General features: G+C 40.0%; 1 protein-coding gene across 1 annotated transcript; it reads left to right on the top strand.

Annotated features, from left to right (window-relative positions):
- Nucleotides 1-22,113: 22,113 nt before the first annotated feature.
- On the top strand, nucleotides 22,114-56,531 carry GYPC (glycophorin C (Gerbich blood group)). Its single transcript, XM_056349177.1, has 3 exons — nucleotides 22,114-22,322; nucleotides 49,473-49,523; nucleotides 51,954-56,531. The coding sequence occupies exons 1-3, from the start codon at nucleotides 22,289-22,291 to the stop codon at nucleotides 52,148-52,150; spliced, it is 282 nt and encodes a 93-aa protein (XP_056205152.1). The 5' UTR covers nucleotides 22,114-22,288; the 3' UTR covers nucleotides 52,151-56,531.
- The last annotated feature ends 15,558 nt before the right edge of the window (nucleotides 56,532-72,089 follow it).

Below are 72,089 nucleotides of genomic sequence, written 5' to 3'. Positions count from 1 at the left end.
CCTTGATCAGTTCTGACAGAAAATGCTCTCAAGCAAAGGAAAAAGTAAAAAAGAGGATGCCAGGATCAGGCCTTTGCCGGAACGTTGTTTCCTTCCTGTAACACAATTCCTTGAGACAAGGGTTTGTGGGTGTGCAATGTGTGGCATCCTCTTCCTCCACGTGTTTATTCAGGGCTCACTCAGCCCCATGGACATCAAAACTAAATCCCTCCTTACAAGCCTTTGTGGTGAGTCACCCACCTACCTCGTGCTTAGATGCGCATCCAGGCTACCTGAATGTCTCATGTAACACAGAGGCAGGTTTATCTTTCTGTTTCTGGCCTTTCGGCTGTTGAAGGATCTTACACTACACTACAGTGTCAGAGGGACATACTTTTCCCAGTGCAGTTCTGATTCATGAGAGGACAACGTTTGCCACAGAAGCTGAGGGCTTAAGCAATCTCTTTCCCCTGCTTCTGACCAGAGCTCTCATTCTTAATGCTGCTAACAGATATTCATCTCTTGCACAAAATTGCCTTATCTTGCTCCCATAAAGGAGACTGTCTGAGATGCATCTGGGAGCACTGGAGGTGAATGCATGTTTATCTGCCTCTTTCAGGATGTCTTAGCTCAGAGATAGGGGAAGGATACTAGACCTTTTGTTTTCTCCTGTGAAGAAAAATATAGGCTTTGGGATGGGCTGAGAGAGACTTTAAACAAGAAATCAGGTGGTTTGAGGGAATGTGAAGAATTAATTTTTCTTTTGAGAATAAGAAAATAGGAACAGAAATAAGTAGAACTGGGTGAAAAGTAAAAGAATAAACAAGTATGATGAACAATGGAGAGAGGTAATGAAACAAGGCCAGAGCTAGGAATGGAGAAAAGGGAAAAAAGATAGTTTTCCAGAGAGAAAGCACAGGTCTAAATTCTGCAAGCCATTATTTCTTTCTGAAGGAAAATATCTGAACGGCAAAAAAACCCCCAAAGACACTGTGATATCCCTCTCAGGATGTCTTCCAGCAGAAGACATGGGGTATGCATGCCCAGCAGCAGTATGGGGCTGCATCAGCAATGGGCTGCTGTCCTGTGCGGGCAGGGATACAGTTGTGTAGGAAGCCCAGTGCATCCCTAGGAAGATGAGATGACTGCCCATCTGCTCACCCTGGTGTTTTGGCTCTGATATTGGCTGGGATCCCAGAGCTGCACAGGGAAAAAATTGGGATGGCAAAATGGTAAGGACATTTTTTCCTGTCTAGCTGGTTACTCAGACACTGCTGTCTCCTTCCTCTTGCTCTTCCTGGAAATCAGGAGCCAAACTCCCCTTCCTACATCAGTGATTGCCAAGTTCCTCTCAGCAGAGTATGACAGGAGAGGAAGAAGCCAGTGCAAGTGTTAGGGATCCCAGGACATCACCCTGACCCCTTCCTTTCCTTTCCCATGAAGGGGATTCCAGCTGCAGTTCTTACTCTGTTTTAGCTTCAGGCTCATTTTATTTGGGCCTCACCATGAAAAAAGTTAGGGCTCCCAGATCAAGAAAAGAGAAGGAGCAAATAGTAATACTACTGATAATAGCAGTAATAACATTAATGATGATGATAATTTGGAATATGTTATATGGTACAGAATGAGTCAGAGATGGGAGAGCAGGAAATGAAAAAGAAGATGAAAAAGAAGCAGGAAAATATTCTGACAGGCTTTTCCCAGGGATTTTTGCTATTTTTCTGCTTTTGTTACATTGTGTTTCCTTCTCAATGCAAATACAAACCCAGAGCTCCTGCTGACATGGAGAGATTCTTCAAAAATGCTAATATGATCTACATCACTCCCAGAGACAGGCTCTCATTTTGAACACAGTTTGTGATAGTTCCCAGTTTCACCCTCCAAACCCCAGAACAAACTGATGCAAGTTACAGTCTGGAAAGAGAAATGCCCACTTCTAAATTAAGGCTTTAAAATATTCCCCGCAAGTACTTAAAAAAACCCACAAGTTCTGTGTTATTGTCATTATTATTACTTAAAATATATCTAGGGAATCTAATCTAATATGCCACCCTGCCTTGCAATGTTGAAGTCCATCAAACCAAGTTAATTAACCAAGTGGAATTAATTAATTCCTTTGATACCACCCAGTTTGAGAACTGAGTGTTTGGGGCTTTTTAAACCTTCAAACTGTCAGCTGAAAGAAATTATTTCTTTTAAACAAACACAAAAATGAAAAGATGTTCGTGCTGAACAATATTTTTTCTGTATTGATCTAAGATTATTTAGGCTTCGTCCTCATACTGTAATTTTTCTCATTATTTTTTTATCAATCTAACATTCTAGATGTTGGGGTAGAATATAAACATTATTTTGGCCCCAAATTAAGCCAAGGCAATAAAATGTTTAGAACAGAACCTAGGTATGGAATTCATAGTGGCCTAAGGAACCCTTTTTTTCTCCATTAACAATGGCTGCTGTAACATGGGCTCTCACCTCATACAGTATTGTCATCATCAAGTGACTGCATAGCACTTTAGACTGGAACTGCATTTTGGTCCAGTTACTTCTTGCCTTGGCTCTGTGACCATGGAAAACAGCAGCTTTGTAAGTATTTGTGTATTTGTGGCCATTTCTCCACTCGGGCATCTTTTCTTTAGGCCAAGGGCCTAAACCAACTGTTTTTTTTCTCCCGACATTTTATCACAGGTCATGCTTACTAGAGCAATAATCATTCACTCTGTCTCCCCTGAATTCTCTTCAATTGCTTCATATCTTTGCTGCAGCGTAGTGTAGAAAGCTATACATGGGAGCTATCTAAAGCCTTGTCAATGCTCAGATAACTTTCTATATTTATACAGATGATACTCCTCCTTATGTGTTTGCTTTTCCCATGACATCATGAACATGACATGACTTCTTCAAGTGTTACAACTCTTCAGCTGTCTGAAGAACTGCTACCTATTCACCATCTTCTGTTTGTGCAGTTGATTTTTCCTTTCCTGCTCTGCTGTCTTATACTTCCTACTTTTATATTACGCCACCCCAGATTTTTTCCAATCATGCCACCAACATACCAGAATTCATTTGAATTCCTATCTTCTCCAGTGTCTTTGTAATTCTGTCCCAGCTTACACTCTACAGTTTTAATAAACATCAACATGATTGGTATTGCATCAGGCAGGTTATTAATGGAAAAATTAAAAGATCTGGGCTATAGGCCTGCAGAATTAAATTCAAAATATTATTCTGTTTGAAGATGGAATCACCGAGTCCCTACGTTTTCTCTAAGTTGATACCCACTGGATATCAGTTTCATGATATCAGCCCCCCACCCTCAATTTTCTTTTGCTGTCTCACAGAGTCCCTCTGTATCCTTTCCCCACTAACACTTTTTTTCACAACTGAGGACAGAAAACAGGAACAGGAAAATGCCCCGTGAGGTTTGACTGTTCAGTGCTCCTCAATGCCTGCCTGCAAGTCTGCCAGAACCAATTTTGCCTGCTGCTTCACTTTGCTTCTAGGCTGATAAAAAGTGTACAAAGCATCACCTCATTTTTCCTGGGGCCTGGGAAAATACATCTTCCTATTAAAGAACATAAATAGCTTCCTAGTATTGTCCCACCAATGATGAACCCAGTCATTTCCTTCTTCCTGGATGTACAAAACTGTTTGTCCAGACATGCCAGATTCCCCCTGTCTTGTTATTCACAGATCATGGGGACGTGCTACTGGGGAGGTGGGAGGTGGAGTGTTGAAACAAAAATCAAGTCCAGATATATTAATAAAAGTGAGCAGAATAATGAACCAAAGTCTAGACATTCAAAGACACCTAAAACAGTAAAATCCTTTTTTTTATTGTATATATATGCCAGTCACTGTGGTTTTATTGTGCCTAATATGTTTGCATACATATACTTGCAAATCCTAACCAACATTTCCAGACCATGTTCAGACTAATTACTGCAGCATCTAATGTAGACTTAGTCTATATTATTATATCTATTGTCAAAAAGCAATGAGCAATATAGACACAGACAGTGAGTGTCACATCACAGGTGAGGCGCACACCACCTAACTTGTAAAGCCTTCAGAGTTAGCATCCATATCTAAAGTAGGTATGGAGAGTGCACAGAAACAGGTATTCCTCAGCTGCAATTTGTCACAGCCTAAATTACATGTTTAAAAAGGATTACATTAATCATGTCCTGGAAACACCTATTGCTTTCCCTTAGTCATAAAAGAAAACAACATGATTGGCATATCTGTCAATATCACACATATTCAAACTTGGAAAAAAAAGAATCTCAGTGGAAAGCTTGGAGGTGACTTATCCTAGACAATCCACAGACAGAAACAAAAGTTGTGTCCAGGTCATTGTCATGTCTTGTCCTACTTTTCTTTGCTGATCTGATGGGAATAAACACAGCCCCTGTTAGTGTCACCACTCCCCAGGACCTGGAGACTGTATTAAGGGCTTGAGCCCCTTCCCTTTGTGCTAAATGTCAGCAGAGAGGTGATACCCAGCTGGATAATGCAACTATTCCAGCTTTTGAAGCTGGGTCACAGAGGACAAAATATAAATTATAAGTTCATATGACTAACTTTTCTCCAAGAAGCAGTCTTCTGAGTTGCTAACTTAAGTTGAAGTGATGTGTTACCAGAAAAGTGAAGGCATTTATCAGGCAAGGATCTCAGAGTACATCACTTGAAAATAACATAATGCATGGCTTTGAAGGCATAATACAGCAACTTTGGAAGTGCAGGGGAGTGGATGTGACTTACACAGATTTCAGCAGGTTAATACGTCACTATGCATAGGCAGGTAGCAAGCGAGATCAGTGAAGGCAGGGAAAGGGACCGGGGGCTTAGTATGCAGAAGTCCAAAGTTGTAGCATTTAAGCATTGCAAGTACACACAACATGAGGATCTAGAAAAAGCAAGGGGCCTGTCATTATTTGTCTGTGCTTTTCTTAAGCTTAACTCTGGATTGGAAAAATTATTTGAAGCTCTTTGGGAAAAAATGCTATTTAGTCATGATATACAGCATCAGACTTTTGATTTGGAGAAGCCAAACCTTAAGTGTACTTGTTGAAGCAACTGTAATATCAGATAATTGCAAATGGTACTCACTAGCTGGGGAACAACAAGCTGGTGAAGAGACGGATTTCCAAGGTTTCAGAAAGCATATGGCAATGCATCAGAAGAAAGCAGATAAACAAGCACTCAGTTAAGCAAAACCCCTCCATTTCTTCTACAGGAACTGGTGAGCATCTGAACAAGCAATATGATAACTACATCCAACTCAATAGTTTTGTGATACATATATAGAGTTATTAACAGTATCCAGCACAGAGCCAGGCTTAGACAATGATAGATGAATGGATAGAGGAAGAACAGGCTTATGGTCTGAAACTGAGAAAGGCTCCGAAAAGCTCTGGAAAATAGACATGTTGAACTTAGGAAGGGATCTGCTGGGTGTCTTCACCACCATTTCAGATACCTTAAGGCAAAGCAAAGGTCTTTAGAGTGACGCAGCTGGTCTGGGAATTGACTGAAATATTAGTCTTTTCTTTCATGGTCATCTCAAAAAAAAAAAAAAATGTACAGGAAGCAAAGATCTGCTGTTTTTAAAGTTTGTCTGCTTCAACAGGAAAAAACAATGAGATTGTCTCTCATTTCCAAGGACATCCTAAAAGCAGGCAGCAAGCACTCGGCTGACTTCACCAAATGGACAACACAGTAGAGAATCCACAAGAAACATAAACAAACAAACAAAAAAAAGCTTCAGCACTCCTTTTGTTTTGGGACATTTCCTTTACATAGCTGTCTGACCAGATATCTAACATTGTTCCTTATCAAGTGGCTGCATATTTTACTGCAATAAAGCACTCCAAGCAGAGCCTTCAACCTTTGTAAATTTTAAAAAGCCATTAGCCTGGTGTTAAGCTACCACAATGCAAATGTACAACTACTCACATGTCTGATTTGCAGCCAATCAGGTGAGATATGAGTGGGAAAATTACATGTCAGTCTTCAGCACTTAGAGATGCTGAACTTCATAATACATGGTAAGAGATGCTGTGTCACACCTCTCTCCAAACTATCAAGCTGCAACAAGGTCTTTTACCATCTCATACCAGCATACTCTTCATACAGTCCCTCTGCTGCCTTCTCCTCATCTTGCCTCATCCACGGCATGTTCTCTTCTCTCTTGCTTCTTCCTCAGCTGCTCTCTCTTCATTGGCTCTCAACCACTTAACTTAACCAGCCACAGCTGCACCTTATCTACATCGGCCAACCTGCTGCCGCTGAAGCCAACCTACAGCTGTATGGTATCAATGCTAATTAACCCAGCTTCATTTTTCTACAATGTTGACTGCTCTTCTGGCCTTTAGATTATGTTACCATGAGAAAGAACTAGTGTCCCAGAATTGGAACTTGGTCCCACTGTGAATGTGATGTGTTGGACCTACAGATATAGAAAAGTAGGAGGAATAGCTGGGTGTCTGATGTGCATATACAGCAACTCTTTTGCATGCCTGAAGTGTGTAATTGCATTCACTTCATGTGTACATTATATCCTAATTGACTGTTGAATCAGCAAACCTCACAGATAAGAAGATGATTTTTTTTTCCATATTTACAGACTTAATCTTACTCTCAAATTTTTCAGTGATTTGGGGTCTTGGCTTTTATTTCTTTTGTCTTCAGATATTTCTGCACAGACAGGAGTTACAGGAATTTCTAACTCTTTGGTATAGAATTACCAAGACCCAAGAGTTTTAAAAACATGAAAAAATACTTCTAGGAAAAGAAGAAATCAAAGACATTTCAAAAGGCAAATTATGATTCAAGCTTTTGCCAACACATTTTTTATTGGTACACTTAGATAAGCAACAGCATAACTATATATGAAAACCTGTAACAGGTATAAAGGAATAGTAAAAAGCAATAAAGGAATAGGAAATGAACAGGTAAATATCTGCCCTGACCTCACCAAAGCAACCTTTTTCTAGTGAAGGCATCCACCAGCAACAACAGAAGTAGTAAATATCAAGATTCATCATTGATATTGCTGGTTTCAAAGACTCCTTTCTGTCAAAATGCTCTCAGTGACAGGTCATCTGCTCTGGCCTCCATCCTTTTCTCCATTATCTCCCGAGGACATATTCCCCTTCCAGTGAAAGGCATATGTAGACACAGACCTTTGAAGCCTACTGGCAAATCACCACCTGCACTATAGTACAAAAAGTTTTCCAAGAGGGTGAAATTTGGTACCAATCTGCAGCCCTGTTCTGGGATGCATGGCACCACTTTGATACAAGCTCCTTCCAGAAACTTCAGTAAAATTGCATATCATACAATTCAAACTGGATGAATTTAGAAACAGGTGCCCTCAGCTTTGAAAACAGATGCCTCATAAATAGCATCCAGACATTAGAAAACCCAAGGACTCCTGAGGACTTCACAAAGCATAAAAGGAAGCAACGTTAATACATGGTTTGGAGGAATCTGGTGCCAAAAAAAGAGCAGATATTAAAAGCAAACATCAAAAAGAAATAACAGTTGTTTTGAATAGTTGTTACAGTGTTAGGCATTGGGGAGCTGTAAAACTTCCTCAGCCATTCTTGTTGCTATCATTTTCCTACATTGTCACTAATACCCAAGCTACTGTAGTAATTTAATTTTACTTTATTGCACTGCTTTTCCAGCCCTTCTAATGAGATAAACACTTCTGACGGTGTTGAAACTTGAGGTGACAACAATTTGCAAGACAGACCAGACACAGAGTATGAACTGTACAAGTTATGAACAAAAAGGAGAAGGGGGGGGTGGGGGGGGGTGGGGGGGGGGAAGTAAAGTATACTTGGTGTTCTTTGGAGTTAGACCAGAGAAGAAGGACCCCAGTTCTCACTGATGAGAGGTATTTGAGATAGTGGGGAGCTGGTTCAGCACACGACTATCCGTAAAGTTTGTCTTCAAGACAAAACTGGCTTTCTGATTACATTAAACAAGTGGATGGCTGCCTTTGTGGTTCACATGCTTGAACTATGCTCAGGATGCTGACCAGTTTGAAGCTCATGGGTGACCTTTTAACAGGGGATGTAGAAAATGTCTGCTTTGTACAAGGAGGGTGTGCCATGAAAAGCTAGTTTATTTAGTAGTGTTATGTCCAGAAGCAATACAGAATGTACAGAGCTTTGCCAGGGATGCTTGCCTTTCTAGAAAAGCTCCACACAGTATTGGCACACTCACCCTGCTTCCTGACACCCGGAACTGAGACAGACAGACCTTCTCATTCAGAGGTAGCTTGGTTTACTTTATTGCACCCTTACTCTGGACAGAATAGTCTGTCTCTCTCTGCCCCTCCTTTTCCTCTTTCTAAAAGAAAGAATTTCTTTCCCACTCCTTTTTCTGGAGCTCTTCCCCACTTCATCTTTGTTCTGCAATATTACTTAATTTCCTATTGTTTACTACAATGCTACATACTACAATACTTCAACTACTATTATTTTTTCTCATTACCTTTTACTAAATCATGATTACCTCCTACTTCTCACTTTCATGCACCAAACCATCCTTGACCTCTTTGTTTGCCATACATTTCATCAGCACAACTTTTGTTGGTAACACTATACCCTTTTGAGCATTTTGGGGAAGTAACAACAAGCAGGTTATTTTTGGTAAAGCACACTTTGTCACACCAGGGAAGAAGAGGTTACATCACAGGGACAAATGTTTCATGATTTCCAGGGGACACCAATCTGTTTAGAAACCGTAACTGCAGGTACAACAGAGCTCATGGCATCTCACTAACATCCACAGCAGGATAGCAGAGAAAGCCTGTAGTGAATGCCTCTGCAGTGAGAAACTTTGATGACTTGGGCTCATGCTGAGAAAAGTAGTTGTGCTGAAGTCATGGAATAAAGTAGAAAACAATATAGCCTCCTACTCAATTGTTCTTTCTGGTTAGTTTTTAGGTATTCTGAACCCCAGGTCAGAATCTCTTTTATTTCCAACTGAGGTCTATCATTTTACATCAGTGGAGAATTTGGGCTTTTCTCTTTTGTGCAGGGAAGAGTTATATTAAATTCAACACCTAATATCACTCTCATTTACATAGTGCTACATCTGAAGTTCATCTACTCTTGAATCCAAAGTACTGAGTGCAAATCCAATAGGTCTATCCCACTTTTACAGTGAGGTAACAGAAAGTAAGCTGTGTGCTTCAGTACAATAAGAGCAGAAGTAACATACTGTAAAAGGACTAAACTTGGAAATAAATTACTGGGATTGTACAAATACAAGAAATAAAAATCTCCTGGGCAAGGAGAGAAGAGTTAAGACACTCTGTCTGGAATTGCAGTCTATTTTCTTCTCCAGTAGAAGCTGTCCTGGACTTGATACACCAGCTGCCGTCTGATATATATCTCCTGCCTCCCCATATGCTTTATGTATATACTTGCATATCACTCTGCAGTCAGCCAGCAGCTTTAAAATGTCACACTGATAGCTCGCTTGGTGACACACCCCACCTTCTGTGCTCATGGCTTGATTTGTAGGTCTCAAGTCTACTTATGTACACATAAAGGCAGAACAAAGAGGTGGTTTACAGTGAATTTCTTGAGCAGTGCTACAACAGCAAACTCTGGAGTGAGCTAATACATGTGGTTTCATCGGCATGTGGCCTGTAGGGACAGAATAGACATCACAATCATATCATCGGGTACTCTGCCCTTTACAGGCCATAGATTTTCATTGGCTAGTTCACAGATTAATATCTTCAAGGCCACTCAGGCCACAGAATGATATTGAACTAATAACTTCTGTTTGGCTCATAAATCTTCCAGCAAGATGTCTGTAAGATTTCAAGAAACAGAAAAAAATCATATTTTTTTCTCAGTACTTTTTCCAAATCTTGATTGTTAAAAAAATGTTTCTTTTCTTCTCATTTGCATTGTTACAGAGTAAATGCACAATTATTAAGTCTCATTAAACTTTAACTCACTAGATTCAAAACCCTTTTTAATACCTGCTTTTTCCTTCCCATGGAGATACTTGTTAGTAATAGTCATATTACCTCTTGATCTTCTTTCTGATAAACTAAACGGATGTATGTCTGCAGCAAGGCCTTGGCCTTGAGTGAAACATAAACCAAATATTCTTAAACATATCTATCTTCCATGCTTTCAAAATGGAAAAGAAAAAGCTCCTCCATGCTGCTGCTTTTTGTTTTCCAAAATTCTGACAAGAACACAGAAGTTAGCTCAGACCTCCACAGTTTGCATAAGAGGTGAGGCCAGCCTTTGGTCGTTTGTCTCAGACTTCTTACAAAGATGCAGCTGATGAGATTTTTTTAGAAGGGCACATTTAGTTTCAAGTAATCAAATGGCCTTCCCAGGGAATTCAGACAGTCTACGCAGGGGAGCAAAAGTCCCTGTACAGTCAATAGAGGGAAAGAAAATGACACCAAATGCAAGTTAGCACACCTAAAAGAAGTACTCTTCCTTCTCTGCTTCAACAGGTAGCCTCCATTTCTCTGTGGTGTGGTCCGATCCTCTCACACACAGTGGGCTCCCAAATGGACCTTACATCATAGAAATGGTGGGGCACAGAAGTCCAAATATGAACCAAATAAGCCCTGTATAGCAGACATTCTGCCTTCACAATGACAAATGCACTATTCAAAACAGACACTCAATAGTGAAAAAGCAAGAAAGAACCTAAATCAATCAGTGGCCAGAGTGCCCACCAAGAAACCCAGAGTGCTCCTAAGGGCTTTTCACACTAGGAGCATGAAATCAGTGATCTCACTTGTCTGCAATGACCTCTAACCACAGTGCTATGCCATGACCCCAGTGGAAGGTAACTTCTTGGCAGAGCAGAGAGGTAAAAGAAGTCAAGAGTTATCAATATCTGTCTGTGGCAAAGACATCAGTTAAGAGCAAAGTGGAGATGCAGTGACTTCTCATTGTGTTTGTATACATTTTACAAGGAGAGACTATGTTGATATAATTTGTAGTCTGACAGACTTTCCACATTTTTACTTTCAGAATGTAAATTATGTAAGATTTTTACTTGATTTATGTTAAACTAACGTAACTTCTAAATGGAGAAAACCCCTTCATATCTCAATATTATAGCTGTGTTTCTAGATAATATTTGCAGTGCAAGATACTTCAAAATATATTTTTTTCCCCAGTCATCAAAACCCTCAACATTTCCAACCTTTTCTGTCACTACTATGTAGGTGATCTTCTGTTCCTAGGAGGAATCCACATAATTTTTAGCTCTCTGGCACTAAACTGTGATTTTGCAATATGAGTTCACTGGCAGAGTAGGAAATTGTTAGAAACATTCAGTCTGCCTTCTGCCAGTAGGATAACTCATGAGTACAATTACTGAATGTCCCACATAGCTTCCAAAACTTATAAGACATTGACCTGATGCTATTAAAAAGCTGACATAAATACCTTTTTTTTGGTGTCTGTGGAATTAATGTCTAGGTATTGCCCATGGTCATTCAATTACATTGACAGCATCAACGCTGACTTTAGTGGACAACATAAAAATATTAACTGATATGATAACAAGAGAGTTAGATTGCTCATATACATGCACAGATCATTTGTTATGAGGTATGGGTAGCTGGATACAGCTGTTAGCACACTCCATGTCTGGGCTGGGCTGACAGCTGGGCAGTTGTGCTGGATCACCAGTGATTTAGGAGAAGTTAGGTGGAAAGATTAACAAGTCAGGGCTAGTAGCAAAAGAGTTATATGGTAACACGAGACAAAAACAACATTATTTCATGGAAGCGTTTCTGACTTTTTTTCAGGTAAATTGCACATTTTTAATACCTTAGGAGGACAAAACATCATCATAACCACTATGAACGACAATGGCTTTATACATAGACAGTATCTGGGTACTCTATTCGGTAACATCAGATACCAGCAAGACACTACCATTCTATTTTTCATTTTATATTTTAGCTGAGAGACTCTAAGCTAGATCATTTATATGCAAATTGGGTCCAAATCCCCTAGATATATTTAAGCTCCTCTTTCTCTCCTTTATTTCTCCACCTACAAAAAGTACACAGCAATATTTGTACAGATATCAAATGTGTGATCTTACAGCCCAAAGATTAATTATTTTAGGCTATTACGTATAGCAAAATTCCAAAACTTTGAAGGTATTGCAGAAAAAATTATTATTCCACGGTAGCTAGTGAAATTCAGTTTTCTGGGGGTTATTTCCAGTTCTAAACTTGAAAGAAGATGGTCTTAGAGCCGATATGTGATAAACAGAGGGATAAGTTAATAAGTATTTGCAATTACTTCTTTAGTAGAAGTTAACCATTTCATTTCAAAAAAATCTATTCTTATATTAGAACTGGTATATCTCCATCTCACTATCAAAAATTATATCTAACATTGTGTTCTACATTGTATTAACACAGTACTCATACAGTGTTGCTGAGTAAATTTCTGCATGCATTACAGCTGAGAGGAACCATTCTCACTGAGGTGAACATTAGCAAGGACTACAGTGACTACAAACCAGTAGAGGTTTTCAGAGAAACGTCAGGATTTGAATTAATGTTAAAAAAACCCAACCCAACAGGAGTAAAAGAAATAAAGTTAGTCAAAAATTATTTGGCTGTAAGTATTGTACTTTTCAAGCAATTAAAGCTTTTATGATATTATGTATAATATGCAATAACACCACTTTATTTAAATATATTTAAACTATATTTGGTGTATTGGGTTTACATGGCAAGGTTTTGGTAGCAGGGGGGTTACAAGGGGCAACTTCTATGAGAAGTTGCCAGAAACTTCCCCCATATCCAATGGAGCCCGTGCCAGCCGGCTCCAAGATGGACCTGCTGCTGGCCAAGGCCGAGCCTGTCAACCATGGTGGTAGTGTCTCTGGGATAGCGTAGTTAAGGAAGGGGGAAAAAAAAACTGTGACACAATCTGCAGTTGGAGAGAGAAGTGAGAATTTGTGAAGGAAACCATTCTGCAAACACCAAGGTTGGTGGAGAAGGAGAGAAAGAAGGTGCTTCAGGCACCTGAGGAGAGATTCCCCGGCAGCCCGCAGTGAAGTGTGAAGCGAAGCCCCCGGCGAGGCGGGCTGTCCCCTCAGCCCATGGAGGGCACCGGGGGAGCAGATCCCCCGCCCCCGGCAGCCCAGGAAGAAGGGAGAGGTGGGGGAAGGTGATTTTAAGATTTGGTTTTATTTATTATCCTCCACTGATCTGACTGGTAGTAAGTTAAGCTAGTTTCCCCAAGCCGAGCCTGCTTTGCCCGTGACGGTCACTGGTGAGCGACCCCCTGCCCTAATCCCGGCCCAGGAACCTTTCGCTGCATTTTCCCTCCCCGGCCCAGCTGAGGGGACAGGCAGAGCGGCTGCGGTGGCACCCGGCACCCAACCAGGGTCAACGCAGCACAGCTGGACATTTCAGAGAAAATTTGACATTTATTGTTTTAAGTTAAAAAAAAAAAAGAAAAAACCCAGATTATGATGGCAGGTGAAATTTCAAATGATGGAATATTGATACAGTGTTAATTAACACAGAGTGTTTATTCATGCTACATGATGCATATAATCAGTTACACTTACTAAATGACGATTTGATTGCCCACTATTCCAAAGCATACCAGCACTTTTATATGCTAAAGGCAGGGACTCTGACCATTTGTATTTGCTAAGTACAAGAGGGACAGCCTCTGTGAGGATCATGAAAGGTAGCAGGGTAGAAATAGCAAATTTAAATATTCCTAAACATACTGTATCATCCTTTATGTCTGGATTTTAGCAAAGAAGGGTGTTGTTTTGGTTGCTTTTTTTTCTTTAGGGGGGAGACAAAAGTATTGGATGTGATGTATTTCATCTCACTAATTTTAGCCACAGAATAAATCACCTTCTGGAAACCTCTATCTCCTCCTTTGATTCAGGAGGAAATGCAGAAGACTAGAAAAGCTTATGTGACTAATACCTCAATCACTGAAATTACATAAAATGACACTAACCCTTTACCTTTAAAAAGTTTCTTCAACAGACTGCCTCATCTTAGAATCTAATTAGGAAATTTGATTTGGGTGATGTGGTAGAGAAAGTGTCCATATATGAATATTTATAGGAAGCTTGCAGTAATGAGGAAGATCTTCAAGCATGCTTTCTACTCAGAAATAGACCTAAGCATGCACTTAATTTTAAGAGCATTCTTTGTGTTTTCTTAAATCAAGGTAGCCATACGGGCATTCTTCAGTGCTTTCCTAATACAGATTTGAGCTTCTAGAGACAAATCAGTAGTATAGTGCTGGTGCTACACAGAATTGCTCCAGCTCTTTTTTCAGTATTTAAAACACTATCAAGATCCAGTGATCCTAGAGATTTCTGAACTAGGATCTTTCCCAAAACTTCCTGATCTAAACCAATTCCATTCCTGAACTCTTCCTGTCAGATCCTTTGAGCCTGACTTCACAAGCCAAAATTCATATTAAGCTACCTGATAGAGAAAAGATATGTTTATATTGTTCAGATGTTTTTCTTGTAGTTATGTTTATTGTCCTGACTTATAACTTCCCAGGCAGCTCTTTGATTTAATAAGGAAGAAAACTATTTCCAAATAACATATTGTAGGTTTCATAGTGAAGTATACGTATGTCAGTAGAGTTTGCATGCAGCTCGCTACAAGAAAGGAGTAATATCTACGTATTACGTTTCGCCATCTTGCCTTTTCCTTTCAGTTTGATGCCTACCATATTCAACAGGAACACAGGGATGATAAAAAGTAGATCTGTGGGAACGCTGCAGAATCAACAGCTGAACAACATGGTCATACATGTCATTCAAATAGGTTTCAAGGAAGTCAGTGACATTGTGCTCAGCATGAAACATTTGGACTCTGCATTAAAACAGAACAAAACTCATTGTATAATTTAGTCAGCAAAAGCATTCATTGTGTGCCCCAGTGCCTGATTAGTTGTGAGTGGGTCTGGCTAGCTGTTGCAGTTGGGCTTATTGCCATTCCAGCATGTGCAGTTTGAGGGTTTTTTGCTTTGTTTTGGTTCTTGCAGCTGTATATTCTCCTGCTGAATGTAAAAAATCTTGAAGTAGTGCCAATCAGATACAGCTGAATTGCCTTTGCTGCAGTAAAAAAAAATGATCAGCATGCAATTTATTATTAGAATAGACCATTTAAAATTTTTACTCCCATCACAGCAGACAGCTATATCCATTTTTGTATAAAAACTTACTTAGCACAAATAAAAGGAACAGCAGATCAGCCATTCTGAAGACAGTATTCTATTTTAGCTGGACTCCCTGGGGAGCGGACCTCAAGGGTAGCCACATCCAGTGCATTTAGTTGCATTTGGGGAACTCTTTCTCTCCCACTCCCTGTACAACTCTTGTAAAACAAATTTATTATCAGTGGCTTAGGAACCTCGCTACTGTGAGATAAATATTTTACTATTTGAGAGAACGACCAACTACTCATTAAACAGGGGTGGGTGAAATTCTTTTAAAATTAAAAGGAAAAACAAGGCACCCACTCGTGTCTCACTAAAAGACAGTGGGAAATCACATGTCTAATACTTGATTTTGGCTTTGAGAGTCCTCCCTGGAGCTCTGGTTTTACAGTCTTTTTCTCATCTGCTTAATTCCAGTGCATAGTCTTTTGAAAGCAATGGGAGGAACTGTCTGCAGGATATTAGTAAACCCAGTCACACTACTGCACTTGGAAGACACATGTGTTCGTATGGCAGGAGTAAAAAAACATGGTTTTTTTCCTTACAGTACACCAGTGAGCAGATAAGGAAAAATATTTCTACTGTAAATTTACACCAGGATATTAGCCAGGGGTCCCCAGATCCTATGCTTATTGATTTAGAAATTGTTTAGAGTAAGGTTTAATACAAAACAAAAAGAAAAAAAAATCACTAACCAAAACAAAAACAAAAAAAACCCCAAAACAACAACAAACTAAACCCAACACTACCAGCATAAAAGTATTCATTGCTTTGGGAGCTCCCAAATGTCAACTTCATGGTCCTAAGCGCTGCCCTGCATGCAGTATATGGTAACCACTTGCCGCCTTGGGAATGGTCTCCAAAAGCCTAAGGATTTGCAAACACTACCACCAGGGATCAGAGAACACACCCAGAGGGAGTTTAGGAGGACCCAGATCTGTCCTAACTGCTTGTAAACCCTTTCTTCCAGGTGCAGTGCTGAGTTATTCCTGCAATTCTAATGAACTCCATTAGGATTGCTAAGTCTTCCAGTTATTTAATTAATCACTTAAGAAAGGAAGCAACTTGACCAAGTCAGTAAACACAAACATCTTCATGATTGCTTAGACAAGTTGCAAAATTAAAGAAGGAACAATGCCAGTTTAAGGTTCTTGTAAGATACAAAAAACTAAAATCACATGACCCATGAGAAAAATGAAGTTCAAACCTCCCTTGGGTTAGGAATTTTGTGGAGTTATTTTTAAAGCAGTGACAAGAGCAGAGCTAAGCAACAGGATCTCAGGGTCATCACACATGTCCTCATGGTGTCCTGGTTTCATTCAATGTAACTACTATGCCTTTATCATGTGCCAGCTTTGTGCTCAGATTGTGGGTTGAAACACTAAACTGCACTGAAATATCTCTGAATTTATAATTGATTCAAGGCTATGAAAAGCAGTCTAATAATCAAAGTGAAGGCTGTTGCTACATCAATATGATAAGGAAGATATCTAGCACAGTTATTCTAGAAGTGTACTTGTAAAAATTAACAGGACAGCATTAATGTGGTAGGATAAGTACCTTTGAGTAAATTTAGCTTGTAATTCTGCCAGTTGTGCATTGACCAGAGGTACAGAAGAGAAGCAAGAGCTCTTTGCTCTTGCACTTATAGAAGAAAACAGTCTTAATCTGATGCCTTTTTCTCCAGAGAGGATAGTACATGCAAGCTAAAAATGAGAGCAAGTAGGTCTGTTACTGTTCAGGTAAGCATCTACCAATCTGACTGTGTCTGTTTGGCTCCACGCTGCTCAAACATGGGGAGCAGACTCAGGAATGGATTTAAAATGCACACACTTACCTAACACCTTTGTTGGACATGCCACAACTATTGTTTTGGTCAAAGCTTTCACACTATGAATTAGAAGGATCTCAACTCTTGATGTGTCCCACCCATGCCTGATCCATTCAGATTAGAAAGGGTAGAAAAGATGCTGTAGTCTTTACTAAAGTAAAAGAGCGCTTAGGATCCAACCTTTCAGAGAGCTTAGGTGGAGACAAGCCCATAGTTGATGTTACACAAGGACAGTCCAAGTGATGGGTAGGCAATCTTTGAGAGCATTTTGAGATGCACTTAACTAGCAGTGAAAACGTAATTTAACACTGGGGTGACAAAGCATGCAAGGCTGAAAAGGCACCAGGACTCTTACCTTTCAATTTCCTGGCCATCTTGGAGTTATGCAGGGACAAAAAAACCCACAAGTTACTGAAATTATGCTACAGATAATACGGTTCCAACTATGTAAACAAGAATGATGGTTTTAAGTCAAACTGAAGGTTTAACTATACCAGATCTCCTAGGAAAGATGACTTCCAGTGTTTAATTCTGTTTTCTGTGAGCAAGTCTTCCGTTTTGTTTTAAAGTTCACTATGCTTAACTTTTTTTATTTATCTTTTTGTTCCTTTGTTATGAGAAATCCATGCACCAAAGCCTGCTCTCAGATTTCTTGAACTCAGCAAGCCAATAGTATGATTCACTCCCTCTACATCTACCCAGTCTGTTACCACTGTCCCAAACATGCAGCATCAAACAGCATGTCAACATCCTGTTGACTGGTCTAGAGTACAAGCAGATAATGTGCTTTTCAGCGGTGCTGGGTATTAGACTGGAGAGGAGGAAAGAATCAGTGGGTCTAAGGCATTCTGTTTGATCTTTGGACATGAAAACATTATAGACAGTCACAAAGAATCTGCAACACTCTGTCCACTGAGCTCTTGACCTTACCCATTTTCCCCCCATGGTGTCATTAAACAAACTACAGCTCATGGAAAACCAAGCACAGGGCTGTAAAGAAGATGTAGAGTCTCCTTATGTTTCCGTTTCACAGAGTAATAGCATGTTTTGAGAAGTATTTTCATTCTAGTGACACTGGAGGTTTCCCTGAGAACACAGATACTTTACAAACACAAATGGAAAAGAACATGCCCCAAATAAACTAACAATCTAAGTGGGGACACCGTAAACACAAACAGGCACACTACATCCTTTAACTGCAAATAGTTGTGAGATAAGCTGGGGGCACACTGTGTTCCAAGGATATGAATATATCCCAAAGATTCAAGCAGAAGTCAGAGGCGTGGTAAAAATAAAGACGTATGTTTGAGATACAAAGTAGGAAGGAGAGCTGATCTCTTATCTTCAGAGTAAATCCTTCTCTTTTGGTCTTGTATGAGGGTTGAAGAACTTGTTCAGTAACAATTACTGTTATGATTGCAGACAGAAAATTCTTACTCTGTGCCCCAAGGATTTCACAAGCTAGTTGTGCTTACAGTCCCTGGCAGCATAGGCATCATAAAAATGTGAGTTATACTAGCTTCATATTCCAACCTGGGTAGTAAGTCTACTTTGATCCCTTTTGCATGGTCACAAAGGTTTCATCCTCCATGACATTACACTAGACCTGCTTTCACCCACACAAGGGATGGGTAGTCTATGGCCAGTAATCCCCACCCTCTTAGCACAGAAATAAATGGGGAACAGGAGGACTGAAGTCAGGGTGGAGACCCTACTGTACATGGTAACAAATAGACAGACTATTACTCCTTCCAGAGATAAAGGTAATCAGTAGAAAATCATATTTCACAGGGAGTCCAGAATCAAACGTTTTTCTTGAGCATCTCTCGTATGAAGTATCCCTCGTTCAGGATTCAGCCTAGCTTCTGCTGCTGTTACATCCCCTCCTCAAAAGTCCAGATGGTGGATCCAAACACTCTCTCTGATGCTGGGGGGCTGCACAGGGTGGACAAAGAGGGATATTACTAAAGAGTTTTCCACTCAGCCTCTTTCAATCTTGCTACAGTTTTTACAGGCCGAGATTAAAGATTTTGCATTATGTTTTGTCATGAAGATCTAGTTTCTAGTCTGATGACCTACTGTTGTCAAGCATAACTTCCTGAAGAGAGACTTTTTCCTTTGGTTTATTTATTTATTTTCCTTCAAGAGCAGCCTAAACCCTCCCTTCCTGTTGAGAAAAACAGCTGCAGCACATGGCATCAGTGTGCCGAGCCTGAGTGACTATGAAATATCATTTATCTTGAAGCGAGATAGTATCAAAGAGAACAACTGTGTGGGCCTGACTATGAATCCATTACCGAGTTGTGTTCAGGAGGAGTAGGATAAGTTGCGGTATCAGAGGCAAAAGAGGTCTCACTTCTGAGCTAACACTCTTGAACCTGAAAGAACTGCCACATCTGAAAGCACTACTGAGACAACAAGGGAATTTTGGTTTCCTTCCTCAGAAAAACACTCTGAGGTTTCAAAGGTTGGAGATACAAAAGTGTTCACGAGGGCAAAAACCCTATACTTCTACTGCGCATTAATGGGAACATGGTGGCCCCAGAAGATCAAGTAATTGGCCGATGAAAGCCATACGGCTGACACACACACTTCCCAGTGTACCTGTGTTATCCCACAGATCAGGTGTATCCTGTATGAACGCCACAGCCCTCTAGATATAAAATGCTTTCAGCCACCCTTTCACTTTTTTTTGTTTTGCGGGGGGGGGGGGGGGGGGGGGGGGGGCGGGGGGGGTGTTGCCAGAAGCAACCACTATATTTGAAGTTTAGGAAAGAGTTCAGACAAGCTGGAAATCAACAATTAACCACATATTTCCCCCACCATGACTCCACTCCCCTCTTTTGCTCTGGGTTCCCTTGGTGCCTCCTGGCCCTCAGGGGTAGTCGGCTGAGGGTCAGAGCAGGCAGAGAGCACTGGGCTGCTCTTTGTTTCACAACCCGGTCTCAGGCTCCTCCAGGAGCATGCTGGGCTGTGTAGAGCTGGTTGTGCTCATTTCTCTTTTCAACCTCACATATTTCCCATTAATGGTGAGTGGGAAAGGTCAGGGAGTATGTCCTTGAGGGCCTGCTTGAAGGCACGCAACAGCCTTGGGAAATGGCTTTCTGATTTCCTGGAAATCCCAGCCTATTCAATAAGCAAAGAAAGAAGTCCTAAGAAGAGTGAAAATATCAAGGTGCCAAAGGGAACTTTCCTATGTGGGCTTGATTCTGCCAGAATCCTTCTATGTAAACTTGGGTATAACTCCCCCGGTGTTTTTGGTGGTAGGAGGGTAGCCTTAATAAGAACAAAGAAAAGAGATGCAGGAAGTGTTGCACAGATGCAAAAGGGCTATGCACTAGGAGCTACCTGGGTAGAGTTTAGGCAGCCCACTTGAGTGTGTGTATGCCATCTTGAGTAGCCTGCCACAAGACTCCTGGGAAAGGTCCAAGCCACTGGCACTAGCATAATGAAGGCATCAATACTTCAGTTCAGCTGCAGTGGCTGAGAAGTCCTTTCTCAACAGCAGTTGTGAAATTTCTCAGGGATCAGGATGATGAAAGATTTAAATGTAATAACTTTGCATGACAACAATTCTCATGCCTTAGGACAGAAAGTTCCAATTTTACCTGTGCACATTGTGCTTCAAATATAGAAAAAAGAGGTAATAAATAACATGCCCATCAGTATTTTCATAGAGGATCTATCTGGTGTAAATCAATGCTGTGTTACAGAGTTGAAGGCAGTGGAGCAACGTCAGTTTTTTCTATTATTTTTCTCTCTGTATTTTGTGCCTTGCTTTGTATATCATTAAATGTTCCAGGGCTTTCTACTGTGAGCCCAGAGTGTGGAAAATGCTGAGTAAAGTCATTTACTGTATCCATGCTCACAAACAAGCTGTTATTTGTTGTTGGCATGTAAATAAGTCACTGTTCTTTCGATTTTATAGCTGTTTAATAAATACTGTGAACCAAGTTTGCAGCATTGATTTTTTGTAGGAGGTCACTGAGATGATTTCACAGAAATACCCTGCAACACTTTTGCAAAACAGGATGAGTCTCAGCCTGAATTTCATGACTCTGTTTTTTTCCACTTCCATTCCGATGGTTACTGTGTTTTTGCTGTCACAGGCAGGCGGTTAATTCACCCTGACTCACAGAGACGAGGAAAATGGAAACTTTGTCCACTCTTCTGAGTGTCTAAGACATATGCATTATAAATTAGTTGTATTTTGGTATGACCTAGAAGTCCTAGCCCACGTCAACTGCAGACAGGCTGTGTTTGCACACCTAAAACAACTACATACAGCTGATTGCAGTATAGCATGTGGATAGCCAAATATTTTTAAATGTCAAAAATATAAATGAGGGAGCTGGTAGTCTAGTCCAGGATGAAAAATTTGCTGTGGAGTATAAGTAAACTAACCCATGCCCACCAATAAAGATATCCTATTTATAAACAATGCCTACCTGGAGATTAAAATAAAAATTCTAAGACTGGGGGGACATCTCTTGTATCATCTTCATTCTACAGACGGCAAACTGAGGCAGAGATTAAATGCTTTGCTGAAGGTGCCATAACAAGCCTGTGTCAGTGCCAGGACTAGAGTTACCTGTGCCTCAGCCTGTGCCTCAGCCACAGGTTCCTCCTTGTTTTGAGCACAGGGTAGATCTGTGCTATATACTGACACAACTACTCCGACCTAGTAAATGTCATTCTCAATTTTCACTCATTAAAAGGACAGAATCGGTTAGACTGAGTGTTAAGGATGCTGCTGGGCAATGAAAATTGAAAGACCTACTTTCAGTCTCACCCACTGGTGATAGGGAAGGTAGCCAGCTCAAGTTTTGCACTTGAAATAATATCAACAGCGGTCAGTAGGGTTTTGGGAAGCAAATCTAATAGGTGCATCTAGATTTGGCGAAGAATGAAAAGAGCATTTTCTTTCCACTGGTTGCTGGCTAGTAAAAGCAAAGGGGTGGAACACATCCAAGTTGCAAAACTTGAATACAGTTACTGCTATCTGCAAATGGGTGCCCCTCCCCGCTCATGTGAGCTACACAGGCAAAAGAGAATGACACATGTGCTGTTTCCTTTTCCAGTTGTAAAGGGGTCAGGAGCCAGGCAAGGAGAGCCCGAACAAGAGGAGCATTTTCCTGGGCTCTTCCAGCTGTTCTGTTCAATCCTGCCGTCGGTTCTGAGCAGGGAAGAGAGACTGTCAAGACAAATAAGGCATTTTTCAAAGGCGTAAATTATGAGTTACCAAAACAATACAACATCTCAACCACGTGAGTACTCTTATTCCCCCCACCCCACCCCCCCTTACAATAAGAGTGGTTTTTTCAGTCTGCTGCTTAAAGAAAAGATTGTCTAATGTGTTTCATATGTAAAAAGGAAAAAAAAAAAAGAGAGAGAGAAAAAAAAAGAAAGAAAAAAGAACGCCTGAAACTAATCCTGAAGAGAAAAAGTTGTGATGAAACTGTTTTCCTTTTTTATTCTTTGTGTTTGTGCACGCGCGGGTGTGTGAAGAACTGAAAGAGGCTCTGCAAACTTTGGCTTCTGAATAGGAACAAGCAAAGTTAGTAACGTTTCTGCCTAAACCCTGGCTTAGAAAAGTTTCATTTGAATGCTTTTCCCTCCCCCCACCTTCAGGAATGAAAATATAGAGCATTTCAAAAGCATACTGACGCTTTTCTGAGATATTAATGGTGCTGCCCAACTTGTCTTCAGAGTTTCAAGCTGTCTGTGTGTAATATGAGACACAAGCCACAAACTGGCAGTCTATATTTAAAGCCACAATGCATTTCTGCTCCTGGAAATTTAGAAACGTGGGATTAAGGACAAGGAAATTAGTTTCTCAGCAAGAAAGGGTACAGGAGGGCAAGTCCTCTGCTGGCGTAACTCTGCATATTTCAGTAAATTTTAAAAGAGAGTTTGGCCTGAACAGTCAAGTGAGCACGGAGGCTCAGCTGCAGCGTGGTAGCGTTCATTTTGGGACAGTATTAAAAAGAAAGCAGAGGGGAAGAGGGAGGATTCTGTTTTCATAAGCTGAGAAAATCAATGGGAAAATTCTGAATATTCAGTGCTGCAATAGCTCCATATCTCTTTTATGGCTTTAGTATAATCTTTGCTGTTTTAATTCAAGACAGTAGCTTTGTATTATTCTTAATAAATATTATTTTATATAAAATTATAAAATAATAAAAAATATCTGCCAATAGCAGAATTGTTTAGCATACCATGGTACCAGTAATGAAGGCAAAAAGTACAGACGACACTGCTGTGATGTGCCTGTGGTTCAGGATTTGATCCAGAGACTGCTGTAAGAATATTTTTTCTGCGTGGATGTTGACACTGATGATGTTTCCCAAGCTCTGAATGAGGCAGGCTGATCCAGCAGAAATGACACAGTGAGCAGCACCTCTGCAATCCTGACCAGTAATTTCTATTTACCCTTCAGTCCTTTTTGCAAGTTCTAACCAACAAGAAAGATTAGATACTAACTTTATATTATTTTTTGATCCTTTTTATTCAGCAGTTTAGAATATTATAGCTTGTTTTGTATTGTTTCTATTATGGCTTGGTTTCTATTATTGATAGGAAAGAAACATTCAGGGTTCTGAGAGCTTGGGTTTGGAAAACCTTGAGTAATTTTCTGCCATTGGTGCTCTCCAAGCTTGTGCAGGTGGGTGGTTGTGACTCACTGAGATGCATTTTGTTCATTGTGCAATATCAGCAAGGGTCCAGACCCAATCTTGTATCTTTAGTGATGGGCTTGGCCAGGTGACAAGTCCAGGACCAGTTCTAAAGTCCTGAATACATTACAAATTACTTCTCTGACAGACCCAGATTGTTCGAGGACTCCACAGAAGGCCCTAGGGTGAATCTGGATGAGGAGTTAGTACCCCAGGGGGCCTTTTGTCTGTTCATAATGAAAAAAGGCTGATTCATCAGGTTCTCTTGTTTTTTTCCAAAATCTAGGCAGGAATTCTCAGCTTGAACCATTTTAAGATCATATGATTGCCAGTGAAAATGAATGGCCTCCAATCTAGCTAGAAGAAGTATTCTGACTGAAAAATATTTACTACCTATTCTTTATTTGACCTCAGAATTTCCCTTACTGATTCAGACAGGATGTTCCTTTATTTAGTTTCAGTCTCTCTTTGTTTGATTTTTTTTTTTTTAAATTACATGTATCAGATTTATGGATTAAAACCAAAATTAAATTAGAGGGAAGTCTGATAGTATTCTATTCCTGTATAATGCAAGTTTGGTGCATTGTTTTTATAAAGGTAGAGGTTTTGGGGGTAGGTCTTGTGGAAAAGGGTCCTATTTCTCAGTAAAATTCCTGCAATTTTTGCAAGAAACAAGATATTGAAAGATCAGTGTACTGACAGGCACTGCACAGCATGGACAGCAGATGTTTGCCAGAGAGGCAGAGTAATTGGGAAGACAAATTTGTTTCATAACCATAGTGAAAATCTTTGAAATGGGTGTGAAAATGCATAAAGAATCAGTAAAAACCTTTGACTATACTGAACATATTAATTCTTTGCTGAATACCTGCAGGTGAGACCACAGAGCACCTGCCTACTGATGTAAACTGAACACTGTTAAGTTACCTAATTGCTCGTGTTCTTTGCTTATCTCCTTGTGTTCGCTCAAGGCTGATAAGGAATTTGTATTCATTCTATAAATACAGTATGATCCTGGCAATTCAGGTGGGAGCAGACTACTGTTTCAGATTTAAAATATTCAACTCTGTGAAACTTGCAAATGTATTCCGCATCGATATGGGGATGCTACACCATCTAACCTTGGGCACTTCCCATGCCCAGCTCAGATATCCCACTGCTTTGAGTGGACTCTCTGTATTACTCAACAGAGAGGCAAGGGAGCCAGTAATTCTACCTGCTGATGTTAGGCAGTGTGTGTATATTTACTACGTCATTAATTGTTAATGGACATTTGTGTGTGGCTGGAGTAAAATGGAATGCCTAAGTAAAGCAGTCTGTTACCAAAGCCAAAAATGGAGTTCGGTTTGGATTTCATTGACTTGGATTGAATACAATACTGTGCTGTGGATATGTATCCAGTTTGGGTTTTTTTTTTTTAGTTCTTCTGATATAAAGGGGACCTAGCCTGACTGCACGAATCTCTGCTCAGATGTACAGGCAGTAGATGTCTGATTTATTATAAAATCTGAGGAAATCCATAGGTTTGTCAATCTCTGTTGAGACTGCAGCTTTTGTGCTCTTCCTTTTAGACTGCACTGACCCAGTTTGGAGGCAATGGGACAGCTCAAATGAGGTGAAGGACTCACGCAAATAAATGTCACCTGGTCAAAGTTTGGTCTGGGAGGCAGTGATCTATGCAAAACCATCTTCAGGGGTCAAACGTTTTCATCCCTTTGGAGAAGGTGCCCTGCACCTTACAGGACTTAATCCGTACTCAGCATGCTGGGACTGTTTTATTTGGAACCTTGTATACTCCAAATGCCAGCCGTCAAAGGCATTAGTGGTTAAGGAAAGCAGTTTGTGGAGGCTTCTCTTCCTCACCACCTACCAGCAGAAAAGGTTTTTCTTCTGGGCAGGTAGCGAAGCAGTCCAGTCTGTGCTTTGCAGAAGAATTGGCCCAAAGGGAAACCAGGAGTCAAGACTGGACCTCAGGCCATGCCACAGCTGCAGAAAAAGGAAGAGGGTCAGGAACAGGGTGAAGCAAAGCATGCCTTGTGAACTGCACGTTTTCCATCTGCATTGCCAGCTGTAGTTCAGCAGTAGCCCAGCAGTGCAAGCCTGCTCTGGGGGGAGCAGACCCTGCTGCTGCCTCTGTCCCACGAGCTGGAGGTCTCAGCTCCATCATGCCCATCTTCTCCACCTGCCACAATGACAGCTAGGGTTTCTGGCAAAAAGAGTCAAGTATGTGTGGGATGTCCCCTCCAGAGAGGTTGAGAGCTTGCCAAAGGTGCCCCCCCCCCCCCCCCCCCCCAATAAAGGCAAAGTGAATGGTGAATCTGGTTATGACAGCAGCCTTGCCCTATCTTTAACTCATTTTGAGATACATTTTGGGGCTGCAGACTGATCCTTTAAATGTTCATGGAGCAGTACCACTTGGGTTTCACACAGGGCCTGTGAGAAGCCACAGATGATCCCTGTAGGCTTTTAATCACGTTATTCACTGTCTTGGCAATAGATTTGATTTCATTGCCCTTAATCAACAGAAGCACTTGTCTGTGACAATAACTAATAAACAAAAATGGAGGCTATTGATTATGAAAATTTTGGTCATCACTGGTAAACTTGTGAGCATTTATAAGCAAGGAAACCTATAGATTATAACAACCTCTCATTTTTAGCACAGAAGTCTCAAAACAGGTCCCACAAGCATTTATGTAAATTGACTGCCTCTGCTTCTATATTTGTCTCTCACCACTGTGCATATGAATTGGAAAATTTGGCTTTATACCCCAGGGCTTTCCCTGACACCCCAATTGCCTGAGATGTTGATGTGAAAGTCTGTGAATTGAAAGACCCAGAATGCACCTGAAATTTCAGTAATTAACAGCAGAAATGTTGGTAAACCTCTAAGCTGGAGGGAATGGGCGGGATGTCCACCCAGATAGGAGTCTGCTTTTTTTAAATACACAGCTCTCAGCATTTCTGGACACTGCTTTTCACACATACACACACACACACACACAAATAGGGGGATGGAGAAAAAGAAAAGAGAAGCCAATTATTTACACAATAGATGTTAAAGATTCAGGTTATGGCTGGTTATGTGCTTAAGCCTATTAGTATTACAGAATCATGCAGTGTCTGCATCTCATTGCTGATACTGCTGCACCTTTCTTTCTAGGCTCTGGTGGAATATACCCTGTATCCACCGCTGTTCAAATGACTGAGTCCAATCAGCAAAGCCTTTTGTACAACAGGCTTTCAGGACTGCATTCTCTAATGAAAGTCTGTTTGTGTGTCTGCTCTGTGGAGTGCCTGTCTCTATTGTTGGGGCGGGATTAGTATTCCTATAGCATACAGAAATTCAAGCCAGCAGAGGGATCTGATTGTGCTAGGTGCTGTATAGGCACCCTTTCTTCAAAAGGCTGGTAGCCTACCTAAAGGATGGATTACAGGTAGGAGAGAAATGACTGCTTCCCAGGGGCACTCTGGAGAGGCAGCTTTTGGCTGTGGGAAGGCATTTTTAGCAGCCAGGAGGCAGGAGCTAGTATTGATTCCAATAGACCCACTGGGGCAACAACTCTTTGCTTCCCACTCTCTAATTTTGTAACACATGCTTAGGAAAAAAGGTAGGTCTGAAATCATTTAGCAATTGCCCTATTTATTTCCCACAGAAAGAACAGAAAAATTTTACACATGATATTTGGTGCTAGTAGAAACTTTGTTTACTTTTTCTTCTTTTTTTACCTCACATTGAAGTTGTGATAGGAAATGCATGAAAAATTGAGGGACACCCAGATGTTGCAGTGACAAGAATACATGAACACCTTAGCTGGGCAAATATTTGGACAGCACACAGACTGTTTTACTTACTTCTGAAAGACTTAAGTTCCTAAGTCAAATGAATTTGGCAGTGTTACCCCAGTAATGAGTTGATGAAAAATTCACCAGCTGCTAGGCATTCTGAAAAACTACTTGGTGAATGAAGAAAAGTGGCACTTGGAGAAATCAGGTTTGGTTTGTCAACAATTTATGAACACGCATGGAGAAAGGGACTGTCTTCTCTGGATGATTTATTTGTAACCCATAACTCAATTGCATCAAGTAACAATACTGCAACATTATAACAACAGACATGCAGCTCGTAATTTGTAGCTGAAATAAGATCTGAACTCTGTTTCTCCAAGAGTCAGCATGGTCTAATTCACACCAGATTCCCAATGTTAGCATGGAAATCAAATGCACTGTCTGTGCTATGCTGCTCCCTTATTGCAGATGTACCTCGCACGTGTAGTTTCACCAATGAGACATCTGGCTAAGTGATTTTCCTCTTAATTAATCTTCTCATCTGCAAAGGAGGCCAGTGTCTCATATCTTCTCTTCTGACATATGTTTCACCACAGGGTTCTTCCTGATGAAGCAGAAAACTTCACTTAAAATCTCAATGGGTTAAACTAGTTCTACTGCATTGAAGTTTTAAAGTGATTTTTTTCCTTCTCTCTCCCTCTCTTTTTCATCTTAGGGGGGAAAAAAAGAAATCAGTTATTTCATGAGGGTCTACCTCTTTCTTCTTCAGATAAGCCCTGAAATGGAGTTAAGCTTTTTATCAGTAAGTTGCAGGGGGGTTTTTGAACACACCCTGAGACAGCTCCATGTTATCATGAGTGATAAATGCCTATTTTACTGGAGACTGTATGTTTAAAATGTCTAGTTTTATGAGGCAGTCCACATTATAAAGAGCATATGTGACAAGGTCACAGCAATGCAGAATCAGACATCAAGTCTTTACATATGTGTAGGTGGTTAGATTTGCAAATAGAGACTATTTTAGTATCACCAAACCCAGAAAATGGATTTGAATTCTTTATATACATACATATATGCACACACACAGTGTATCTATATATAATATACTGTATAACGGTATGCATATATATACACAGACATACATATCTATACACGGACACCCCTCTTCACCACTTACATGGCTTTTCACTAGTCAGACTTCTCAGTATAGGGAGTTTTATTTCCCTGACCATATCTCTATTCACAGATCAATACCCACACAAACACGTTTCCCTTTTTGTATGATAGATACCTTCAAAAGTGGCAGAAAAAAATGACTGTATTTTTGAAGGCTTAGCAGAGGCATAAACTCAAGAACAAGAAAGAAAGCAAGGAGATGGTTTGGGCTACATAAGAAGCTGAAAACATTACAAAAAATCCTTTTTTTATGATATAGTAAAACATTAGAGAAACAGCCTTATACAAACTATCTCTTGCAGATGCCAGATTCAGATGTCTCTCTGCTGACTGTATATACAGTTGGAGCGTAGCAGCGCATGACGGTATAGACACTGAGTCACTCCATGTTTTGAAATTAAGCATCTAGGTTACTTGCCTGAATCCATCTTGGAGACTACTACAGGACCCATGTCCATATAAGCAAAGATTCAGAGAAAAGCAATGATAATAAGAAGCAAAGAGGAAGTAGATGTTCCATATGGCTCAAGCTATTTAAAAAGGGAGAACCCAGATTAGGACAGGCCATGTCTGCACTCTTCTTCAGGCAGTGAATGGTTTAAACCTCAAGCAGGCAGGAGATTGGGTCAGGTTTGTGTTCTTCTAGTAGCTCATCTGTGCTGGGAGAATTTGGTACTTGCATCTTCAGGACAGTTTTACAGAAAAACCGGTCATTTTAGCGTGTTCATGCTGAAAAAAAATTATTCTTTAAAGAATAACTACCCTCGTTTGGAAACAGAATACTTATTCAAGAATCAATTCAATGTTATTATGTAATTGTTTCACCTCAAACAGTTACGGGAAAATGAATTTATACTGGAGTAGCTTTCACAGAATTGTTACTCCAGGTTCACTTGATCCTTTTGTGTAGGCAATTTTTTTCTCTGTACACAAGAAAAATAAGCTTGTTTTCTTTGCAACAGCATTCTTACTAAGACAAAAGCAAGAGGCTTCTCATCTGCTAATTGGATGTTTCAAACATTTCAGTCACTTAACAAGAGATGAAACAGCAGCCCTTGATGACCAAGTTCAGCTAAACCAAATAATCCTTAGTTAAAACAAAGAGCCTGAAAATCACTTAACCACAGGTTACTGAGGACTTACATGTATGAATGAGTAGAGGGAAAAAATATTTCTAGTGCAAGGTGAAGAGGTACCATAACAAGGCGGTCATCCAAGAATCCAGGAAACCTGTATATATTTTCAAAAATTCTAAAGTATGTTTAAAATGACACCCTGAATGTTTTTGGTTTATTTCTATCTTCTGTGATCTATATGGGTGTATTGTTAAAATTTGCTTTCAAGGTTTTCTTAGCATGTATTAGGGCTATAAATTTACCAATTTATTAAATTATTGCTGTATCTGTGATGCAAGGATGCTCTGAGAGAGTGGACCAGACTCTATCAATACCTCTCTCTCACACCTGACCTCTCAAGTTGTCTAGTTCAGGTACCCTCTGCACCTCCTAGTCCTTCCTGTCTGACCCTTTCTCAGCCCACAGGTAAGTGCTCATATCTCAATACAGGAAAGACACACAGGTCCCAGTTGTTAAATGCTATTCCCTCCCTTTTTCCAAGGACCTCCCACAGTCCTGACAGTGGGAAGGAAGAAAAGCATAGACAAGGAAGACATACATCTTCCCCTGTCCTCCTCTGGGCTGAGGCCTTGTTTCCTTTGGGAATCACCCCCTTATCCATCTCCCTTCCTCTTCTCTGTTGGTTTGGCTTTGTTCTTTCATCTTCACAGATTGCTACAAAACACCTCCCCCCTCCAGATCTTTCCTGTCATCACATAGGAATTTTTATTTACAACCTGGGACACACCTTATACATCCTGGATCACACGATTGAGAGAGTTTATTATTGTCTGTCTCTTTTGAATTTCCATAATTACATCAGTGGACTTTGATTTTTGGACTGTGTTGCATAGAAATCCAATTTTACTCTCACTGAACCCATTGGGAGTTTTTAGTTTAAAGAAGCCTATACTACCAGTTGTTAATGGCAATTAAGCCCTTGGTGGAAACAGGGCAATATACACAGGGTTAGGCTACATCTCTACAGAAACTCCTGCCTAAGCTGTTGAGCAAAGCAGAGCAGGAAGCACAACTGCTGTTGGGAGCCATGCTTCCGTTCCAGCTTCCGCTTTGCTTTGGGAAAAGGAGAAGTCATGGGGTTTTCACTCTTTTTCAAAACCACTCAGTGTGCTTTGCACACCCTATCACTTTTCCTTTTGCCAATCCTACTCTTGCCCCAGTCATGAGGAAAGAGTGGAGTGAATGGCTTCTGTTAACATCAGCACAGCCAAGAAGAGCTGCACCAGGTCAGAGAGGAGAAGGGTGCTTTGTAGGTCCCTCTTGTGCAGGCTGTGTCCACCGAATGGAAAGGAACAAATTCTGAAACTTGTTGATTGCCTTTGGCACTTTCCCATCTCCCACCGAGAGGTGTCTTCTCCTCCATACGTACAGATTGAGCAACAGCTAATGTCAGGATCCTTGATTATTCTTAAAAAAAATGAAGTCACCTTCTGTTTCACCTTTTGTAGAGCTGGATGGATCTGGTCCCTCCAAACACTTTTCTCATCCTGCTTACTTGCCCACCCGCTTCACCATATATCCCCAGTTTATGCTTCCTCCTTCTCAAGCTTACCTTTCCACACCCTAACCCAAGAATCCAGATCTCATTTCTACTTACTTGCTGTACAAGGGACAATTTGAGATTACTTGAAGTCCAAGCCATTACCACAAAGGCAGTGGTGGTGTGGTGACTTCATGTAGTGAGAGATGGAAAAGATGGTGGTGTACAGCCCAGTCCCAGGAAGAAGCTAGATTGCTCATAGCCTGGGTTAGCCAAGTCCTTCCTCTGTTTCCAGCTCTCCAGTCAACGTCTCCTTCCTACTCATTATTAATAGCAAGCTCCCACCATCTTTCTTCTCACATCCTTCCCATTCCTTCTTAACAAAATACGGTCTCCTCCATTGCATGAATTTATCCTTTTTGCTTTGTTTAGTCTGCAGATTCCTCAGGACAGAAATCCTCTCTCCTTCTGTCTCCTTTCTAAACAAAAGTCACCCATTATTTGCCACTTCATTGCTGATGGCAAAGAGCACTGACCACATCCATCTTTCCAAGTTACCTCATCAAGTTGCTCATTCTGGGAAGAGATTTAGGCCTCCTGAAGCATAAAGATAAAATGCAAAAAAACCAACCTTAGGTAGGACATCAACTGGCAAAGTATATCAAGTTGGAAGGACTTTAGTGTTTTCTCCTTGAAAATATTTTCCCTCTAAACATATTTATTTGTATTCTCTGAGATAGTCTCTAGACTGTGGAGATCAAAGCATGCTGGAAATCCAGCAGAGTTTTAAAGTGCATTAAAGGTAGCGTGTTTCAAAGCCACATGCCTGAACATTTAAGCACCATGGAAGAAATGAAGTAGCAGGTGGTAATACATGTAAACATGATTGTTCTAATCTTCAAACTTTTCAACTTGTCAAAGCCTAACTCTGTGACACAACGTTTGACAAAGAGCAAAAATAAAGGATGCTGCATGCATACAAAGACACACAGGAAAGCATAAAGCCCAAAGACACCAGTCAGCTTTGGGGTTTCTCTTTCAGCTACACATCTGCTCTTGCAAGTCATTTACAGCAATAAGGATGTGGATTTACCAGACTTAAGTGGAACCTGGCAACTCTGAGCATGGAGTGAGTGCTTCTTTGGAGATTTAAATAGAAAAATGTAGTTCTCTGCTGCGTATTTTTCACCAAGGAAAATAGTATAAAATGCCATCCACTACAGACTAGTGGCATTTGTAAATGTCTGCATATTGTGAATAGATAGATATAACCAGTCTTTAATGTTCCTCACTTAGCAACTGAAGCATTGTCAAAATATTTTCAGGTGGTTTCACAGAGCCAAAGTGAGACAAAATGCATCTCTTTTTCTTTTTATTACTCCTAAAGAAATGAGAACATAATAACGAGAGATATCCACCAGATCTAACCCCTTTCCTGCCTTAACTTTTGGTGCTTGTTTTCTGATCAGCTGTAGCTGCAAACAGAAATCTTCATCACCTGAGGTCCTGGCATGTAAACTAATAGTTGCCCATTTCTGTCTCCTTCACATTTCTGCAGTTTCTCAGGAAATTCCTTACTCATTGCAGGTTAGCACTGCATTGCTGAAGTCAGTGGTGGTGAGATACTTGTACCCTGGAACTCAAGATCGCTCATATTGATTTCATTGGACTTTGGATTAGAATTTGCTGATTTCACATCTTCACTTTTTTAATATTATTCTGTTTCAAATGCCTTGACTTACCTCACAGCAGCCTTATCTACTATCACCACAGATTTTAATGAAGGCAAAGTGATTTGATTTATCACTGGTAACTAGAGCTTTTCTAGGAACCACTATTGAAGGCAGAGGGTAGTGGGGAGCAAATAAAGATAAACTGATTCTGTATGCTCCCAAAGAAGAATACTTCTTGCTGATTCAAGGTTGTTGCACATTAAGAAAATATATCTATGGCTCCTGAGCTTATTCTCCCTGTGGATTAATGATCCATAAGGGACTCCTTGTACCAAGGAGGAGTAAATCACCCCTCCTGCTTTTGGAAGGCAGAAATGTGACTGGGGACATAAATGGTTTTGCATTTCTATGAACTTTGCTGTTGCTCCTTGGTAAAAGATTTCCCCTTCTGGAATCCATTAAAATCTGTGAATCTCAGGCAAAGACTGTTCTTCCTCCTCCTGTGTTCTGTGTGAGATGTTTAATCTCTGCATCCTGGGGACATAAACATTTGTGAGCTGGAAACAGAGCATGAGCCAAGCCCTTCACTTGGAGTACGTCCTTTGATTTTCCTTGCTTGTAATGAATGAAACCTTTCATTTCAACAGCATCTGACTTGTGTCAGAAGGTTCATGACTAACTGGAGCAACAATGGGGAGGCAGAGATGGATGGAACTGTTTAAAATGTGTCATTGCTAAATAAGTAAAGATCAGCTTTAAATATGGGGGAAGAAAGCAAGAGAAGGTACGACTGCATGACTGCTTTTAAGATAAAGTGCAGCCTGGACTTTTTCCCCTTACTCCTCTTCATGACTTGCATTTCCTTTACAGAAAAGGTCATGCCTTCTCTCCCAGGCTGCAAAACCCCTCCCTGGGCAGGAAGCGTATCCTGTGTCCTGTTTTCTCCAGAGGCCGGTAGCAGAGCAGATAGGAGCATGACTTCCATGTCGTTGCTTCCATTGTGTTGTTTTTAAGTGACCAGAGTACCGAATTGCTGGGTAAATCCCTTCCCTTTCAAATGCAGTGTAGCACAGCCCCAGGACCTTGCAGAGTCTGGCAGCTGCTGGAAGTGGCCAGAGGGGGAAATGCAAGCTACTCCCTTTGGAGGCGTTGGAGCCTATTTTTGTCAGATATGAAATTGCAGCAGTTATTGCGGGGGGGCGGTGAGGGGAGTAGGGGTGGGTGGGCATACATCCTGTAATTAAAGATTGTGTCTGTGACTCGTTCCAGAGGAGAGGGATGTATTTTTATTATATTCCTCATTCAATGAGGAAAATAGGCTTGGAAACCGGAACATCTAGCACATGCCATTTTCCACCTAAGTGATTTCCTTCACAGCTCACACCTGAGAAGAGACTGTCAATTCCCTAAGGGACCAGCCCTCCCCAGTCATGCCCTGCTGCCTGCAGCACACAGCAAGGTCCAGGGTTTGTGGGTGGCTGGGGGAAGTCTGCCAAGGAGATACTGATAAATATGGATGTCCAGCTTTGCAGATGATTTTGTTTGCCAGTATTTGGCACATTAAGGTAGCAGCTTGATGTCTGTGGGCATAGGCATCTATATCCCTAAGAGGATACTTCTCCCCACCCCAACCCCAACCCCACCCACCCCCCACCCCGCACTGAACATAATCCTGGGTGAGGGGAGATATAGAAAGAAATGCAAAATCAGTCCCTTAACAGGCGCAAAACTATGTCATGCCAGCTGTGGCCAAGGGTCGTATCATCTCTCCAGACTCCCAGGGCACGCATATCTGCCTTTCCCATTCCTCATCCTTGCTGGGATATTTCCAATCCATCTTCTAGCTAACAGTATTTGGTACCAATTTTTTCCCATCCTTTGTTTCACTACCATTGCACAATTAAATGGTGTTGTGGCATTACCAGAGCTGCCTGTGTGTTTTCCTTGGCCCTTACCAGCTGGCTGCATGGTTACACCAGTATTAAGAAAAAGAGACTTTCTTTCCCAGGGACACTGCCACCTCTTCCCATCTGCTGCAGTACCCATGACAAATGATTACCAACATTGGTTTGATCCTGATGGTGCTGGGTATTCTTGCCTAACCAGGACTTAAATGTTTTTTTAGATCTGCCTATGAAAATGCTGTAGTGAGCATGGAGCTGACATTCCACCTTTCCCATTACAGCCAGCAGCTGATGCCTAATGGAGAGTTAAAGCACAGGGCAACCATCTAGGGATCTGAGGCATGGGAAATTCTTGAGCCAGAGTTAGTATTTCAGTGTTTAAAGGGTTGCCTTGGGGTATAAAAGCTTTTGCATTTACCAGAGTTTCTCATATTAAATACTTTAACGTCCTGTTCGCATCCAGACTCAGGCTGGGTCTGTGGGCTGTTTTATCCACTTGGCAGGACTGAGCCTTGCCTCCCCCTCTTCCCTCTTCTTGAACGAGCTCTTTTAACTTGTACTTGAAGGAATTCAACCTTGGGAACTCAGCATTACTGAAGGCACAGCTTGTGTCAGGGAGCAAGGCACTCTGCCTTGTTTCCCCAGGTAACCACAGTGCCTCCAGAAGCCACGCAGACATGCACACAGTTGTGACTTTATCCTTTTGTCCCCGCTAACAGCCAGCTGTGCAGCAGGAGCCGGCCCCAGAAACTGTACAGGCTGTTGTGTGAAGCTATCCACGCAACCCAGCACAGCACAAGGGTGTTGACACGCCTAGCCCATGTCTGGGAATGCAAGCGGGATAGGGGAAGCCTCTGCCACTCCTTCTTCCCTCCTCATTCAGCAGAGCTCCTGCTTGTCAGACAAAACCCTTCAGTGGAAGGCTTTAAGGAGGTAAAGCCAGGCTGCTGTGTATGTCCGTTCTTACAAAGCATAAGCATATCCGAGGGAATGTTTCTTGCTGACTGTCTGCTACAAGGACTCCCAAGAGCAAAGAAGCTAGAAAGACAAGCCTTAGAGCTTCTGCCTATGTGTTTAACTCTCATGAGGGTGGCAGAGGCATGGGGCAGGGCTACCACATCTCATGAAAGTAGCTTAGTGGATTTAGAAACACAGGCATTCAGGTCTTGTGGAATAAGGAATTAAATTTAACAGACAGGCCCTGTAAAAATGTGGGCTGTTTTATCCACTTCTTTCAGTTTATTCCATCTATGCAGACAGAATCAAAGAATGTGAAGGGATGTGAGCTTTATTCATCTCTAACTTGTAACAGATACATACTTGTGTCCAAGCCTTGCCCTAACACGAAGTACAGCATAACTCCTCCTGAAATAAACTGCAGCTCACCCATATCTCGGGGTGGAACTTGGCTCTTAAACAAAGTTTAATGGGAGTCTGCTCTGGTTGAACTCTACTTATGACTTCATATTTTCCAGTGTTGTGCTAACGCTGTTGGTTTGTTCATTTTTCTTTTCTTTTCTTTTTTTTTTTTTTCCTCCATTTATACTAATAGGTGTTTCAGTGGGATAACTTGACCTTATGATACTGTTAAAAGCAGACTTCTCTGGAGGCAATGTTAAATAATTTGGGTGTGTTATGAAAGGGCTTTGAGAAATTTGCAGGCTTTCATGATGGCTTGAGAAGACAGAGTTTTGCAGCCTCTTAGGCAGCATCAGCTACTGAATTAAACTGGGAAGCTGGAAAACAGAGAAGATGGGCAGAGACTAAATATGATGATGTTGATGATTACTCCTTTGTTCTATCATGCTTCTAATATCCATAAAATGGAGTTTTTAAAAGTTTTCACCATTGGCCTAACAGAGCAGTTGGAATGCAAGACACATCTGCCACCAACTTCAAAGGGAGCAGAAGCTGTGTAAAAGATCTTTTGCAAATCCCACCTTGTATGTGTACCACTTGCTATTTCACTTTGTGTATTGGAGCACTGCTCTGCTTTGATACAAGTGCAAATGGGACAGCAGGAACTGCTGCTGCCCCTTTGAATTCTGCTGTGGAAGAGCAGCATCGCCCCAGGGAGGGAGAGTGGTACATAGTAACAGCCCTGCCCTAGAGTCCCTATTTTGACAGCTGAGAGAGGAGCCTTACTTCTTAGTGCATTCCAATATACTCTTACACAGGGAATGCCAAGCCCAGCTTTCTCCATGGCATTTTAAAGCTACTGTATTTCAAAGGAGTCACTTGGCTGTGAAAATATGGAGTTTTCTGTTTCATTCAGAATGGCCTAGCAAGGAAATGCCCAACTTTATCCAGCTGGTTTTCTCCTTATACTTGTCTATGGGGGGACATTTTTTTCTGAGTGTAGATTTGCAATGTACTTCACCCACCCAAAAGAACATTCCTGGGTTTTGCCCTCTCTGCCTGCACCTAGCAAACCACTCCCAGTTAACAGACCGATGGACAGTGAGACTACATGATGATTTGGATCAGTTTGCCAATAGGTAAATACCACCCACCTCTTCCCTTTTGCTGGGCTGGTTTTCTGCTGGATTAACTTGAATGGAAAAGGGTTAGGAACAGGAATGCCAGTTCCTGCTGCAATGTAACAGCCAGCTCAAGCCACAACAATTCACCCTCAGCTTTCCTGCATATATATTTCATACATTTAGGAAAGGAGCAGCCCAAAGGCTTTACAGTAAGTGAAAAATATGTTGATCAGAGAAGTGCCATAGCAAGCATTAGTTGCTATTGAAAAGTACTAGACCATATTTCTTTGCTTAATGACACACATTAATCCTCCACTGAAATTGCCAGGGCTCTCCAAGCCAAATCTGGTTTTAAAGGTTTAAAATATAGTCCAAACCATAAAAATGTAACATTCTGACCAAAAAAAGGAGCTGAAAAAAATCTCAGCAATGTCTCTTTGGGTTTTCCTTTGCTGTTTATACTACTAAGGATATCATATACAAGCTTCGAAATGGTTGCAAAACCATGGCATTTTTTAAATTGGTGACCAAAATATTAATATTATCCAAGTACCCACTGCTACTTCTGTTTTCAGTCCAGTTTCCTAACGAAATGAGTCTTATGTGTTCCTGCTGTCTATCTGTCTGCATAATCATCTGTTCATCCATCTGTCACCTCCCATCAAGAACTTTTGGATGCACTGACCAGCTTCAACCAGATCTGAAAGAGAAACAGAAGCCCCAGAAATTATTATCATTCTCCAAGTTATATGAAAGTCAACACTTGTCTACAGAGAGCCATTCAAGTGAGCAGTAACACAAAAAGGACTCCGTATTAGGAGACTAAACTAAATGGAGTTCTTTTCTAGTTAGAAATGTAGTAGCATTAAACTTTGGCACAATAAGATGGCTTTTATAAACATGACTGCAAATAGCAGGCAAAAGCTGAGTGTAAGACACTATTTAAGCACCTGCAGGGGAGACCTAGCCCTTCTGACCAGTACATGTTGAAACGTCTGCAAAAAAATCTACTGAATAACTTATAGAAAGGCTAAGCTGTCAGCACAGGCTTTGGAAAGGGCTGGGATTTATTTTCCCTAATTATAGATATATCTATAATATATAGAAAGCTAGACTTCTAATCTAAACTAATCTTCTGGGTTTGCTGCTTGGTTGGTGAGAAAAGAAATTCCCAGTCCATCCCCCAGGATTCATCCCACCTCTGTTGGAACTGAATGGATCTCCTTCAAGAAGGCATGTTTAGAATAGCATAGCATAGAATAGAAATAGAGTAGGAAAGGGGAAAGGGGAAAGGGGAAAGGGGAAAGGGGAAAGGGGAAAGGGGAAAGGGGAAAGGGGAAAGGGGAAAGGGGAAAGGGGAAAGGGGAAAGGAATTAATAGTTCCAGCTGGACGGGACCTACAACAACAATCTTGGCCAACTGCCAACTAGTGTCCTCTCTGCAGCACCTGTGGAGACAGTTCAGACCACAAAGACTTCTTTCCAGCCGTCAAACAGCTCACCAGGCTGGTTATCTGCTTTCCATCTACATGGGACTTACTATTCCTGTTTCATTAGGAGAGAGGAACATTACTAATGGGTTGTTAATGAATTTCACAGCAATATTAGTCCTGTGCTGAAAAACATTCAGTATACAGCTTCAATGAAGTTTTTTCATGCTTAGCTCTGTTAATGCATTCAATATGCTATTTGTCAAATAATGCCAGACAACTGTCCAAAAATAATAAACAAGCAAGATATTTTTCTTTTTTTTTTTTCTTTTCAACAATTATTGCACAATCTGTCTAGAATTGCTCAGATAAATGATAGATGGCAAAGAAGTTTTGCTAAAATTGCTCAACTCAATTCAGACAGCTTGGACTGATACGTAAATGCTTTTGAGATAATAAAATGGGCTTTGTCTTTTTAAATGGAGCAGATATGCAAATGAAATATGAATATTCATTGCAGAATCCTTGGAAAATGGGAAATGTTGTTGCCCTGGGCTACTATTTGCCTTGCAAGTTTCTAAGGTGTTTCAACACGTTTTATTTTCTTTGTTCAATATGCTCAATATTTAAAGCATTTGGAAGATTGTTTCCATTACAGGTATCTCCATTAATAATATTAACCTCGTCAGTGCTCCAGGAAAGATCTGTGTCCCTAAAGAGCATATGCTAAACATCCTGACATTTCCACTTGCAATGCTTACTACAGAGTGCCTTAGGCAAGCACTGGTGTAGGAGCTGGATGTAGATGAATACAATTCATATCAAATAAGCTAGAGGATGAAGCACAGAGAGTTCCCGTTTGCAAGAACTGTGTCACCTGTTGGACTGCTTTGCTACAAAATATTGGTGGTGGCAATGAGACATAAAGGAAGAAACCTGGCCACGTTGGGAAAATAATTATGCTTTTCTAAGGAAAGTAGACTGGCACTACATTCTTCGCATTGTCAGGATAATATTTTTGTGCATAACTGCAGGATTTTGCCAGGCTCCAGGTGATTTCTAGATGACATCAGCTGTAATTTGATCATATCACCTGTAATTTAAACACAAAATCAAGATTTTTCATCTCAAAATGAGAAACAGACTTTATCAGCCTGAATAGAATAATCACCACGTTTCTTTCCTTGCATGTGTGTGTTCATTAAAAGAAGTTTTCTGCCAGCAACAGAACCAGTGAAATACTCTTCCTTTTGGATTTATGTCTCTGCTCCCTAAAAATCCCAGCCCCAGCATACAACAGCTCCATCCCACAACAGCTCCCCATTCAACTCGCTGCAGCTCCTCTGGATCTACATGCATGATGCCTGGAAAGCATGTGCTGCTAAACAGAGCTTAAAATTGCTGAGTCCTTGCCCCCGTTCCTTCACTGCTGGACTACTCTAGTCTTCCTTTTCTTTCCAGCCTACAGTTTGCATGAAAATGGAGGCAAAGTGCTTATGTTTGCCTGCTCTTCCTTTAGAAACAGTTGCAGTTTAATAATGGAGTCAAAACCTGTGAAGGTTACAAGGACATTCAGGCACACAGCAGGGACAGAGAAAATTGATGCAAAAATGGTGCCAAATGTATTCAATGGAAATATTTCAAAGACTAACAAACATTTCAGTCTGTCTTAGTTAGGGGGCCTCATTTTAACTGTTCGTCTTGAATAGTTCCATATCCATAAAAATGGGCTGTTTCAAATGTAAAGCCTAATCTTGAGAAGTTATTAAGGTCATAATGTCAAGCACGGCAACATTAGGAAACACAGAGATCACCTTATCCTCTGATGACATGGTCAAAAGACCCGAGAGTTGGGACTGGGGCTGGTAGAGCTGTTAGGTACAGATTAAAAGCACATCTTGGTAAATAATTACAAGGAATTTAACAGTGTCTTACTGCATTGTATAACCATTTACACAAGGGGTTGGGAAGGAATTGTCATGTTCTCCAAAACCTCTTGGCCTCTGACTTTCCACTCAAAGGTTCTGGCTCAAATTTTTATGCTTATGTTTCTAACTTGAAAAGTTTAGGTCACCAAAGTGTGCTTCTTTCATGCACTGTTCCTCCAGAATTACAAGTTAAGTATCTGTTAGAGGTTGCCAGATGGGCTTTCACTATGTTCATAGTCAGCTCCTTTGATTACCTATGGTCATTTGTAACATTTGTAATAGTTAATCAATTAAGACAGTGACTCCTTTCCATTCAGCTTTGATCTCAATGAATGAACAAATGGCTGGTTTGTTCCTATTTTGATTCAGCAAAAACTGACTAGATCTTAAAATTGTTGACTTTGGAGGAAAGTCAGGCAAAAATTATTTGCCAGATAGTGTTTCTTTCAAAACTTTCCCAATTAAAAAGTCCCCAAAAGGAGTACTTTGGTCTGATGAAGGTGAGGGAGGTGGGAGGAGGAGGGACATATGCAGGGAAACATCCAGCTTGTGGACTATACCTTATGGATTGATTCATACCCCTTTTGTCACTCCTTTAATGAAGCAATACCAGGTCAATTCACCTTCCCCAGCAAGATGTTGTATGTTTGGTGCATGAGCCAACTTTGATGGTTCTGGAGGAAAAATATAAATGATGGCCTGGTTACATTAACATATTTCCATGGAAAAGTAAGGAACTTTTGGCAGTGATATTACTATAAACATGAGGCAGACAAAACAGGGCACAACTTGGAAGTTGCCACACACAATATTTTTTGGAAAAAAAAAAAAAAAGACATTCTTTCAGGTCCACACACTTCACACACCTTTGTTTGATAAGAAGGCAGCATTGGCTCTTCAGACATCAAGCAGCTTTCCCATAGGAGCACAGCAAAAACCCACCACTATACATGAGCAGCAAGACCACCTCTGGGTGGGCCTTGGTGGCTTCAAACATCCCATCTCTAAAACCAAGATTTCTACAGCATCCTTTTGTGAGCTTCACTGCCCTCTTGCTAAGGAGCTCCAGTGCCAGGGAGGCAGCTCCTTTCTCCAACTTTTCCTTTGCTCTGGGTTTCTTCACCGGCTCTGAATCCTTCTTGACTTCCCTGATGCTATAAGCAGCAGACAGATCCATCTGAATTTCTCTGCCAGTTTTTTACTGTATATATACATCAGTGTGAACACACAGGACACGTTAAATATCTGTTACAAGGGAGGGCATGGGCCTACAATAAGCTCTCTCTCAAGCACCACACTGTACGGGAACTTTAAGGTTGTAACATTTTGTACTTCTAAGGTGGGATTGCCATTTTAATGCTCTTACTGGATGCACTTTTCTTAATTGCCATCAAAATCGGTAGTTGGTATTCAGCTACCTTGAGTTAAGGAGTTAAAGGACTCTAATGTATGCTTCTAGTAAGTGCAAATAAAATGAAAAGAAAGAGTATGTGGTTCAAACCGAAAAGGGAATTGGGGATGGAGGGTTCTTTGGAGGGGATAAACAGAAGTTTGATTTAATTGAAAAATCTGTGCTTTTATAGATTATGTAATCCTTTAAATAATTTTCTTCTTTTATTTTTTATTACAAAATATAGAAGGTCTGTTCAGTTTGAAAAGATCCTTACTACTTTTCACTTAAATAATTTCCCATATTTCATGAATATTTCCTCCTTGTCCCTCTTTTCAGTAAGGATATCATATGATTATTTTTTACATGCTCATTTTTAGTGTCTTTCCATCTCTGATTTTCCCCAAGACTCAAGTGCAATTCAGCTTCACAAAAGAAGGAAAAACTGTGTGAGTGAAGCCTTTACTTCCTCAAGCATTAGAAAACATGTTTTCTCTTATCTCCTTTATAACATTCTAGAATGGTACAAAAATATTTTGCTGACACTGCATACCAGAATCAAATAAGAACGGCTAAAATTGTGTGGCAACCCTAATCTAATTAAACTAATTTGACAATATCTTTTTATAATCACTTTATTACAAAGTTTGAAAAGTCTTGAATATATTTTTATTTTAATTGGATGAAACTGGATTTTATCTTCTCAGGACTAATGATGAAGTACTTGCTAGCTAGAATAGCAAGAGGATTGGGCCCAGTGCATTTTAATTTTGTAGATATTTTTAGTCAGCATGATTTACCTCACATTTGCAGCACTGTCCATATAATTACCAAAAAGATCATCTGGTTGTTGTTGTTGTATGTCACCATTATTGTCCTTATAATAATTTAGTATATAAATGGAAGCCAAATTATTCTGTCTCTTTTCCAGATTGACAGATGAGAAACTGTTCCTTAATTTTGAAAGAACAGCCTTGATGTGTTTTATTATCTAATGGGAGATGGTGATGGCTTTTTCAGCAGAATGTGTCAAATTGATGGGTTCAGGCTGATGACCCTTCAGGATAAGAGATGCCAGCTCTGGCAGGGCACTGCACACTTAGTGGCAAATATTAAAATAGGTAATGACTTTTTTTTTTAATCCAGAAAGGCCTTAGTGCAATGCATCTGATATTGTAACACAGGCCAGAGAGCAGCTTGAGCAATTAACATACTTTTAACATGAAGTTTTCAGAAGTTGGTTCAACTTGTTTTTACACATGCAGCTGCAATGAACCAGTTCTAACTATAGCTTGTAAATTAAATCAGTGTGCTAAGGTTAATAGATTAATGATTTTCTCATGAATGCAAGGTATTGGCAAGGCACAAACAGAAACCAAAGGGCAAGGAGGACTTACCACCATTGCATAAACAATGGAGATGTTAAGACTTCATTAGTTCTTCCATACTAAATGTGTGGTAAGAAAAGTCTTGCATCAGTGGTGGCAATAGGGACACATTAAGACTTGCTTTTACAGTCAAGAGGAATGATGACTGCAGAAGAGCGTACAAAGCACAAAAAGAGCCCCTGAGAAAGGAACAGTTATAATAAATACATTTTAATATACATAATATTAAAAAAAAAATGCAGAAATTATAGTAAAGGCTTTTAACAATTGCAGAAGCTTCCTGGTAGACTCTGTACATTCCTCAATACTTCCAGAGGTTTATGTTTTACTGAACCCAGTCAAATACCTTACTATCATTTTCAGTGGAAGCAATTATACCAGGGATGAGTGCTTTTGAAACTCCAACTAAATTCTTTACAGAAAAGGGCAGTCTTCCTTTAAAATTACAACTTTTAAAAAATAATGTAAAATTAGTATGGTATGTTGTATTAGGTCAATTGATACAATCCAAAAGATAAATAATAATTTACTAGACTCAGTATTACTGGGTCAACTGTATTTCATTAATCTCCAGTTATACTTAAAGCTCTCTTTCAAATGTATGTATGTCTGAAAGAACAACCAGTATGGAGGCAAAATCCCTCTCTGAATCCCATTATTATCTGGTGTGAACCATGAAGTGGATATTATTCAGTTTGAACATCTCCCTTGTTTACTGGAAGTAAGCAGATAGATTTTACTACTATTTAAGAGAAAACCATTAAACATTTAATAGTTGAATTCAAAAGCCTACAGATTGCTTATGCACCTGCGACAACACAGTCAATATTTGAGGTGGTTCTACAAAGCACATCCATAGGTATACTGAGATAAGGTTGGGTTGTTCCTCACCTGGAAAAGTCCCACTAGCAGCAGTATTTTTCATAAGGTGGTTAGGTGAGCTGATTGAAGATTAAATCTTATGGCGCATTTCCTAGTCTGCACACCTAGGAAAGCCCTAAGAAGGAAATGACTGTCCTAAGGAGCTCAGCTCATTCACAGGGATGGAATGAATTTCAAGCATTTCTTATGCAATAAACAGGCACATCAAGAGAGAAAATGAGTTGCCCAAGAAAGCACTTAGAGACCTACCTGAGTGCAATTTAGCAGCCAAGGCTTTGTCTGAGATTGTAACCCCAAGCAGGCAGCAATGGAGCATCATGATAAGAGATGGCTTACGTTGCTAAGAATGAAAAGCGCAAGCTTGTGGGTAGGAAAATCCTGAAAGGCAGGAGCAGGAGCAGTGCTGCCTGACTGGTGCTGAGTGACTTTGAAAACTGGGTTGTAAAAGCTGCTTATCACACACAGATATCTGTATATTCACTCAGTTTGACTCACCCACTCCAAAACAGCAGCATTACCCACAGCTGCAAGGAAATTGTGACAACACAAACTGTAATCCGGGGTGTGTGTCTTTCTGTATTCGACACTACTTAGCTTTAATTTGGAGTTTTATCTCAGGAAATGAGAGAGACACTGAGAAGTTTGGGGTAAGCTCTGTGTTATCCCATCAAATTGCCCTTCTGGATTTACACAGCAGAGAGCTGGTAATTTGCACCCTGGTCTATCCCATATGATGATTCCCGTGCATTCATATCAAATGTGCTGAATGGGGATCCCTTTGCAGCTACAGTTCTCCTTTCATGCTTTTTCTATGTATAAATCCATAACAAGCAAATATGTAGGTACTTCAATTGCTAACTTACAGTGTTGAGTGTAAAACCACTAAGGGTGCAAGTACCAAATGTTTGTGGGTTTTGGTTTTTTTTTTCTGGAAACTCCTTTAGCCGGCAAAAAATTGATGCCTGAAAAACTAGAAAGCTTGAACCTCACTACAAGTTTATCCCGTGTGTCACTGACAGTAGCCACAGAAGCATGTGTCATTGTTTTCTGCAAGTAGTAGGATCTGAAATTGTGCTTTCTATGCTGGATGGGAGAAAGTATTTTGGGAACGAATATGGCTCTTCCCATCGTCATTTAAGTTGAATAGCTTGTCAGTTTGAATGCCTTAATGTGGTAATGCTCCTAAAGTAGCTCACTGATAAGTCTTGCGTCTTTATCAGGATTCTCATAATGCTTTGTGTTTTCCTTAAAGATCTGCTTCCTGGTGTCACAAAAGCATACCAAAACCTCAGTTTTAATCGACAAAGCACATTTTCTTCTTTGGAATTGTAGAGAAGGGCAGGGCAGGAAAGTAAGGCTTGAATGAAGCTCAGGTATGAAAGAAATGGCAAATAAAAAAAAAAAAGTTTTAAATTATTTTAAAGCCAGTGTCATAATTTTTAAACAGAAAGTGACTTATGGCTTTTACTGGTTGAGATTTGTGATTTAAAAAATAAAAGAAACCATTGCAACTGCCAGGAGAAGTGCATAGCAAAACAAGGAAAGTGCTGAACCTCAAACATTTTCACTGTTGGACCTGCCTCCTTCCAACAAGTGCTCCTCAGCCAAACTGGAATGGGATCAGTTTAAGCTAGAAAATACCTCTCAAAATCAATAAAAGTCAAGTTTTATTTGAAAATTGCAGCTGGAGGAGATGCTTTAACAAATTTACCAACAAATTTAGCAGGAAAACTCACCACTGACTACATTAAGATAAAAGCTAGTTGTACTGGCTTTTCACCTTTGAAGTGCAAAGCCAGAGATCTGCCTGCAGCATTTAAGTCAGGAATATTCCTAGGGTTTTCAGAAGCTGCTGCTTTCTCATCATGATTTGATTGATGAGAATGAGACAGGTAGCAATTGTAGTTCTATTGCAAAATTCCTTATCTGTAAGTTTATGGGCAGAACTGGAATTTGATGAATTTCAGGTCATGAGACAAAGGCATTTCTTTCCCTTCATTCTGGCTTTTAGAAATATACTTTCCAACAACAGGCAATTTGATTTGTATGTTCTATTCTTGATTTAGCCAACTCATTCTGATGGCCAGAGATTTTATGAAAAACAAGTTTTCCCAGAATCTTTTGATTTCCGTGTGTCATGGCAACCAATAGCACTAAATAACAACGCTGTCTAAATGCTTTTGAGACCAGATTGTAGCTATGGACAAGGGCCAGTGTAACAGTGAGAGGAAGTTTTGCAAGGACAATTTAGCAGCAGATAACACAAAAGATATCCTTGAAACAAGGGAAAATAACCAAAACAGGTGCGACAGCAGTTACTGAAACACCGTCCTCTGAGTGCTCTGACTGCAAAGGAGAGCAGAATAAAAAAGGTACAAGAAGGCCAAAGCCTACAGCCATCAGCTAAAAATTCCTCCACTATGATAGATACCTTTTTTGCCTCAGAAGTGAAGAGTCAGTCCCACAGTAATGCAGTGTATTTCTCACATAGACTGAGCTGAAGTTTAGAGAGACCATGCTGAGGTTCCTGACCAGGTGTAGATTCTTGTCTGGATAGTGGCTGTTGTCTCACCTCTGCTCTGGGAAGACGGCCTCATTTCATGAGCACATGCCTTGCATTTTCTTCAATCAATTTTCATGAAGGCTGATACTGCTCGTATCAAATGACACTATCTTCCTTTCCCCTGCCCTGCCCCTGCCTAGCAATGTTTTGATATTGCCATGAATTACTTCAATGTTTTTGGACAAAATGAAATTTCAGAGGCTGTGAGACAGGCATCGAGGGTCCGTCTCTCCCCACCAGCATTGTTGCTCCAGAACTGATCTGAGGAACAGATCCTGGCAACTTCTGGTCATTGGCAGTCACTGCAGTGTCCTGGCACTCTGGATAATGCAGCAAAAAGGCCACCTGGGAGAACAAGAAGCCTGTTCTGTGGTCACAAGTCAATGCACAAAGGAGAAGTCAGACTCTCATGCTTGCAGTAAAATGGGAATTGTGGTGAGTAAAGCCACATCGTGATGTTAGCCAGCTGCTGAAAGGCCCAGCATCATCAGCTTAGCAGATCAGTGCCAACTACACGATAGCTCAAGATGGGTCCAGCATCCCTCTGGAAACTTAGAAAGTACAGTATGGAAATAAAAACTTTTCTGCAAAGTGATGATACTGTAACCCAATATCAAAAAGCACTGTGGTGGCAAGTACTAGAGATAAGGCACCTGCTTGTTATCTGCATCTGAGAGGCACCTGGGAGCAACAGGAAAGAGCAGAGAGCTGCTTGCATGCCTTTTTATAATTAAAGGGATAATGATTTGATCTGGAATTAATGTTTGGAAGCAAGCTGTGTGGCTAGGGAAGCACTTTAGAATTCACACCTTCAAGTATTTGATTGTTGTAGAGGAGCCTGCTTTGTTGGCATGCAGCATATATTTGGTATATAAAGAAATACAGAACAATTTGACCTTGAAGCAATTAATCTCTTCTGAGGCACACGGGTTTTGAATGGACGTAGATGTAATTAGAGTTTTTAAATTACACAAGGTGTGCTCAACCTTTCTGTCAGTGTATAGCTGGAAGAAAGTGTGGGAAGGATCTCTAGGGGAAAGGAAAGTATTCCTGCTTTCTAGAAAAAAAAGCATCTCCCATGTTTGGGAAGAGGGTGATTCTTTGACTCTCAGCTGTCCTCAGTTTATTGCAATTTGATATAAGAGACTGCTCATGAGTAAGGAGAAGGCTGCTGATGGTGTCTTATGCTTGCATCATATATCACAGATTTAGCAAAAGAGTCAGCTATCAGCCATAGTGCCACTGTTGAATTTATAGAAGGATTTGGAATTAGCATTTTTACCTTTTCCAGAGAACTTTTCTACCTACTGTATTTACCAAAGGGAAATTAAAAAAAGACCTCACATAAGGCTCTTTGCCTTGTTCAGAAATAAATGTCATTTAGAATTGTATAAATAGTATAATAATAAACAAAGAAAGGAGTGTCCTGTCATAAACCTAGCATGGAAAAACTCCAGGAGTTCATCACCTTCTCAGTCATCCATATAATTCAGGTCTAAGTGTGCTGATACCAACAGCATGAAACAAGGAGCAGAGAACAAGATCAGACTTGTACCCTGATCACCTAAGGGGAAGCTAGTGAAGAAATGCTTGTCTATATGAATTGACTTTCACTTGAGGTCTGTATCTAATAATGAGAGAAAAATCCTCACCATTTTTTCGGATTTGTTTTCCTCTCCCCTTTAAAATACTTTGGCTATTCATTAGTTGTTTTGGATATTCTTAGTAAGTGCTATAATTACGACAAAAATGTAATTAAAATTCTAACTGCTCTTCCAGCAGCTTACAACATTTCAGACTGATTTCCTACGTCTTGACCATGTCTCTTACCTGGTCAGGTACTTCTTTTTTGCATTTAAATTGCAAAGTTATCTTTTTTATATAAATTATAATCCAGGGAAGAATGTAATTGGATTTATCAGCACCAAATTCAAACTTACTCTAAGTGGGGACTATATTTTATACCACGCACATAACAGGCTTGCCTTCATTCCCAATGTAAGTTTAAAAGAAAACAAATGCTAAGATTAAAACCAGGGTATTGCAAATAAATAAATACTAATTGAAATCAATAAAGGCAGATTAATTTGCATCAAATCAAGATCCAGACCATACTCCAAAGAGCCATAAATGGGAAAATAAATAAGCACCAACATTTTTTTCCTCAAAACTACCTTTCTGAGAGGCATTGCAGTACCTAAACCCTCTTAATTTAATCATTCACTGGAGGATGTTACAGGTAAGTGCTCATAATAAACAGTGGGTGTTTCCCTCAGGGCCATGATAGTTTGCATAATGTGCTAGCTATTTATTTTCCAGTGTTATGGTGACAGAAAACTGTTACAGTACAGCTAACTCTAATGAGAAGTTTCATAAATGTCTTTTGCTAACAAGAGATCTAGTTTAAGTTCTGAGTTTCAGAGGTTAAAATAATACAGCACCACCAGTACAGTTACTGCTGTTACATATGATCCAATTCCTTTTTCTTTAATTAACTTTTGTATGTTCTAATCTATTTATAGATGAAGACATCGAGACCCCCACAGCTGGAGCAGATGTGGCTGTTATTGGAGGTAAGTAGAAGACCATACTAAGCAGCACCATTAGAATTAAAACAGCAGGTTAGCTGGTTTCTTGCATTTTACAAAATCCCTGCTTTGGCTGACAAGGCAACAGGAGTGGCACAATTAGAGTTAATTAGGCCAGTGGGAAATCTGCTCCCAGAGGGGCTATTGGCAAGATAACAAGATGAGATAATGAGCATAAACCATATAGAGCAGTACCAGCCCCATCCATTCCTTATTTTAGGACAAAATACCCAACAGTCCAGCAGCAAAGTCAACTTCTGATATTCTTCATTATTCAGTGGGCCAAGATTGTCATTTAATACAGAACTGGTGTAACAGCTTTGATTTGAGCCATTCTAGCTCATACCAGCTGACCCTTTATTGTTACAGAATATACCACAGTGCATTTCCTGGTGTTCCATTAAAGCTCTCTCATCCATTTAAACTAAATACAGTTGTCAGGATAAATGAGCAAAGCTATGTTCATGGAGAAAACCTGTCTTTTTATTTTTATTGTGTTTGTTCATTTCCATGCTAACGCACTAATTTCAGTCATTCACAAGAGGGTATACCAATCATTAGTGAAAATTAGTGAGGTTCTGCTGTTTTTCCCTCAGGTTCCATCTCTCGTAACTTTAATTTCAGCTTTCTATGAACAAGTAGCAGGTAAATTGATTTGTACTTAGTCCCTTAGGCTTATTAGTACTGTGCTACATCCAAAGCCTATTAAAGCTTCTTGTGTCAAGGGATACCAGTGAGGTCCTAAAAATTGATGAAGCCCCCACTGCAACTATGATGCTATTATAAACCTAAAGTTCTTCGTACAAGTAATTTCATTTCTGCTAGCAGTAACCTCACTTTCCAGAACCGGGCACCATAAAATCTGTGGGATAACATTGCAGCCATGTTTTTTAAGACATAATTATCATTTTTATTTACCCTGCTAATATTTGCCCATTCCCATGTTTTCATGCCAACTGGATATCCCCACTCAGTTTACTGAAGCTGAGAAATCTAAAGCTTTTGAGATACCCATTCCTGCCACACATCTTGACCACAGCGGACAGAGAAGAGATACTGTGTACATACACCTCATAGTCTCTGTAGAATAGTAGAGATTTCCAAGGAGCAATTCATCTGACCAAATGTAGACATTCAGTTCTAGAAGAGGAATCAACCTGCACACATACCATCTACTGACAGTAGAAGAAGCCCAAGGGGAGTAACTTAGATGAAGCCTCCTGAACTGTAAATGCCTACAATCAGTCAGATTACTTCCTACTTAGTGAGTCCTCATAGCAGCTTTATACTCCACATATGGGATTTTCCTAGGAATCTCCTGTTCTGGTGCTCTTTACTGTGTATTTCTTTAATGTTTGGTTGACTCCTGGAGCCATGTGAATCTAGAATCAGCTCAGTATCATGTACTTGTACAGAATCACAGCTAAAGCGTTTATTAAGTGGATCCCAATTGTATGCAAAAACTGTTAAAAAATTAAAAATCACACAAGTTGAATAAACTTCAAATAATTTATTTTCACAATTCTTATGTGAACAATTTGATCTGGGAGGAGTGGGATGCATCTTGTAATTATTTAGCAATGGACTTGTCAGGAGTACCTCTCTTTTATGGACTTCTACGTTTCACAGTAGGAAAGAAAAAAAAGGAAAGAGCTCTGGGAAGCAAGGACACACAGTGTTCTCTGCACAACCGCTCCTGGAACTTAAATTTACTTTCCTTCAGTAGGAATGCTTCCTATCACCATTTAGTCTTAAGCACATTTGGGTTACCTATGGAAATTTTTGTCCAGTCAACACATTGCCAGTAATTAGCCTTAGTCCAGGAGACAGGGAAGATCTGCCCAGAATCCTTTTCTCCTCCCAGGTGTCCCTTCCACGTTCATTACAATCAGGCTTTCCTAATCAGAGCATAGCACGAAATGGCAGCTTGCAAACAGAAAGCAGTACTGCAGCTACACAGCTCTGCTATTTGTTGGACGTCTCCTAAAAAATACCCAGTGCCCTGTACTTCTCCTGATACTGAGGATGTTTTTGGAGGCAGGGCCAGGTTACCTACACACTTGCCTGGACATATTTTTCTAGAAGAATGAGAGAAACCTATTTGGGTTTTCCTTTATGTCCTCTTATTTCTTCTCATTTTGTAGTGAACTTGTATCTCCAATGAGTTCAACAAAATCAAGCCATTGATTTGAAAGAAAGCTAGTGAGAATTTGACCTGCGTTCCTGCAGTATCCATACCCCATCTGCTTTTTTTGCAGTGTCAGGCTCTGTTCTGGCTCTGGCCACCACAACATGCAAACACCTTATGATACACAGGCTTCTCCCTATCAAGTAATTAAAGTTGTGATGTCTGGCTGTGAGACACTGCTTCTATTTTATTACTGGGAATACATTTAACTCGTCTTTTTCCTCTAGGTGTGATTGCTGCGGTGGTATTTGTCCTCATTTGCCTGCTGGTGGTGATGGTCCGGTACATGTACAGGCATAAGGGCACCTACCACACCAACGAGGCAAAAGGAACTGAGTTTGCTGAAAGCGCAGATGCTGCTTTGAAAAATGACCCTGCTCTCCAGGAAGCAGTGGATGAGAGCAAAAAGGAATATTTCATCTGAGAGGCAAGGATTTCCATGGAGACTTCCCCAAGGGAATCAATCAGAAATGCTACATCAACAGAAGGGCTGAGAGATGGATAATATGAGGAGACAGGCAAGCATCCTAATTGAAAAGTATCTCTTTACTTTTTTTTTTTTGTCACTGCGTTGTTTCTTTTCCTCCACCGGTGAAGAACTAAATGCCAGATACTTGCCTGTTGATTTTATTAGCAACACAGCTGGTCACAGTTGAAATCAGTATCAGATAAGAAGAAACAAAATCTCAGTATGAGTGATACACCAAAACCAGGTACAGATAGCAAATGTCAAGCCTTGACATTTGGTGAAAATAGCAGATGCCAATGGAAAACACCCTCTTAGAGCTAATGATGCATCCTATGTTGATATGATACAGAACTACCTGAAATTGAATTTCAAATGGTCACAGAACAAACATTAAACTAGATAAAGCTGATGTAGCTGCAACAAAAATAGCTTTATAGCCCAGATATCTCCCCCTTCCCCTTAAATGTGCAATTTTATGGGCACAGGGGACTTTGCTTTGTTTGTTTGGGGATTTAGATTGGGAATTTTTACATTGTTTTTTGGATTTTATATATATAAAAGTCAAAGACACTTCAAAGAAATAAACTGAAAACATGGAAAATGTAAGAATGAAGGATTTTTTTCTAACTTGCTCTGCATGGCAGCTTGAGAACTGCAAAATGTTGGAAGTCACAATGTAGTGTATAATAGTCAGTGGACTTACAAATAGGATTCCAGTTAGTTGGTAAGTTCCCTGCACGCATGCATAAATAGATAGAAATTTAAAGGTAAAGCATTTTGGTTTGAGCAGGCCTTTTGAAACAATGGAGCTCAGTTAGATTTTTTTATGTAAGATATTTTTGCCTGAGTATTTATTTATTTATTTTGCATTGGAAAATTCTCTTGAATGCCCGCCAGCAGAATTTTGGGTTTTTTCAGGGAGAGGAATTCAGTTCTGGTGCAGATACAGATACAGATAAATCTTTCACAAATGCAACTATAAGACTGCCACTATAAATAAGCTTGTTCATCTGCATCCCACTGGCTTGTATTGATGTCTCCCTCTGTATGGCCTCTGTATTGTGCTAGGTAAGAGAATTATACCTACGATCGATGCTTTATTATAAATAAATAAATAGATTAGTCATGGTGGGCCACATGAAAAGATCTTGTTCCTCGCCTAAGAATTGACAGTGATGAGTTTCTTTACCCCAGTAAGTTGGCTTCCTAATTGGAGCCCACAATTAGCTCTGGAAAGGGGATAATTGTTCTCTGCACCTGCTCATCCCCAGCTGCGATGGTGCCCTGGACTACTGAAAATAGAGGGGGAGAAACACATGATAACAAATAAGACATTGATGAGCTCTGCTAAATTCAATATGTTTTTTCCTGTGTTTTAATCTATATATGTATGTACATATATATAAAATTATCTACAACTGTGCTTTCAAGTCATTGTTGATGATCACTTGTGCTCATTTCTTGGCACTAAAGCTTGGAGAGCTCCTGGACTCCAGTATTCATTATCAAAAATGGCCACAAAAATGCTGGAAGAGAAGACAGATCTGAACAAGAAAAGGGGACTCAAGTGACAAAATGGGACAATTTTGTCTTTTAATCACAATCTCAGTCTTTTCTCAGTTCCTGAAGGAGATGGACTCTGAATTATTCTTAGAATCCAAATACCTTTGATTTTTTTAATCTTAAATCCCTGTGTGCTTGCATTATAACCAAAGAATATCATAATCGTGCCAAATTTACTAAATGCTGAAGATATTTTTTGTAACATACTATTGCACAACCATGTTGTATTCTGTGGCTAGCACAGTATAAAATGCACAAAACCCAGCACTAGTAGAGCTCAAATATTTTGATATTATGCATCTGACTCTTTCTTCTAAGGTACATTACTATTTTATTCTTTTTACCACTTTTTTGTAAGATATCTGGCTTTATTTTTCTGGGACAAGTGTTGGAGAAATTCATTAAACTTATCTGTAAGACTGAATTTGTAAAGCTGAAGACCCCCGACCCTCCAGTTCAATAAAAATGTAAATATTTCCTCTGAAGACAGGGTAAATGGGGTGACTTGAGCTCTGTGGCATCTCCCACACAAGGTGTGGGAACACCAAAACACTTTCCTGCAGTGCTAGCAGGACTTACAGAGGACTACTAGCCTCTTGTTTCCTTTCATATATGCAGAACCATGTAATGTTAGTTTGGCTGTTAAAGAAAATTTACTTTAGAGGAAGGTGTGAGGGACATGGGGAAGAAATTCCTGCCTGTCTCCCCAGTCATGAAATTCTGGTTTTTGCTACTTGAGCCTGCTGATTATAATTAGACAACTGTGTCATACTTGATACACAGGAGGACCTGAATTAGTGTCTCTTTTGGGGTGCGTGTGATTTTTGTAATTATGGGGTGAACTGAGACAGACTAACTGTCCACGCTGGAACTATAGAGACCAGATTTTCTGGTGGTACAACATAAGTTCAGTGGAGCTCAGTCAATTCTTACCAGTTCAGTCAACACCAGGCTTTGTGTCATTGATTCCCCTAAATCTGAACTGAATGCAACTACGGGTCTTTGACTATATCACTTCTTAGTAGCTTAATTAAATCTCTTTATCCCATTTTCCCTGTTCATCTAGGCTGACAAACAGTTCAAACATAGAGGAACAGCTTCCCTGTTGGTAACGAGCCACTTTGAATACTTGCAGAGCAGTGACTATAGCAAGAGCTGTGGTTTCAGTTAGCTTATTTTTCACAGTATCCTTTTGGGTTCCAGGCCTTTACATATTTGGAAATGACTCAAGCACACTGAATGGAGAGAAAAGATGGTTTGTGAAGATTTTCTAATTATTTGGGTTTTTCAGGACAAATTTTGCTTTGTAATGAAGAAAGCTCATGACATGTGATGACTGGCAGACTCTAATGGCTTCATCCTGCTATTTTCTACTTATACAATAACTCTACTGTCTTAAGTCATTCAATGTAGTTGTGAAAAGAGTGCATGACAAACTTCCTATAACATTTAGGACTAATTAGCAAAACATCCTTCTGCAAGCAACATGCTGTGCTAAAACAAACATCATGTGCAATGCTGAAGCATCCCAGTTGACAGCCATAGCTTTTGATCACTGATGATGAAATGATTTTTACAATTTGCTTCCTGAACAGAATTAAGGAAACAGTTTCTTTTTCTCCCACATACTTTTACCCCAGGTCTCTCCACTGCTGTGGCCTGTTGTCCTGCAGCTCTCTGGTGCCCCATCTCCCCAACTGTGACTGCCATTCTTGCTTGCTGTCCCCCAGGTTCCTATCTAGACCCCTACTGCGTTTCCTATGGCAAATGATTGGCCATTTACTTATGCATTTATTTATCTGGTTTTATCCATGAAGATACCATGTCCCTCTCTGTCAGACCAGAACCAATTTTCAAAAAGGTTTAGGTTTGGATTGCCAATCCTGTGTCAAATTTGGTCAAACATGACCAACCTGACCTGAGATTGATTTACAGAGTCATCATGTATGCCACATGTTGACAGAAAACGGGCTTAAAAATAGCACTGCAAGCTCGGTAGTTAGTCAAATTTAGTGCTATAAACTCCAGTGTTCACTAAACAAGGGAGTAGCATGATGATCCCTCAAGCAACTTGTTTTTTTCCTGAGGCCTTAATGCCCTATGAAAGATTGTTGAATCCCACTTTGCATAGAAAGCCACAGGTCTACTTTTAAAAGTATAAGTCATTTTTAGATGATGTACAGGAAAGCTGTGCATTGAAATAACCAATATTTGCTGGGGCTGGAATAGAAAAGATAAATATGATCTTGTAGGAACATCAGACATTTTTAAAAGATATATGGAAATGACAAGAGTTAAACACAAAATTTCTGATTATGTGGGCGAGCTTTAAGAGTGGGTCCATGGAGCTTTCGAATTCTCTCACTGGAAAAACCCATTGCTTTCAAAGGAATATGAGTCTCTTTTTAAATCATCTCTTGGGAAACTTGAAAACAATCTTCACAGATTCAATATTCTGCTATTCTGCTTTAACATGTGGAACTCAATTTCTTCTAATTTTTGGAGCATACCTGTACAGTCCTCCCCTGCACAAAAATGACTGCTAGACAGTGTCAGCCCCTATAGCAGCATTACAGCTCAGCAGAGTAATTCTGTCCAAAAGCAGCCAGTCACAAATGCGTGTCTGGCCACCCATTGCTGGACCCGGTATGCATATTTTTCTGGGGCTTGGCCTCTATCATTCCAGGTTTTCCTGAGATCCAATGTGACATTGCACATTAATGCAGTCCTGAGGAGGATTTAATCAGCCACTAGTCAAGGTAACTTTTTTTTTTTTTTTTTAATTTTATTTTAGAACAACAGGACCAAATCACTTTGGGGGACTATTAAAAGTAGTTCCATTGGATCCCTCAGAACATCAATATCAATTTTTCTCTTAAATCAAACCTAAGGATCATTGGTGGAACACCAGGACAGGAAAATAAAATAATATTAAAAAAAAAAAAAAAAGGGCTATTCCTTTTCAGCAAGGAACGCAGACAAGTGCTGAAACATTTATAGCGGCAGGAAAAGTAGAATAGCACAACTAGCTAAAGCCTGTAAGGATTCCTCACAGAATACAGAGAACATTTAGAAAAGATGTACATTCATGAAAATATACAGACTAGGAGAAACTAATTAGATGCCACTAGAGATGGAGAGCAGTTTTTCATCAAACAAAATAGATATTGCTGTTTGAAGAAACCGAAGTGTATTTACTGAAGGTAACTGCTGACTTCAAATTTCTTTGAATTATATGAGGTGTTTGAATTCCTTGCATGTGCAAGTCCAATCAAAAAATGCTGGTAAATACACACCAAAAGGGTACTCACCTTAAAGTGTTAAGAGCTGTTTACTGCATTTTCTGAAATCTTTCACTTCCTCACATAAGAAAACTTTGTATGTTTAGAAAATGCAGAAGCTTCACAGCAGCAGTTCATGTAAGGCAGAAAACTGAAGAACCCCTGCACAAGCAATGAGCACACATCTGATGTCTGGAAATGCAGATAGGTGATAAAGGAAACTAATGATATCAAACAAAAACGTACCTGGTGAGTAAAATTTCCAACCATGTTACAAAGGAATTAAAAGTCTATAGTAGTAGAGGTCCTTCTCTAGTTCAAGGTGGTAATAGTGTCAGGGACTGGAAATAAGGAATCCTTATTCTACAAAACTGTTCCTTGTGTGGTTGGGATAAAATCCCACTGAATTCAGCATGACAAGAATTTCACTGACTATATTTATTCTCCCTAAAAAAAATGCATTCTCATCCATATCAGAAACACACTAAATTAAAGCAGAGATCTTTGTAAGTGCTGATCTTTCAGCATAACCTCTTGCCTTCACACCATTTTTCTATTGTTTTGAACTGTATGTATGATGAAAAATATCTGATGCATTGTATTAAAGTCTATTGGAATTGCAGTAGTGCTATGACAAGAACAGAGAGTACAGGACATTCAAAGCTTACTGCTGATTGTACATTAAAACTGACTATAATGTTTGTATTTACCAAAGCTATTCAAAATACATTACACTGCTTGTGTAAATCTACTATATTTTGAATTGAAAAAAGAAAAAGAAGCTAAAATACAAAGAAACAAATAACTTTATAATTAAAGTTGTCATTTTCAGCATTTAAAAGACTGTTCTCATATTTTTGTTCTCTTTTAAAATACCATGAACTTCTAGAATTGCCAATTATGTTGTTTTAATAAGAATGTAGATCAAAAAGGAATAGTAGGCTAGAATTTTTCTTAATAGAGCATGCAAACCCTAAAAGATATACTGGTGGTGTTTACGTTAAAAAAGCAAGAGAAGCTTTTGATAGATTCAAGAAGGAATCAAACGTCAAATAATAAAACAAAACAATAATTTTCTCTGAAAGAACATTACCCCGTGAATGCCAGTGTGGACCTGTACACAGTGTTCTTAAAAATTCTAGGCAAGCTTACAAACATCCAATGGGTATTTACTGATGGACGGCCTGCCTTTCACCCAACTGCTACGCAACGTGAATGCTTCTGCTTCGTTCTTCATGCTTCCCATAGAATTCCTCTTTTATCTTAATATATCCCTAATTAAAGAATATTCAGATGCTTTGCCTAGTATAATACGTATTGTAATAGACTCATAGAATCATTTAGGTTGGAAAAGACCTTTAAGATCACCGAGTCCAACTGTTCACAATCTAGCCAGTGTCACCCCTTTTTTCAAAGATCATTGCTGTTAGTTGGAAAAAAAATAAAGTAGATCTTTAAGTGAGATGTTATTGGGTCAAAATAATGCCTCAAAATGGTGAAAATCTGGAGGATACCTGAAAGACAGTGGATCCTCTAAGTTTTAATATTCATAAGTGGAGAAGTTGTGGTAAGAACAGCTCTTCCAATGGACCTTTCATGTGGACTTCATTGAGTAGGGCTGTTTAGAGGCTAGCAGTAGCCAAATGGTTCATCAGCAATGCTCTTGCTGGGATGAGAGGCAGAGGGGTAAGACTACACACTGGATTCTCTTATTATCCAGTGCCTTACAGAAATTTGACCTTGACTTCATACCACATGACAATGGGATTAAGTGTTATTGGAGGTACTTCAGCAGCCCAAATCTGTGATGGATTTTGCTGTTACCAGTGGCACTGCATGTCATGCTGTTCCATGGAGACTGGCCATAGACCATTTGTGAGAAATAATGAAAGTGTGTCAGCACCAAATTAATCCTTCACGGATGACCAGCAGCTGACAAGCTTACAGCAGAAACAAAGAGCTGAGTAAAGGAAAAAATACCAAATGAAGGGACGTACGTGAAAATAAGAGTTTTCAGTGCCATCACACAGCAACATCTTACACATACATATGATTTGCTTCACACATTTTCTATCATCGGTGCTGAACCTAAAGCCTCAGTGCAGGATATATAGACTACACTTAGAAAGAAAAGAGTCCAGACCCTGCAGTAGTGAACCTGCCTCCCAGCAAAAATTTTGATTAACATTTCTATTTCAACTTAAAAAAATCAGAGAAAGGTGTAATACCTCAATCTTTTGCAGCTGGTCTTGCCAGGGCTACATGTAGAGAGGTTTCCTAATTGCTGATGTTTGGTTAATGACCAGAAAGACCTGAGTGGTCACTCAGATCCCAGTATCTTGGAAAGAAAGTATTTAATCTCCTTGAGGGATTGCTAGCAGATTCACATGGAAGCCCTTCTCAATGTGACATATGGATATGCTAATAAAATGCAACTCAACACCACATTCTTGGTTAGTGGGAACAATCATCTTTATTCATTCTAACACCTAATGGAGTGATCAATAGCATTTTAATAAAGACCACTGTAAGTCACATTTAACTCAAGTAAGATTTTATACTGCATTTCAATTAAATTACGCTTTCTGCCGTTCTTTACCATCAATTTCTGCTTTCCTCTCCATTCATAAATTTTTGTTTCACAAAAGCGTGAGTGACCCTCAGGGCTCTCCATACCTTTTCTAATATTCCTGTAATGTAATGCACAAATACAGCCTTATGCTCAAAAATTCTGCTATAGAGGTGAAATATTTCCATTCCCTTCTGTTCAGCAGCAGCACAACTTCCCTACCAGAACAGAAGCTGAAGAATCAGAGTTTATTACATCTCACAGTTTTCTGGTAAAGGGATAAAGACCATTGTTCCATGAAGGGAGCTCAGGACTGTCAGTCTTTCTTCTTGCATGACATGAGTGATACTTCTGACACTGGGATGTAAGAAAGCGGAATGAAAAATGAAAGACACACTGCAGAATCAGGAACAAGCTGATTCCCCTGAACACCAAGGTGCTGAACACTTGCCAAAAGTTAAGCCACAAGAATCAGTCATAGTGACTTGCGCCCAACCCCCAAAGAATTCTTTTTCTTAATCTTCGCATTCAATAAGTCTCTCCCCTTCTTCCCCTCCAAAAACATCTGGCAGATGCGTTTAAGTTTAACCAGATCTCTCATCTCTGAAGTTTCACTGGCTGCAATGAAAAATGAATTACAGGTCCAATGAAAAGAGCAAATAGTTCAGGATCAGATTACTTTAAACCTTATCTGACCTACCAAGTCAGCTTACTCACTGTGCCACTCAGAGGTATAAAGTTACATGGACTTTGAAAGCCTGTCCCAATTTTTTCATCTCACCGCAGCCCCCGCAAACTAGTTTTTGCCCTCCCCTCCTGTAGAGTCAGGAAGTTTCCTATTAGATTCTGGCTGACCTTTTCATAGATCACATCTTCAGGGGAGGGAGGGTATTGTTGTTGGTTTGGTTGTGGGGTGGTTGTCCATACAAAAAAAAAAAAAAAAAAAACAAAACTCATAACTTGACAGAACAGTTTCATGAAACCCCATTTGGTAAGGCATATCAGTAAGGAAGGTAACGGTATAGCTGTGAAAGGTCACATTCCCAAAGGTCAGCCTCCTTACCAAAAGCAGGGGGACACAGAACATCTAAAAGAAATCATTTCCAGAATATTGTTCTGGCATGGAACAAACAATTATCATTTTTATAAACCAATTCTTTGGCCAAAGTTGAATTTTTATTGAAAAAAAAAATCGCCTCTTAACTCCTCATAATTGTCTCCTCTCTGCAATAAAGAGTAAATAAATAATCAATCCGAGAGAAAAGCATTTTTAATCAAACAGATGAATGAGAGGTCATTATGCACTAAAACTATTTATTTTCCAGCAGTTCTGTGCTGCAAGTAGAGTTTGTTAACACTGCACAAAAGCAAAGTAATATTTTTTTTTCGCCTTCCCTCTGCAGTAACGTTCATGGAATGTGTTTGTGTCATTTTATCTAATAAACATTTTTCTTGTGCAGTGTCTTCCCAGGTCTTGCCCTCTCTCTCTACGTACATTGGATGGTTAAGGCGGAGCTGGGAAAATATGTATAATCATCCATTGCCTGGCTCTGAGTCCAGGCAGGAGTTCACATTTTCCAAGTGCTCTATCTTGTTTTATTGGTGTTATTATGGAAAATTAAACCCCTGAGAAAACGCTATACAGTTTCTTAAAATTGTATATTTAACATGTTCCTCTGTAGTCACTACCCAGATGATCTGCAAGAACCTATTCTTGCTTTTTATTTGTTAACAATCTTCCAACATCATCTTCTCCACCTTGTTCCTGTGTTAAAGACACTATTTCTTCAATCTTAAATCTCAGCCAACATTCTTCCAGAAAGCATGAGAAAATTACAGCCTCATCTATCAGTGCAAGGCTGCAGTTGGGTCATGGTACATTCTGTTGCTAGTAGCTGGTTTGTAGGATGTTCATTTCATTTTAATTAGCATCGTCAAAGCCGACTTTGGCTTTCCTAACTAAAGCTGGTCCTGTAGAAAGCAGGAAACCCCTTTAGATTCTGCAAGTAAACCAAAAATCTCCCGTATCTCAGGTAAAGCTCAAAGATTCCTTACAATAACAAGGTTGGAGCAATGTTGTCTTCCACAAAGGTGAGAATTTCTGCAGCTATACATGCTGGTACCTTAGAAGCCATTGGTCATAAAGAGAACTGAAACTGTGACTGTTAACAGCTAAAAGCAGAAGCTTCTCCAGATTTAGCTAAGCAACTAAAAGCTGTTCCAAAACACAAGTGACTTCCTGCACTTCTTTGTCCACTGCATCATGATATATACTCAGTGAGTATCCCTTTTCAATAAAACACAAATTTTAGTTCTCTTTGCCCCAGCCACAAATTGGTGTGAATATTTCATCCCATTGCAGCTAGAAACTATGTTTTAGGAGGCTCCCTTTATCTGTACAACATCTTAGAGACAATACAGGGGCACCACAAGCCTTCTATGAGTTAAAGAGTAGAAGAAAGACTTCCCCAAAAGAGCAGTTATATTTGCCCAGTACATTTTATTTGCTTAGCAAAGCCCATCAGGATAAGAATTAAGCATTTCCTAAGAATTATAAAGAAAAAGAATGAGTATCTGAAATATCCATTTGCAGCAAATTCACAATGAAATTGTTAAGTACTGGCTTATTTTACTAGTGGTTTCTGGAGTAACAAGGAGACAGCACTCTTATTAAAAGAGTTCCCATGTTAAAAAACCCACTATTAGTTACAAGCACTTGACATGCATTGTCAGTATTGCAGATATCAGGAGATAAGGGCGCTTGCCAAGGTGAACAACTTTCTAAAGGTATCATCTCGTAAATGCTTGGGGCCATAAGATTGACTGACTTTCACGTAAATTGGGATTGTTATGGTTTCACATGTCATTACAGCCGCATAGCTTAGCTGGTGAATTCCCTGGTAAGAGTAAAAGAAAATAATCCCTCCAAAGATATATAGCCTTCTGCTCTGTACACGCATGTAGAACATTGACATGCCCATTCCACTGTCATGTCAGTGGCTGCTGTGGCTGCTAAACTATTCTAATCCAAATCATATTTCCACCTACAGGCAACACCTGAATGTAAAACCACAGAAATAAAAAGATCTCCATGACTTGGGAGACAGCCAGTCTCTGTCTGTAGGTTTCTGCCTGTGTTTTCTAGGTTCTTGCTGATGGTGAGTGAGACAGCAATACCTCTCACATGTATTCTCCAAATTACATACCCTGGTTGCACAACACCTCACTGAAACAACCTTGCAAACCACAGAATTTCATATTCCAGCTAACTGGACAAGATAGCAACACAAATAGTATTTCTTAAGGTATCTTTTTAACCACATATAGAGAAAGTTAAGCCTTACACCACTGTACCCATTAACACCAGTGGCAACAAGACAGGGGAATGATTTGTACCCGCAGGTGCATATGTCCTAATTTTGGATGGATCATTTGATAGAGATACTAGCAAATTCCTCCCTTAGCTTCATAAAGAGAACAAGCATCTGGAATTATTGCAACCACCCCAGCCTTGCACAGGTTTTTGTAGCTGTGGCTCTGTTTCAGAGCAGCTGCTTCATCCCACTGTTATTGCAAGGAGCTTCACCATCTCACATCTCTCAGATCTGTGTGCAACCTCAATAACCTCCATATCAACATCTGTCACCAGCTTGCAAGGGCTACCTGCTACAGACAAAGTGCTTTCCAGCAGATCTTACCACCCCTGACTAAACAAAACAAAAAAAACAAAAAAAAAAAAAAAAAAAAAGGACTTTGCAATAACTTTAACAACAGCTGAAAGAGACTACAGATGCTGGGCATAGTCCACAACTCATAACAGCAGCTAGATCAGTGTCACATCTCTCTCCAAACTATCAAGCTGCAACAAGGTCTTTTACCATCTCATACCAGCATACTCTTCATACAGTCCCTCTGCTGCCTTCTCCTCATCTTGCCTCATCCACGGCATGTTCTCTTCTCTCTTGCTTCTTCCTCAGCTGCTCTCTCTTCATTGGCTCTCAACCACTTAACTTAACCAGCCACAGCTGCACCTTATCTACATCGGCCAACCTGCGGCCACTGAAGCCAACCCACAGCTGTATATTATCAATGCTAATTAACCCAGCTTCATTTCTCTACAGACCAGATGCTGTAAAACCAGAGCAACCTGCGGTAATGGTGTGTTGGTGGGTGACACACAAACACATGGACCTGGGAAGGCAGATGAGCTCTGCCATGGTACCTCAGGAACTGTGGAGAGAACTCACATTGCTTAGCACCTGTGCTGTATAAATACAGCTATATGCTTATGATTCAAAAGCAGCCTGGCCACAAAGACAGGCTGAATTAACCCAGCACCTATCTGTGGTTGTTCAAACTCAGTTACAACATAGTCTGAGAGAAATCACTTCTGACAGCTGCGTCAGATAGAAGAAGGAATTGATGGTGGCCCCTCACTATGAAGATTAAGCTGTGGATCTCAGGGATATTTTATCACCATATAGCACAGAAAATGTCTCCTTGAAATTCTCTGCACCTGCACACTGATTGGCAAAGTCCAGGCAGGATCTCCCTGTAAAAGGCTGTTTTCTTGGGTTTTGGATCCAGAGTTTCAGCTCAGCCCATTCAGACAGCTGGTATAAATTAACACATATCCCTTGACTTCAACACAGCAACTTCAACTTAAAACAAACTAAGCAATGTAAATTGGTCAAGGACCAATGAACATGTTGGAAATTGAGATCTGGATGAATAGTTACAAAAAGGTTTGAATCCAAGAATTACAATTGAGTATATTTTTTGTTAGGTTTCCAACAGCAATTCATGTTGCAATAGGTAAATTGGAGGCTTAAAACTACCTCAGACACAGCAAAAAACCAGCATCTTTGAAAGCAGAGGGATCTGATTCTTTCTAAATTATATTGGCAGAGTCTTAGTTTTGCAGAACTGACAGCTTTTGTTTTATCTCCTCAGCACAGTTAATCTGACAATGTGCTACTGTAATTATAAGCCAAGGCAAACCCGCATACATTCTAGGGAGAGTAGTTTTTTTAACAGGAAAAAAAAAAAGAAGAAGAAGAAATACGCTATTGTGCATTAATGACTTCATTAAACGAATTTCTCAGGACTTTGGGAGGGGGACTGAAATTATGGGCAAGAATTATCTTCTTCAAACATCTGGGAGCAGAGCACAGCTGGCTCTCTATTGGAGCTTGGCACTCAGTGTGCTATGAGACATACTCAAGTACGTAAGAGAGGCTCTTATAAAGCTGAATCATTTGGGCAATTAACACTCAACCAATTTTCACATAAGCCCTTGATATATGAAATTTGAGTTTTCCATAAGTGACAGGCAGGCTTCTGTATGCAGACAGCTCCAGCTTTGCTGTAGCACTTCAAGGTTTATGAAGGGGAAAATGCTTTCAGAGATGGAAGGTGCTTTAAACAAGTTTTTCTGCTTTTTTGAAAAGGAAGACTTACCAACAAAGTTTTACTATTATGGGTCTGTCCAAAGTTAGTTACCTCATAAGAATATTCAGATCAAGGGGAAAAGTTTGCAGGTTCTGCATCTCGAGCATATAATGTCATAGAGGACTTAAAAAATAACTTCCAATCGATTTTCACCTCTTGCACAAGGTTTTGCATTGAATGTAAGCTGGAGAGTCTCTCTTAAGGCACGGCTTTTTGCTCACATTTTCTGTGGAGAGCCATGGCTTAAGGTAATGGCAAGAAATTGAAACAGATGAGAAAAAATATAGATTTGATAAGTGTAATTACTTCTGATCAAAATTCTTGGAAAGTCATTGATTTTAAAAAAATATATATCAAAAAGCCAACAAAATTTAAGTTGCCTATTAAAAGACCACATACAATACAGTTTACTGACTCAGAATTGCCAGAGATCTGGGAATTAATTACTAGATCTATAATGCTTAGAATAGGTAATCCTGTCTGTATGGCAGCCAGAAATTATCACAGGCAGGTAAGGGTGGTAAAATTTAGGGTTAGTAATGGACAAGAAGATTAGGAATAGAAAAAATAATTTTTTAAAACATCACCCATAACTCAAAGCACTTTGCAAAGTAAAGACATCACCCTTAAACTTACAGTATGAAATAAGAGGAAGAACAACTTTCTTCTCCCACCCCTTCAGTCTGGGAACTGTGAGTGAATGTTCAACGTTCACAAAATTAGTTTCAATTATTTTTTATATATAAGTTATTCTTCCTATTTTTTTTTTAAGTAGGTGCAGGACTGAGGAAAACAGATAACAAAAGAATACTCTAAAATTTGCTGCTCCTTTGGTTCTGCAGGGAAGTGATTTCAGATACTCTTTGAAAAGGAATATTGTGATTTAGTAGCAGTACAAGGAAGGTTATTTAGAAGACAAAGTTACATAGAGCATACACTGCCCACCGCTCTGCTCTTATACTATCAGCTGGTTTTGATAAAGCTACTCAATTTCCACAGAGATAACTGAGAACAGAATTCACCTGAAGACCCCAGACTTGATTAGAGTTTTTAAGTTAGAGTTGAACCCTATCTTCAGAAGCAGCCTTCCTATCAGTAACTGCTTCATAATAAGAAATAGAGATACACAGTTGGATCCTTTAGACCTAACAGAAAATTGAACAGAGATGCTTTTGAGAGGTAGACCTATGCATTTGAGGTATCTCAGAAAGCCTATGTTTACTGCCTAGTAAGGTCAATAACAAAGACTTCATTTATACATTGCTACTAAGACTGACAATAACACTTTGCCATTAAGTGCCTCAGATTCATTTCAGCCTAAACTCATATTCTACCAAAGCTATTTTAGGCTTCAGTGACCAGAAGCTTTTTATCAATGACTCAGAACTGCTAGCATACCTTGTATCTTGACACTGACTCAATCTCTGCACACCTGGATTTCATTCCCCAAAATACTGCTATTATCCAAGAACCATGATTCTTACCAGTCACCTAGGGTTTGCAATCTAACACCGCAACTAGGTGTAGTTAACTTTCCATGCCTGCTTCCACTAAGAAGCTAATCCTCTCTTATTTAGTAAATAACCACAGCTGGGGAGAAGCTTTCATAAGGAAGTTTTTGAGTCAATCCTCTGATTTGGCTAGAGGGGTGCAGAACAGAGTGGGTTTTGTTTGGGTTTGAGAATACCTTTGTACCAAAGATTAAGTATGAAGAAAAGTTTGAAGGAGGCTAAACTGCAGTGTGAAAATACAGTGAGGTTTAGTGAAGAACACCTAAAAATGGCTGTTGTTGAAGAACAGAACGCTCTGAATTAGAAGAGCAGGTCCGTATTTCTGTGTAATTCTGTATGGCTATTCTATGTAACACTGATTTTCTGGCAGAGCTGGATACTTAGAGGGGGTGCAATTTCTTCCACCCTACTCTGTCCCTGCACACCTCAGCCAGTGTGGTGTGGGCTTCTCAGTCCCAGATCTCAGCATTGCATCATTCCCATTGAGACATGAGCAGCACCCAGCGTGGCTCACACACTCTGGTCTGTTGTAGGGACAAGTGTGTACACTACCGAGCGGCACCTCTCTACCCTGCTCTCCTGTTGTTATCCTGCTATCAACCTCTTGACTGCACCTAGCCCTTATTTCTTTCTTACTAGAGCACTTGCTCCCCACCAGTGAATACTAAGTCTGGTTCCCTGTGTAGTGAGCTTTTCTTTCAGCTTGTTTTGTCTCTAGTTGATTCAGGCCAGCAAGTCTCTCTCACTTTCTTCATACTGATACCCCAGTAAACTGCAGAAGCAATTAGAGGCTGACTGCTATTGTAGGGACGGTGTGTAGCTCTATAAGGAGGTAAGCGTAACATGAAAGAGCTTTACTGGGACAAATACAAGGTCCAAGTAACCTGGTACCTCATCTCCAAATCTTTCCCAATTGCAGACACTTAAGGGAAGAACACAAGGACAGAGGAAGGTGATGGTGCAATTTCCCTAAAATATACTCAAACATTTATGATTTAGAGATTTCCTATATCAGAGAAAGGTTATTGTGTTCTCAGACTGTAAGGCTTTTTCTTCCTTTAACTTATAGGGGAAAGTTTTGAATTTACAAAATTATTTTTGTGTCTCAGACATGCTGAAGCAGTAAAGCAGTACCTGCTTTTCTTTGTTCTGAACCTGTCCCTGACAGTTTCTCAGCAGAGCCCTGATAGTCTTTGCATCAGAACAGATGCCCAGCAGTTATTTCCATCTAATTCCTTCAGTGGTCCTCATGTCACTTGGAATCCTTTGTGAGCCACACACCTTTGTGTGGCTCCTTAAGACAGCTACAGTAACATGACGTGTCCTGTATGGGGGAAACAGACAGCAGCACTTTCAAAAAATGTGAAAGTAAATTAGCTAGAAAGTAATATTCTTTAGATGTTTTTTCTTATTGTTCTCAACTCGTGTTAAATGACTCTTTTAAAGCTTCATACCTATTCTCTGCATAATACAGTCAGCAAGATACTGCATTTGTGGCAGCAGCTTTATTCAAAATTACACTCTGCAATCCATGGCTTCTGTGCAACAGACAGCATTTTAATCTTCATGTTATTATAGACCACTAGAAGGTTTTCAGGACTGTTTTCATGTGTAGCTTTGATATGAAAAAATAGATATTTGGCTTCCACTTTGTGAAAGGCTGTTCTCTTTCCCTGATATTGAACTGTTGTGTCAGAGATCACTGGACTGAACTAGGATAATTTGCAAGGCAAAGTCCTGATGGACACCTGACAGACCTGAGTCTGTCTTATTTTGGTTAGACTTGTTTATGGAATCCAAGTAAATGGGTGGCCGGAATCTCTCCTAGCAAAAAGCAGCTGCAGGCTGCAGATGGGGTTAATTCTAGTTATGGAAGGGAACATTTCACACTAGCTGACAGCATGAGAACATTATCAGCATGTGTCACCTACATGTCAGTCTCCAGTTTCTTTTCACAATCATAATGCTATTCTTTACCAAGGTTAAATGACGCTTCTCTTGTCTTTTAGTGAAACATGAAACAGCTTTGCATTAGAACCAAGGAATTACAAGCCTGAGCTGTAGAGTTCCTAGTCCCCCTTCCTATGGGGCATCCCATAGGTGAGATGGAGGTAAATATAGACTTGCTTCTTATTGAAGAGGGTGACATGATGAATAAAGGTCAATAAGGGCAGTTACAGATTTTGCTTTGAAAGTTTGGTCCATCCAAACAAAGTGCATTTTAGCTAAGTGGAATGCAATGTTACTGATCTTAAGAAGTGAGAAACTGAACCCTAGTAACTAGTGAGTCATATTCATAGTTCATAACAAAGAAACAACATACTTTGCAAGGGTAATATAATAGGTGAACAAACTCACTCCTTGGATGCACCAGCAGGCAAGCACTGCAATGATTTTTGTTCTCCATCTGGCACTGCTCACCTGATGCTGGCACGTTTCCTGCATACTGGAATGGCATGTCCAGTTCTGGTGTTGACATCTTTAAGAGGATGTTGAAAAACTACAGGGTGTGTAGGGAGGAGACAAAAACATAACTCAAGGGATGGAGAATATATTTACGGGGAGTAAATTTGATCTTATCTCAAAGAAGACTTGAGACAGCCATAATTATTGCATTAGTAACATTCCTGGGGAGAAAATAGCATATACAAAATGGTCCTTTAATCTTGCAGAGAAAGGCATATCAGACAATTTATGGAAATTGAAATTGAGCAAATTCATATTAAACATTTTTTAATGAGTGTGATTAACTGTTGAAATACACTGAATCATAGTATAACAGGTTCTTGTCCGCTGTGGCTGTGCTAATACTTAAAAGAAGTCAAGGCTTTCATCAGCAAAACTAGAATCTTTCTACCTGGACATGGGCTGAACGGATCACATTTACACTTCTATGGCTTCAGGTCAAGACTGACTATGTTTTCTGAAGTAATATGTAAACCGAAACACAGCACAAGCTATTGGACTCCATCTAGGAGCAGCAGTGCGAGACCGACTGGCCAAGCACTTGGACCTTTTCATCCAAGGGTAATGTTTTTTGTTAGCAGATCTACAAATCCACATGACCTTACTTGTCTGCAAAATGTCTTGAATACCCATACTTGCCCAAAGCAAGCTTGCTTGCAAAAATCATTTACCTGCATAGGGGGGCAAGTACTCCAAGAGGTAATAAAACCAGCATTACAACGGTGCCTCACGCATGAATAAAGCCAGTAGATATTGCCTCCTGGAAATAATAGTGCAGGAGGCCTATCAGCTGCTCAGGTACTGTTTAACCTGCAGGCATTGTTTGTGTTGCTTAACACAAAAATGTGTTACAGTGTTACCGCTCACTCCAGCAGATACAGCACTGCTAATTATCCCATCGTGTAGTCACTTTGCAGTGATATAAATAGACCAGTTAGTGTCATTTAACATTATCCAGCAGAGAACCTCCAAAGCCTGGGTAGGGCATAGAAGTTGCTTAAAGAGAAAAGCAGGTCACTTTGAAGACGGATGCTGTAATTTCTCCCCACACGCTTCAGATGCTGCTGTTTGCTTGAATCAAGTCAGCAGAGAAAGAAAATGGGAATGATGAATAGGGTAATGAAAGAGATGAATCAGTAAATAGTCCTATTGCTGAGAATTCACCAAAAGCATAGATGTAAAGGCTGATGCAAATAACATTTGCCTCAGACTCTTCTAGATACTATACTTCATATTTCCACCCTGCAAATTAGCTCCATGACTTGCATCTCTTTTTCCTCCCTGCAAATGGTCATGTTTCCTTGTTGCCAACAGAACTGCTTCTTTTAGACCCCTGCCTCAAGGACCTCTTGTACATACCCTTGAGGTCCACCCCACAGCTGAGAAATTCTGCTATGTCCAAGCTGGACTGCTTGCTCAGCTAAGAGGTTCAGTGCAATGGCAAACTGTATATGGGAGATCATGCCAGATGAATGGGAGTCCCAAATTTCAAGCTGAGGTTTTCAGGCTATAAATAGATAAAACCAGGAAGGAACTGGGAACACAGGCTGTTTTGCACCATTTTGCACATGCATATGTCTGGAACAGCTATAAATTCTGAACAAACATCCTACAGCCTCAAACTCTGCCTAGATGAGATTTCCAGGCACTAGGTATATCTAAATGGGAGAAAAAATTGTTTAAAGGAATGTTATTACTGTTATTCTAAGCATCTGTAAGAAAAGATTAGATAAACTGGGAAGTACAGACCAAACTGTTGGAGAGGGAATTGACAGAGAAGGTTATTAAAACCAAGCTGAGCAAAGGAAATTTTAGGCAGTCTTAATGAAAAGTTGCTGACAGATATTGTGCTATGTAGTGGAATCACTGAAAGGAGGCAGTGTGGACCTCATCTAAACGTTAAAGAACAAAGAATAATTCTGGTTAGATATTTGGGAAAGGAAGTGACTCAGGAGTCTGAAACTTATTTCATGTTTTTCCCAGTTCTGTAATCATCGACACCATAGTCCTTTCACCAGCAGTACATCTTGCTTGTGCTGTCTCTCTGATAGCAAGCAAAATCCATTTACTAGGAACCCCGCGGATTATTACCATAGCCAGCCTGGCTCCCGGAACAGCATTTGGCCTCACTGTGGCAGAAGACTGGAAATTCTTCCAGCAGCAGATTGTCAGACATCAGCATGGGTAGCAAAAGTTAGTAAAATTAGGTCTATGGTCTTCCATGGATACTTCATTCTGAGACGCTGGCTTGTTCTGCTTGTTTTCAGATAGCTAATTTTGCTTTAAGACTCATAAAGAATAAATATCTTCCTGATGTTTCTGTTCCAGTTGAGTAGCCATATGGGTGGCCACAGGGACGTAGTTGATTGACAGCAGGAGAGAAGGCAGTCCAGCTAAGAGTGCATCAAAGGGTGGTTCCTCTCTCCTTCAGCCTGTGGTCCACACTCTGGAAATGTGAGACCTTCTGTCCAACTGCAACCATGGCAAAGGAACAGAAGGGTCAGAATGTAATAAAGGGGTCCTGACCAGGAGGTAGGGAGTCACTAATTAAGTGAATTAAGGGGAATCGGGATGAACACCTCTTCAAATGTCCTCATGGAAAGGACAGCACTTCCAAAGGAAGTACGTTGTCCCTGCAGGTTGCATTTATTCATATAGCATGGTCATCTAAAAATTGTGAAGCCAAAAGAATGTGGTCTGGGACACAAAGGAAATTATTCTCTGAAGCAAAGGCTGGGCATCCTCTGTGGAAAGAGGAATAAAACTTCTACAGCATTGGACATGAAGTTTTTCCCCAAATCTGCACTGAACTCACACACATTTTGTGTCATAAATTCTTTAAGGTAAGGAAGTGATTTGCAAGCTCCAGAGCAACCTTAGGATATTATCTTCTGAGCAAACACCTCTAAAATGAATGTTGTAAATCTCATACGTTCCTTGAGATGACACTCAGGCACTTGAGTGTCTCAAGGCAGAACCAAAGTTTTAAAAAACTTTCATACAATTGTTCAAGGAATTTTTCATGCACATCGCAGGCTCTATTTGCTATGCAA

Source organism: Falco biarmicus, chromosome 8 (assembly GCF_023638135.1).
Source record: "Falco biarmicus isolate bFalBia1 chromosome 8, bFalBia1.pri, whole genome shotgun sequence".
In the NCBI taxonomy this organism is placed as follows: domain Eukaryota; kingdom Metazoa; phylum Chordata; class Aves; order Falconiformes; family Falconidae; genus Falco; species Falco biarmicus.
The sequence above is the reverse complement of the archived record's forward strand: the minus strand, read 5'-3'. Positions and strand labels throughout refer to the sequence as shown.

What these genes read in the sequence shown, in the direction of transcription:
- GYPC (XM_056349177.1), top strand. Translation starts at nt 22,289, where the DNA reads ATGAGTTACCAAAACAATACAACATCTCAACCAC. An exon ending in CAATACAACATCTCAACCAC is followed by an intron (nt 22,323 to 49,472) that starts GTGAGTACTCTT and finishes ATCTATTTATAG; the next exon opens with ATGAAGACATCGAGACCCCC. An exon ending in AGATGTGGCTGTTATTGGAG is followed by an intron (nt 49,524 to 51,953) that starts GTAAGTAGAAGA and finishes TTTTTCCTCTAG; the next exon opens with GTGTGATTGCTGCGGTGGTA.